The 72089-nt window shown below is 39.3% G+C and overlaps 1 protein-coding gene across 2 annotated transcripts; it reads left to right on the top strand.

Moving 5' to 3' along the window:
* The first annotated feature begins 18959 nt into the window (after positions 1-18959).
* LOC311081721 (adhesion G-protein coupled receptor F1-like) lies at positions 18960-61911 on the top strand. 2 transcript variants are annotated; one of them, XM_084112333.1, is made up of 14 exons: positions 18960-19055; positions 30907-31004; positions 31127-31185; positions 31348-31396; positions 34440-34499; positions 47765-47869; positions 49406-49581; positions 52424-52594; positions 52679-54022; positions 54222-54263; positions 56565-56672; positions 58197-58348; positions 58875-59062; positions 59493-61911. In XM_084112333.1, exons 2-14 carry the CDS (start codon positions 30983-30985, stop codon positions 59678-59680), a joined length of 2664 nt encoding a protein of 887 aa, XP_083968459.1. In that variant the 5' UTR covers positions 18960-19055; positions 30907-30982; the 3' UTR covers positions 59681-61911. The 2 variants fall into 2 exon arrangements, with proteins under 2 accessions (XP_083968459.1, XP_083968460.1); XM_084112334.1 differs by lacking the exons at positions 18960-19055; positions 30907-31004; positions 31127-31185; positions 31348-31396; positions 34440-34499 and adding an exon at positions 34567-37951.
* Positions 61912-72089: the final 10178 nt, after the last annotated feature.

Below are 72089 nucleotides of genomic sequence, written 5' to 3'. Positions count from 1 at the left end.
ACCCCACTCTTCCAAGTGGGATGTTGACAGAAGACATGTAAAGTGCTGCCTTGACGGACAGTATACAAATGGCTGAGGGCGTAAATATGCTAATTCTGGACCATCCATCTGTGGCCGTGGGCGGAGCATGAGCAATTTGACAACAGGGTTGCTCAGAAAAGTCAAACGGCTTGATTATTGAGGTGTTTAAGCTTTTTAAGGATTAAAAAAAGAGTGAATGGATTTTTTTCATTGTATGATTGTTGTGTCCACACACTGCAAAGACACATTTATATGCAAACACCAAATAAAAGTGAATTTTGCATCCGATGACCCCTTTATAATGGTAATGCAATGTGTGTTAAGTTCACTTTACATTCACGTAATTTCCAACATTTTTGTGGACTAAAGTATAAAATGGAAATGAAGCAGTCATTCAAGTTTACATTTAGTAAACTCATTTCCAATAAAAAAAAATATATATATATAACAAACATGATAAATGTAACCATTTTTAAGAAAAAAGTATGTTTTTGTCACAGGTCGGGGTGGGCCAAGCCAGACTGCACCCACCCCTGGACACCGGGTACCACCTCGAGGAACGTGTCAAGGACCAGACAGACAAGGGAATAAAAGAATAACAGTTTCTTTATTAAGTTAAAAGCAATAATTTGAAAGTCCTAATTAAAATCTTCTTTCTTGTTGCCAGAAGAAACTCGATGGCCCCCTGGACCGTAGAGGGGAGAACGATCGTGGCAGCCCTGCAGCTCGTTGGAGAGGGATCAGAGGGAAGCTCACACCGTCCAGGTAGGTCACTGGGTAAGTACTCTTTACAGGACTCAAGAGGAAGTCGTGGTTATACGGACCCCATTCAGACTGGAACCAGGTAAGTACTCATGGGCGGGAGTGGAACAAGTCCCGGATGCTGCCCCAGAGGTAAGTACCCAGGGAGCGGTTGCCTCAGACTCGGACGAGCACAGGGACACAGGTGGGGAGCGGACCGGGCCAGGAGGGGAAACAGGTGAGTATATCCCGGTAAGTGTCCTTTATGCCAAACCAGTGAGAACGGGGGCCTTTAGCCGAGACGTGAGGGAACCTTGGACAACAGGAAGACACTTCGATCGAGGCACGTGCCGCAGCTATTCCCTTTCCTTCTCAACAGGGGCAGCGGCTTGCAACGTAGGCATGGAGGGCCACCAGGCAGAAGAACACTTTGAGCGAGACGCTCCCCTTCGGCTGTGTACTGCAACAATACAACAGAGTTCAACGGTTCAGCGGTATACAAGCGCTCAACAGTGATACCTTCTCTCTCTCTGAACAGGGCGGAGGCCTTCAATGGGGCATGTGAAGACCACCAGGCGGGGAGGACACTCGAGCGAGACTCTCCACTTCGGCTGTGCGCTGTAACCAGGTAGCAGGGTTTAACTATTCAACAGCACAATAAACATTCAGTTGAAATACCTTCTCTCTTTCTGAACAGGGCAGAGGCTTTCGATGGGGCGTGTGAAGACCACCAGACGGGGAAGACACTTAGAGCGAAACACTCCACTTCAGCAGTACACTGTATCAATGTAACAGGGTTTAACTGTTCAACAGCATATGAAACATTCAGTTGAAATACCTTCTCTCTTTCTGAACAGGGCAACAGCTTTCAATAGGAGCGTGTGGAGACCACCAGACGAAGAGGATGCTTTAAGCGAGACACCCCACTTCAGCTGTACACTGTAACAATGCAACAGGATTTAACCATTCAACAGTAGATGAAACATTCAGCTGCAATACATCCTCTCGTTCTGAACAGGGCAGGAGCTTTCGATAGAAGCGTGTGGAGACCACCAGGCGGGGAGGATGCTTTAAGCGAGTCACTCCGCTTCAGCTGTACGCTGTAACAATGTAGCAGGGTTTAACGGTTCAACAGCATATATAACATTCGGCATTAACAGAGCCGGGCTGTCTCAAAATGGTAAGTTGGGCGCTTGATGTGTCAAACCCTTCCTTGGAGACAGCGGGTGAAAGACTATAGAAGAGAGTGCACAGCAGACTACTATTACTTCTCCACACGATAAACTTCACTCCATAACACAAACCGTGTGAATCGTCACTTCAGGCACTGCATTCCACTCGCACACCGTGCATTCGGGCCAGCACTCACCCACCGGTCTTTCTCCCACCAGATCAACTCTCGTCTCTCACAAGGGCTCAACTTCTCTCCGGAGACAGCAGAAGACGGGTGCAGCGATCGTCACATTCAGCGAAGGAAGAACAAAAGTTGGAGACAGATCAATAATTCACTCGGTGTACTAGTTCACTCGTGCCACACGCTTTCCAAACTCTCCACACCACTTCAGTGTTAGTGCATATAAACAACGAATCCAATACTCATCACTTTGCGTCTTTCCCACTGCTGACGATATCCCTTGGGTTTTCGTTGACAAATACTTCACTCTCTTCTTTCCACTTCTCAGCTTCAATCTTCGCCCGCTTCACAGCCCAGCCTCAAATACAAACAACCCGCCGACAAAACACAGTATCTCACGGGAGGAGAACCACCCCGACAATCTGCTTCCTCTCTCTTTTTAAAGCCCCATCTGAATACGTGTCCCTCTCACAACGCTCTCTGTAATTATTCCACACCTGCTGTCAATCGGGCAATTGGCCTTGCTGCCATGGCAACAGATTCGCAGTGCAATAGAGACGGGTGTCCACAGGAGGTCTCCAAATAACACTGCATTCACAAGGACTTTAGTCTCTTTTCTAATTTTTTTGTCACACCGTGACATTTTGTTATAGCTTTTGGTGCTGGGGCACTGCCATCTTGCAATACCACAGCGTGTGACATCACAGGGTTTGTTGTGTTGCCTAAGGTAAATAGAGGTAGGGACAGACAGGGAAAGTTAACTAAAGAAATGTTTTGGTTTTCAGCATTATTTGGTGTCCATCCAAAATCAAACTGAAGTTTTGATAGTGGTATCCCAAACATTGTTTTTCATAAGGGTTATGAGAGGCGTAACCTGATGTAAACAAACAATGCTTCATACAATAACGTTCATTTGGCATTTTATTGTTACGTCAGACCTTTCAGATAAGTTGACATTACAATGGCTCGTTCACCAGTAGTGGCATGTAACATTTTATGTTCACCTTACAAATACAATTATCTTAACCGCTGTTAACAGGACGCTCCTATCTTTCTGCTTGGACATCTTTAAGAGAAAAGAGTCCACCACCCCGACATAGTATGCTAAATGTATATGCACCATGGCAGACATCCTAACCTGCAAAAAGTCATTTCAGGGAGGTATCCCGAACCCCTCCCGAAAATTTGCTCTGGTTTCACATCATCTTGGTTCTCTGGATTGACCACTGACAGATTTGTCAAGATTTGGTCTCTCATTGGGAACTTTTCTTTTACTTTTTGAAAGCTTCTGACATAGAATGCTCTGGCATCTTTGAAGAATTGCTTCGTCTTGTGAGTGGAGAGTGCTTCCTCACTTAGCAAATGCCTCCTCGCCATAAACCCAACAAAAAGTTCTTCATCTGGACAGTGAATTTCAGGGTTGCTCACATCTATCTCCTGCAATTTCAGCTCTCTCAAAACCTTTGGCACAATAAATCCGCTTGCTATGTCATGCAGGAGTTGTTTTTACCAATCATGACATTGCAGTTGTCACTGCTGAATCCTACACAATTAGACCATTCAAGGCCTTTGTCATGCATGGATGATGCAATGCAGTTGAATATGTTGGCAGCTTTGGCATCATTGCACACTGGCATGTCTACAAATCCAACTGTCACCTTATCCTGTGCTTCACTGTAGTAGCAGACTTAAATAGCACACTCCTTCTCACACATGATGTCATTGCTTTCATCAACCATAATACTGTATGGCCTTTTTTCTGTCCGGATTAACCTGTACAAATCCTCTGAACACTCAGGTTCCAGTGCCAGGTTCATCATAGCTGCTGTCTTAGTGAAAGAGCAGGCATAATTTTTTGCAATCTCAGAGTCAGGAAACATTTTTTTAAATAACTTTCCTGTGTGCCTACACACCTGGAATGGCAGGTTATGTTCCACAATAAAAGATGTGAAATACATCTCAGCTGTAGTCACCTTCTCAGTAGCTGCGTTTACTTGGACACTTATAATCGGATTGACGGCTCAATCGGACTAAAAAACCTTCATGTAAACACCTTAATCGATCCGATTGAGCTCGATCCGAATGAAATTTCGATCGGATTGAAAGGGGTGGTTTATCCCTTTTGTAATCCGATCGAGAGAACATGTAAACACTTGATCGGATTGAAAACCGAAACTGAAAGGACTGCGCATGTGCGATGACGTTAAATAGCGTAATGACGTATGACGCGCGGAACGACGAGCTGTTCTTCCTGTTGAATAAAGTGCCATATTAATAAGTTTCCCGTCATTCTAAAATTCTCATTTCACTCGCGCGTCTGTGAAGTAAAGCAGGACAACGTCCCACCAGTCCTTGTTTTGGATTCTCATCCACAGACGTCTGGTTTTGGCCGCGGGGAGGGGCATTTTTATTGCGTGATCAATAAGCAGCACGGCAAAACGGTTAATATGCTCTAAATTATGACCAGAGATGAATTAATATTACGTCTGCTGTTTAAAACAAATAAAGAACCAATAGAGGAGAATATTTATGCGCGAAAAGCGGGAAACTCTGTATATTTGTGAAGTGTGCGCATGTCAAAACATCAGATCCGATTTGAAACTTGTGACATATAAACGCGCACATCAACCCGATTACTTTATTTATCATTCATGTAAACACCTTGTTCGGATTCATCGATCGGATTGATTTCATTCCGATTGTGTCCATGTAAACGCAGCTAGTGAGACTTTGCCTATCTGAATGGAAGAACTGAGATATATTGGAGCAGCCTTCCCTGCGCTTAGCCTCCCTAACATGTTGTGGTCCCTAAAAGATATAAAAGCATAATATATTATTTCTATAAGCTATAGGCACATACAATTATTTTTAAATATGTAGATTACTTTTACTATTTATATAAGTTGCTTATACTATTTATGTAAACTGCTTTTATTTATTGTCCATTGCAACAAACAGGTCTAAGGTGTTTGTTGTTTTCATGTAGCCTTGGCAACTAACCGGCCTGAATAATATGCACACATGAAATGAAACTTGTTGAACTCACCTCAACATGCCTTTTGCAATCATTTAACCCACCATGGGCAATGCTGAATTCGCTGTTACAAATAGTGCAGCGTGCAAGACTGTCATTTTGTTTGACACTTATAAGACAGGGGTACACTTTCGTGTAGTCTGCCGTAAAATGTGTCTTATACTTTTTTTTTTGGGCCACTCTCCCTCTGCCATAGCGCTCCTGTGTCTAGATAGACTTAACTGATTCATTTGGTTCGGGAGAAGAGATAATGTCACGGTTGATGAATTCATTGACTCTTCCTTGCTTGTTGTGTGTGTGTGCGTGAGTGTGTGGGCGTGGTCGCTGATTTCTCCGGGAGAATCAGCGACAGGTGATCCTCATTCCCAGTGGCTACTTATACTCACCGTGTGCGCTTTGTGTTTGTCAGATCGTTGTTTGTGGATGTTCCCCGTTCAGTTCCTGTTCTTCCTCGTGTCTCCAGCCTGAGTTCTGTTCGGATTGTTCGTCAATGCAGTTTGTCTTCACGTCGTGTCTTCACCGGGATTTCACCTCACTCATCTGACCGTGCCACTCTGAGTTGCCCACGCAAGCCTGCGTTACTGACGCACCCTGAGCTCTCCCTGAGGATTGTGAGATTCATCTGCATTGACTGTGTCTGTTCCCGGTTTCTACCTACATGTTCTGAGTCTGGTTCACTTGTTGAATAAATACCAGTTTTACTTGCTATTGTCTCCTCGATTACTTGCCGTCACAGATATAAAGCCCGCCCACACTGACAATTGATTGGTTGATTTGCTGAAACAGGCCAATCATGATGCTCTCTGTCTTACAAGCGCTTGATGAGGCACACACACACACGCTCTCTCTCTCTGCCGTGCGCGCGCTACACGGTTTGGAACATCTCTGTCTCGCATGCGCGCTTTTGCTCGCTCGCTCTAGATTCCGGGAGATTTTAACTCATTTGCGGGCATCAGGGAGCCGCTATCAATATGTGGGAGACTCCCGGAACTTCCGGGAGACTTGGGATGTCTGCCATGGTGATGCAGGAGTAACCAAGCAATACATGGTCCAGATCAGCCTCCTGACAGCAGATGGACTCTGAAACGGTGGGCATCGGTGTACACCATCCCCCAGGTACCACCACCAGGTAGTGTTTCCAACCCACTCTTCACCCCAAACCAGAGGGTTCCCGACTCCTTCCCGACGGTAGTACTGCTCAGTCCCCTCAAATGCATAAGCAATATGACTTATTATGGGCTCAACAGTCCTTTCAAGTTCATCTTCCTCCATTTCACAAGGCCCGCTTGTTTGCATGCCTTTCATCACTTGGCTCTATCCAGGGCATCATCAGGGGTGATATTGAGTGCGCGCATGACCGTTTTTTTAGCTGGTCGTGCGGTCGTCATCCAGGTGGTGATAGATGATGGCCCGTTTTTACCACTGTCTCATCGCCGCTTCAGATGACGTGGCCATACCAGCAGAGTTGGGCTTCACGCATCTCGTCAACTATAGGCGCCAAAGCCCATGCGCATTCGGACATCTACATGACGAGGTCAAATCGCTTCAGGCCGAGGGAACAGCGGAGCATATTCATCTCCATAACATTGAGGGAACAGCGGAGCATATTCATCTCCATAACGTTGAGGGAACAGCGGAGCATCTTCATCTCCATAACGCTGAGGGCCTGCTCATGTTTGGTGGTGGCTGGCTACCACACGGAATACTTTCACTTGAAATACTTTCAATGAACTTTAAGGTTTTTTTTGTTATTATTACTTAATCAAAACAGCACAGCTGCAGCTTTATTGATATTACTTGGAATGCACAATAAAAAAAAAAGTTTGGTAACTTGGCGCATCGCTCACCTGTGGAGAACAACAGCAGGCTGACAGAGAGATGGAGATGATAAACTGAAGGAAGGCGAATATCAATGATACACCACCGATTCCCCAGAAGAGAGTCTGAGAGGGAATTCAATATTAGCACAAATAAATAGTACACAGGCTGTTCAGAATCTATCATCCTTGAGGTTCATATAGTAATAAACCATATTTATACGTCAAACTGGAGTTTAAAATGAATGTATAATGCCTTCTTGCATTGTAAATGATCAGTAATAGCAAGAGATCTATAAACTACTTCTGAAATGTTTTTAAAAAGTGTATTGACCAGACAGTGAACTTAATTGTAATTACTAAATAAATGTGAATTGAAAAGTTGGTGACATACCATATACTTTCCATTACAACCATCATAATAATGGTTGCAATTATAAGTTATTGGCGCTGAAGCCAAATCCAATGAAATCATGATAATGGAAAAGCCTGCAGTTATAGCACTGCAAATGTTCATTCCAAGTGAACCTTTCACTTGTAGGTAGAAAAAACAACATAAAAAAACTAGATGAATAATTTAGCAAGAACTTTAACTTGTTAACATAGATGGAAAAGTATATGGAATATGATTAATACACTTGATATCAGGGTCCAATGATGCAGTCCAATGGCTCGTGTAGATGAGTAAAGGATACAATTGAAATGTATCTTTTAAAGGGGTGGTATAATACGCTTTTCGAAAGATGTAAAATAAGTCTTTGATGTCCCCAGAGTGTGTATGTGAAGTTTTAGCTCAAAATACCTCACAGATATTTTTATATAGCATGTTACAATTGTCACTTTTTGAGGGTGAGCAAAAATGCATTGTTTTTGTGTCTGTCCCTTTAAATACAAATGAGCTGCTGCTCCCAGCACAGGTGGCAGAGCTACAACAGCTTGTGTCCTTTTACCTCACACAGGTAATTTCAAAAACTTTTAGCCTTTTATGTTCAAACCAAAGTCAGAATGATGGAGAGACTCAAGAAGAAGTGACAACATGTAGACAACATTTATGAATGGTTAGTTGGTGAATTTATGTAGCTGAAATGTAGTTATCGTCTAGTCATTAATTAGCATATTCTATCTTGATAATCTATAAATCGTGTTCCGGGGTTTATAGGATGTAAAGTGTGAGTCTTAGTTTATGTAAATGTTAGGGTTGGTGATGTCACTACCTGGGAAGAATGTGGTGTAGTCCCTACCAGCCTTAAAAAGTGATTTCTTTTCAATAAAATATCTCTCGTTGCTTTGAACTTTTAGTGTCACAACTTTGCAGATGTTGTTTATGCTCAAATGTGAATTATGGTCACTGATGCCCATACACTTTTATGGTGGAAAAAGAAGAAATCAGTACAAACACAATTAGGTTCCAGTACCTCTGGTGCTTAAACCCCTAATAATAAGAAGTGTTGTGTACATACCAAACACAAACTGGAGGGTGAATTCAGTTCGTTTTCTGCAGCAATGCAGAGTGAGCCGGCGGAAATGTACTGAGAGCAGAGAAGAAGACAAAAATCAAGGCTTCTATTGAAATATGTAACTTGTGTTATAAAAGACACAACTTTTATTTGTACAATTATTTCTTACGATGAGAGATCCCCAGTAAGGAAAACCAATTAAGACAAAGATGGATTCTGCATGAATTGTAGACACGATTCCCAACAGGAGAGTCAACAGACCAATCATTATCTGGACAGTCTGTGAAGGACAAGAGAGTCTTTTATAAAGTAAAACAATATCAAATTTTGGGGAACAATATTACATGAACAGTATGTAAGGGATAATGTATAGAGAGGCGGTCGTTATAGCGAATAACAACCCCGACAGGCTGAACGGGACCCCGATGCGAAGCGGAGGGGTCTTGAATCAGCCTGAAGGGGTTGTTATTTGCTATAACGACCGCCTCTCTATACATTATCCCACTTATTACATGGCTACCTACAAAATAAACAAAATAATTTTACACGAATTGTTGATTTAAAAAGGAGTTTATTGATTTAAAAACGATTTTATTGCTTCCGCCAAGGAAAATAGTCCGTTCCGCGTCCATAGCAACGCGCTGTTTTTCATGTGTTATGCTTCGCAGCGATCAGCAAGGAGTGACTGATAAACCAGGCTTTATATAGCCAGGGATAACAAGATGTGACACAGCTGAATGCAATCATGGATGATTAGACGGGGGGCCTGTACTACGATGGAAGTTGAACAAACTCAGGGTTTCAGGATTAGTTTCGAGTTCACAAAACCAAACCAATCCAACCAGGCTTTGTTGGTACCATGATGCTGATCATCAACTTTCTCTGTCAACTCGGGCTTTGATCCTGAGTTTATGAGTTTAGGTGTGACATCAGTAGCGAACAGCCAATCACATGCTGAGAAACTGCGATTCACTTCTCTCTTCTCAAGAATATACTGAAAAATATTAAGAATTTAAACAAATTTACACAGGACTGTATAAACTTACTTCACAACTATTACTTGCACTGATATAGCAAGACCTTTTCTTTTAGTTGTGAAGTTAGTTTATACAGTTGATAAAGGTATAGAAAATTGAACACATTTATAGCTTTATCTATACATTCTAAAACGTATTTATATTACCTTTATATATTTAATCATTTAAACTGTGCTTAATAATAATGGATAAACTAAAATTGTACACGTGTGGCCGATTAAGGGTTTAATAATTACATAAATAATATTTATATCATACAAAATTATTATTCTAAATAAGCATTAGGCTACTAAAAGCCAGATGATTTTGTCTTTAAAAATCATTTGCTATGTAGTGACCTTGAATTTGGAGGAGAAACGGATGGAGTGACTTTATCGCATCAGACACGTGTCACTTTGCTCACAGCTGATTGGTCCAAGTTTGGTTTGCAAAACTCTTACCTGGAACAAAACCTGCCCCGGACCAGGTTAGCCGTGGAGCGTAAGTTACTATGGTGATGAACACTGCTAAAAGCCAAACCACATTCATGGTGCGTAAAAAACCCAGAGTTGGCGCAAACTAAACTGAAACACACCTGGCTATCCCCCTAAACCAGGCCCCGGGCAGTGAGTTATTGGTAATGAAGTATCAATAGGCTGGTGGCTTTCACAGGCACTCTAACTGGTGGCTGTGACTGACTGATAATACTTTTTTAATACTTTACTCTGTAAATAATTAACCTTCTCTTATATTGCTGTCTTTCCTGCATTGTCACCAAGACATTGAGTCACATTAATCAATAAAAAATGTGTATGCTTTGTTCATGCGAGTACCACTTAAAAAAAAAAAAAAAAAAAAAAATTTTTTATTCATGTACTTTCCTTACTTCACACTGACAAACTCACATAAAAATTATACAATTATTTGGGTTTATGAACAATTTCTCACCCCAAGGGCTTTTGGTTGGCCTTTCAGAAAAGGCTGAAGTCCATGAAGAGGTGAAACTCCTGCTAGCTGTTGTCCATAAACAGGCACAGGAACATTTGTCCCAGTTCCAGCTGCTGGTGTTTGTGCCCTACCAACCATTATATATTATTACCAAATAAAATAAATCCATTCATTAATAAAAAATAAATAAACGCAGACAATGCAAAAGTGGTCAGATCGTCAGTGTAAATATATAATTTGTTGTTTTACCGGAAAGAAGTCTTCTCTTCAGTTGGTTTACCGCACTTTGCTCTGTTGTTCAGTTCACTCTTCTGAGATAAGCCGATGTAAGTAAGATGTCATAAGAGTAACGGCTTATACTGTTTCCCAGAATAAAAAGGGAAGCAGGTGGAGCTCAGGTGGTTATGAGGGGCAGTAACACTGGCCCTTTAATAAGATAATAAAACCACAAAAGACAATAATTAACTAAAGTATTCATAAATTTGTTTATGTTGTTTTGTATAGCAAGTAATTTGCAATGTGGTTTGGAGGCATATAAATGTAGAACAAAATGTCATACAAATAATGATGATCAGCACATCATGATTTAAAATGCCATAGAGAAAGCAGGCAACACTCTTTAGTATAAGCAGACAGACAGTCTATTGGGCTTCATGGTTTCAATTATCCCATTATCCTGTTGGGTTTTCTGTTAATGTTTACAGTAGCTATAACTACTGACAGGTTGACTTCGAGGGCTACATTACAGTCATGGCACATTTGATTTACACACTTGAACAAACATAGCCACAGTTTTAATTAGTTCGGCTATACTAGAGTGGCAGCTTGAAAGGGCTCATCACAATATTGCTGTCGTTACTGACATTCTATTGGAAAGTAAAGTAATACATTTGGGAAAACCCAGGCTACTTCCGGCGAATTTTAATTCTCTCTCCAGGATAGTCTGGAGAAGAGCCCATTCAAACTCATTACTGTGCCGCTGAAATCGCGGCACCAATCAGAAACGTTTGGGGAGGGATTTACATGCAACGCATTCTCATCCTAGGGCGTCATAATACTGACGCTTTTGAGATTTCTTCAATATCCGACGCAAAGGGCACCCTTTAGCGTCAATATGTGATGCCGGTTGCCGCCGTGGAACATCACTCGTTCGAATCATAGACAGTATATAAACGAATCAGTTATCGCGTCTGTTTTGAGCGATTTAAACTTACCGTTTTCGTTAAAACCGGAGCAAAGAACAACACTCGAAGCATACGTCATCTCCTTCATCGATCTGATTGGTTTTAAGACTATCAAATTGCGCCCAGAGGAATTTGAGCTACGTCGTTTGGTGACGCCCCTTTGGTAATGATTTGTCTACATAGCTTCCCCAGACCCTATACTCAGTTTCAACTGAGAAGGGTCTGGTTTTAACCAGGCTAACCACCCAGTAGAGCATTACAATAATCCTTGATGCCTTGATGTCATGAACACATGAACTAATTGTTCCGCATTTGTCAATGAGAGCATATGACGTAATTTAGATATATTTTTAAGGTGAAAAAATGCGGTTTTACAGATACTAGACACGTGACTTTCAAATGAAAGATTGGTATCAAAGAGCACCACCCAGGTTCCTAAACGACGACGAAGACTTGACAGAGCAGCCATCAAGTGTTACACAGTATTCTAAGTTATTACGTGAGGAAGTTTTTTGTCCAATAATTAGAATCTCTGTTTTTTCAGAATTAAGTAGGAAATTGCTAGTCATCCAATTTTTTATATCAGCTATGCATTCTGTTAATTTTGTGAATTGATAAGTTTCGTCAGGGTGTGAAGAAATATAGAGCTGAGTATCATCAGCATAATAGTGAAAACTAATGCCATCTTCCTAATGATATCTCCTAAGGGTAGCATGTACAGAGTGAACAGCAATGGTCCAAGTACTGAGCCTTGAGCCCATACTGAACTTTTGATCGATAAGACATCTCTTCATTTACTGCTACAAATTGATAACGGTCAGAAAAGTAAGATTTAAACCATGTAATGCAAATCCACTAATGCCAACATAATTTTCGAGTCTATTTAAAAGAGTTTTGTGGTCTATATTGTCAAATGCAGCACTAAGATCGAGTAACACTAATAGCGAGATACAACCACGATCGGATGATAAGAGCAAATAAATTGTGACACTAATGAGAGCAGTCTCAGTACTATGGTACGGTCTAAATCCTGACTGGAAATCCTCGCAGATATCATTTCTTTCTAAAAAGGAACATAGTTGTGAGGATACTGCCTTTTCTAGTATTTTTGACAGAAAAGGTAGATTCGAGATCGGCCTGTAATTGACTAATTCTGTAGGATCAAGTTGCGTTTTTTTAATTAGAGGTTTAATAATAGCCAACTTAAAAGTTTTCGGTACATATCCTAGTGACAACGATGAATTAATGATATTAAGAAGAGGATCTATGACCTCTGGAAGCATCTCTTTTTCAATAGCTTAGTCGGTATAAAGTCTAACATGTTGTTGATTTAGATCATTTAACGAGTTTAGACAATTCTTCCTCTCCTATAGCAATGAATGAATGAAATTTTTCCTCAGGGAGACTACAATGCATTGTCTATCGTTGATGCGATACTGTAGTAGACGGTTGTATAGTTAATATTTTCTCTCTAATATTATCAATCTTGTAAGTAAAGAAGTCCCATAAAATCATCCCTGCTGTGCCGTTTGGAAACATCCGGTGTTGAAGCTTTGTTTATCAGTAATTTAGCCACTGTTTCGAATAAATACCCAGGGTTGTGTTTATTTTCTTCTAAAAGTGTTGAAAAATAATCAGATCTAGCAGTTTTTAAAGCCTTTCTGTACGCAATCGTGCTCTCTTTCCACGAAATGCGAAAAACTTCTAAATTTGTTTTCTTCCAGCTACGCCCCTTTTTCTGGCTGCTCTCTTAAGGGCCCGAGTATGCTTGCTGTACCACGGTGTTAGACTATTTCCTTTAATCTTCTTTAAGCGCAATGGAGCAACTGTGTCTAAAATGCTGGAAAAGATAGAGTCAATCATTTCTGTTGCAACATCGAGTTCTTCTAGGCTATCTGGGATGCTGACGAGATGAAACTGATCAGGAAGATTATTTCTAAAGCAATCTTTAGTGGCATAAGTGATAGTTCTACCATATTTATAACACAGAGTCGGCTTTGTAACCTTGGCTAAATTAAGTATACATGAGATTAAATAATGATCTGAGATGTCATCACTCTGCTGCAGAATTTCAACGGCATCAACATTGATTCCATGTGACAATATTAGATCTAGAGTATGATTTCGACAATGAGTGGGTCCTGACATGTGTTGTCTAACTCCAATAGAGTTTAGAATGTCTGTAAATGTTAATCCCAATGCATCTTTTTTATTATCTACATGGATAATAAAATCACCAACAATTAATACTTTGTCTGCAGCCAATACTAACTCTGATAGAAAATCAGCAAATTCTTTGATAAAGTCTTTATGGTGCCCTGGTGGCCTGTAGACAGTAGCCAGCACAAATCTCAAACGTGATTTATCATTTACACTAGATAGTGTTACATTTAGCAACAACATTTCAAAAGAATTATATTTAAAACAAGACTTTTCAGTAATTCTGAAGATATTACTATAAATTACAGCATCTCCTCCCCCTTTGCCTTTCAGACGAGGCTCATGTTTATAGCAGTAATCTTGCGGGGCGGACTCATTTAACAAACTTATAAAAAACATATAAAGAAAGCATAGTTTACGTTTAAATTAGATATACTTTATGCACAAGAAAGATGTATGTAATTGTAAATATTAATATATAAATTTTATATGTCTTTATAACTAAGACATGTTTTACATAGTAATTAAAAATGCAAAAATGATATGGAACATATACAAAAAACATACTTTGCCATGTACTATCCTTATAAGCAGCATATATATTGTTTGTTTGATTCATACTTAATTCATATAATTACGTTGTATGAGAAAAATGCGAAAGTGGCCACTTTCATGAGTAAATCATAATATGAGACATATAACTCTCATAAGACATATAATGCATATAAAACATAAACATTTACTATTGTTGGCAATAGGAAATTCTTACAAGTTTTTTCTGTTTCTTTTCCATATGGGTCTGGCCTCACTGAATCATTGGGTTCCTCCAGATGCTGGCTTTAACATAAGAGATCTTCCAGGAACCACTTAAATGTTAAAAGATCTTCCAATAACCCTTTTATCGCATTCAAGTTCCTCTATTTTCCCCCAAAGCACTTTGAGGTCTCATGGTAATGAAAAGGTGACTCCAGAACCTCTGAACTAAATACAAAGTGCTTAAAGGATCCCATAGGTTCCAGCAAGAACCTCAAAGATTGTCAATGCTCCTCCAGTAACCCTACTATAGGAGAAAGAGCTTTGAGGCACCTAAATTACATTTTGAAGTTCCTTGAGTATCCGACAGGATATCTGAGGCTCCTTTAGTTTTTACAGTGTATAGTAAGTACATGTAGTTAATTATTATTACACAGTACTTACATCTGTAATTACACTGTAACAGGGACACATTAAAATAAAGTGTAACCAAAATAATTAAGCTGGAATAAAACTTACCCATTTGCAGATGTCCCCTTCCAATCCAGGCCAGTAGAATATGGTGCTGATGGCGTCAACAGTTTTCTTCATACCACAATGATCCCCCTGATCACTGGCATGAAAAGCTAACAAAAACATAATTTGCCTCCTCTGGTGACGTGACCACTTTTGCCAAATGCTGGCCTCGCTTACGCCTCTGGCATACATAGTGAAGCACGCCATCTAATGTGGATAACACAAAGGCTCAGGTAACTTCCTGTGCTTGTGCCACTAAAATGGCAATTTCCTTTCTCTATAATTGCTTACCTTTCAGCTCTTCTTTTAATAATGAACTTGACCTGTTTGGAACATCCAGGAGGATAAGTTCCATGGAGAAGAACATTTTTGAGCTCCCTCACTTTTACAGGATCCATCTAAAGCAGTGGTTCTCAATTCTGGTCCTGGGGACCCACAGCTCAGTTTGTATGTCTCCCTCATTTAACACACCTGATTCAGATCATCATCTCATTAGGAAAGAGCTCTGAACTGAACTGGGTGTGTCAGATAAAGGAGACATATAAACTGTGCAGAGCTGTGGGTCCCCAGGACCAGGATTGAGAACCACTGCTCAGTGGTTCTCAATCCTGGTCCTGGGGACCCACAGCTCTGCACAGTTTGTATGTCTCCCTCATTTAACACACCTGATTCAAATCATCATCTTGTTAGGAAAGAGCTCTGAACTGAACTGGGTGTTACAGATAAAGGACCCCTGGTCCCCAGGACCAGGATTGAGAACCACTGATCTAAAGAACTACCCCTCTTTAGCAATGCTGATATTTTTCATTTATATATTTATAGTACACTGTAAATCTACATGCCTTACCTTCAGTCACCTCACAATCACTTCTTGGCACTATCAGCACTATACACGTTCTCTCATTAAATCACAACTATCCACGTTTACTCAGTTAATCACCACAACTCACTACACAAAGTTGTGTGAAAGGGTGAAATGTGCTTGTCAAGTGATTGATTCATTTTGGATAATATGGAGCATCTGCATGTGGTAATTGGCTATTATGTGCATAGAATCAAACTGCCAACTTAATTTAACAAGAATGCATCTAAATGATTAGTACCTTGGCCATTATTAGACAGCTGATTTGAAGACAAGCAACTTGTCAAGGTTTGCTAGGCCTTTTTGAGCAAACTACCACTTTTTGTAGGATTGTAACATGTCATTACAGTGTAATAAAGCAGTCAGATTTAATGACATCCTGACAGAGGATTTAATCAAATGTTGAAACCCAGGGATGTGGTTGCCATGTAAGTGTGTAACATAGGCTTTATAAAATTTGCAATGAACATAGTGAACATAGACACCACTACAAACAACAAATTAGATATATGTAACATTTCTCTTGCAGTAATAACAATGTGTAATAATAATAGGTTGCAGTACTTTTCACTACAGTATACTGTACTTTGTATACATTTTTTCTATGGTTGCAAATATAATATTTTTTATTGGTCCTCAATATGTCTTTGTCAGTGTCTCACATTTGTCATTACAGATTTACATGCTAAGAACATCATAGTTTTAAATAAGACCACAACCCAAATGCCCAATTCCCATTACAACCATGAGAAGTCATGACAATGTTGTTTTCCTTAATATGTGTCAGCAGCATTTTGATTGTTCATTAGGGGTGTAACGGTACGTAAAAATCACGGTTCGGTACGTACCTCGGTTTTAAAGTCACGGTTCGGTTTATTTTCGGTACAGTAAGGGAAAGAAATGCAAACATTAAACTGCAGGTTGTTTATTACTATAAACTTTTTTTAACAATTTGTTTACACTTTTTTTAAACACTTTTTAATAAAATATAATAAAATATATATAAAATAAAAAAAAGAATAAGAAATAAAATACTGCTGCAAAGTTCTCCACTTAATAAAATACTCTCAGTCTCAAACCAATATCACATAATAAATTGAATGAAAAATATAAATAAATAACTATGATTACAGTGCAGCATTACCAATCGCAGCTTGTAGGCCTGCTCATATTTAAAAATTAAGACTGGGAAAAAAATGAACTTTAATTGCACAATTTGATTTAATTAATTGCAATTCCTCCAAGCTTGTAATCATCAATAATTAAACTTAGAATCACCTAATTAAATGAAACACCGGGGAAAAAAAAGGAACAGAAAATAGCCCTATATTAAAATAATATTAAACATATATATCAATGTATTATTCTTTTTCAATAATCAATCAACAATCAATTTAAGATTTTTTTCCCATTTTTTTACTAATTATCAAAATAAAATATATTCCTACAAAGCTATTATTACCAGAGCATGTGATCAGAGCAGGTCATTTTACCAGTGTTGCTAACGTGACTATACCAGCTCAGCAAACAGAAGTCTATTACTGAGAAATTTCACCTTATTTGAGGGGACTTTGCTTTTCCAGTGCATGATCGGTACATGATTGGAGTGTTTGGGCCGTTAACGACAGAGCAGAACACGCAGCGCAAACACGGAGTCGAACACTGAGCAGAGAGCGCAGCGCGCAGACACACACACACACACACGGAACGGAGAGTGCGGCGGCGCACACGGAGGCGGAGCGGAAAAGCTTTTTTTCGCCCTGCAGTCGATTTCATTGGTTTAGGTTACAGTGACAACGGATAAAACTAAAACCAGACGGGCTCTGGTAAAACTTTAGAATCAGCTGCAGGGCGGGATTTGCGCTGGCTTCCGCCACTTAATATGTTCGTGTGGAAACACGAAAATGTACCCATGTTCCGCACACAAAATATTGCATTCAGTCATTCGGTACACACGTGCACCGAACCGAAAGCCCTGTACCGAAACGGTCCGGTACGAATACACGTACCGTTACACCCCTATAAAATAATGAACATATCACTTATTAATCATTTATGAATACATAGTCATGTTTCATCCACTAGTACTGCCGCCTCAGCGCTGATGACGTCACAGCAATAGAGCGCGCTGGTTGGTCGGGATCAATCGGGATCTAAACACAACCAGGCCTATGTTGTTCCAAACCCGTAAGACTTTTATTCATTTTCAGAACACAAATGAAGATCTTTTTGATGAAATCTGAGATTTCTGAAATATCTTCATTTGTGTTGTGAAGACGAGCAAAAGTCTCACGGGTTCGGGACGACATGAGGGCGAGTATTTAATGAAAGAAGTTTCATTTTGGGTGAACCAACCCTTTAACTTTTGGGAACTTGCAAATCATAAAAGTGTATTTTATAGTTAGATTTTTCCGATATGTCAATGCTAAAGGCTTCATCTGTAAATTAACTCTCTACTTGCTATAGGTGGGGATTTCAGCGCTCTTGATAAATGTCCACAGGCCGACTCTCATCACTTAATTCAGAATATAAAGCATTCCTGGAGAGACTTGATGTGACTGATGTCTGGAGATGGACGGGGTTTATTTGTTGTTGATATCTGAGGTAAAGCTGTGGTAAAGTATGCAAACATCACGTGAGCTTCACGTGAGAAGCAGAAAGTGTCTTCAGACTTCACGTCTCTGTTTTCAGCGACAAATGCCAATCGGTTACATCAGCCAATGTCCAACACACCTAACATGGCACATTCACAAGAGGAGCACATGGCAAGAACACATGAGGGAAAAGGGAATCACATGACAGGAACCTTGACTATAGGTAAATTACAAAATTAAACACATGAAACGTGAAAACAAAACCCAAACCAGCGTGACTTTTTTTATTCAATTATTCTCAGTCTTCTGCAATGCCCTCCATCTCGTGAAGCCTGACAGTGCACTTGGAGAACCAAAATACCAAATAAGAGACACAGAGACCAGATTGCAGCTCAGTTGTTTCTCAGTTTAATACAGTTGGACAGAGGATACATGTGTCAGTACACGCCTGTTTTCTGCTTGTGTCAAAGTTGCAGGCAGGAAATTCCACAGGCAGGAAATTACACAGAGAGGAAGAGAAAGTGTAGACAGATCACAGAATGCAAACTCAAACAGAGTGACAGAGAGCCAAAACATATTTTACACTGGCACAATCACGGTAAGTCTTCAGGAATTAATCTTCAGGATTATAATGATATCGAGCTCTAGGGATTCTGCTTTTAGTTTAAATAAATTTACAGACTCTTTACAATCTGAAATATACAGAGGTGGAAAGTAAACCTGTAAATGTTCAACGCTTCCGCTCTTCTGTAGGCCAGGCGTTGATTCACAGACGATCAGCTTTAGTGAGAAGATCGATTATGACAAACAGATGTATTTTTGATGGCTACAGAAAATCTATACTCTCCAATTAAAGTGTCTGCATTGTGATATTTAAAGGAACAAGCCAGAGTAAATAAAATTATAAATTATTTAATGTTTTTATTTCACCTATGTGAAAATGCTCAATAATAAGTATAATAATAATAATAACAATAATAAACTAGATTAAAAAGTTTGTCAAGACAAACTTTAAGTTGGCTTGAGAAAGTTTGGACCAGAAAGTTTGAAGAAGTTTAAAGTAATCTGAAGTTTAAATTAGTTTGAAGTTTAAAAGTAGTTTAAAGTTAGATAGATAAATAGATAGATAGAGCAACCTCAGTTGCTAGGGTGTTTCTAGTGGGTTGCTAAGGTGTTATGGGTGGTTGCTATGCGGTTTCTAGGCTGTTCTGGGTGGTTGCTATGGTTTTCTGGGGGGTTGCTAAGGTATTTTGAGTGGTTGGTAGGGTGTTGCTATTGCTTGGGTGTCCCTATTTTCCTGAACTGCTTTTACATGCCCTTCACTCAAAGTATTCTTGATTTTGGATCCTCCTCCTTCCTAAAGTTATGTCAAAGACGAATCCCATGAGCTGTTCTTCTCAGTCAGATGATGGGCTGATGAACATGAAGAGTCTGAAAGTAATGTTAGTGGAGACACTGTCGTGGATTTTTCCCTAAACCTAACTAAGTACCTAAGTCTACCGGGGCCGTCTCCAGTCGACGATCTCCCTGGGCCGTCTCCAATCGACGATCCCTAACGTCTCCAATCGACGCTTAATACCGGGGCCGTCTCCAATCGACGATCTCCCTGGGCCGTCTCCAATCGACGATCCCTAACGTCTCCAATCGACGCTTAATAAATAGTCTAACTAACTAACTTGCTTCCCTAACTAGATTTCTTCCTGCACAGGAATAATTGACAAACAGACCTTAGCAAATGTCCTCTAAATGCTTTAATCACGGCCAGGAGATCTTCCCGAGCAGTTCTCAGGGAATCTCTCCCAAGAAGCAAGGCCGGAGGATCTCAGACAAATTCCATTGAGAATCCCACGGTGCACAAGAATACAACAGTTTTTATAGAATAAGGAGGTATGGCAAAAAATGTCATACCGCATTACATAATTTCCCCACAATTTGATTGGTTCTTCATATGCAAACCCTTCTGTTACTAGGTAAAGCAAATTTTGCTTTAATGATTACTTCATTGTTAATCACAAGGTTCAAATTTAGTCATCTGTCTAGTTTCAATTCCCAAATGTGTTATTTATACACTCACACAACCAAAGTCAAAGGGGTATGAATACAACATCCAAAAACACAGGACAAAACGTTTTAGTACATTGTGTTTCAAAGTGTTATCATGTTAGGCCTGAAAAGAGAAGGTTAGATGTTAAATATGGTTAGAAACATGGTTAGTTTAATATACAGTTTAAAATTTCTACGACAACACACAGATGGATGTGGAGAGTGCTTACTCTTTCACCAAAATTCAGTCCTTTTTACAAAGAACCAAAGGCTTGAGACCAGTTAAAGTTGATGAGTTTTTCCCAGATTTAAAGTTGTTCCTTGATTCAGTTAAACTATTCATGAAAATACAGAACACCCCGGCCAACTGACCTTTACAGACCAAAAAACCTTTACAGTTTGATAAAAATATGATAAAAGTTAGCACAAATAGCTAATGATGTGTCTTTTTTTCTTTGTTTGTTGAATCTCTGTTTTGTTTAAATTAACATTTGCTATGTGTGCCATAAAGCTGGGTTCTTTAAACATCAATGGTGCCAGAGAGGATGCAAAGAGAGTTTCCCTTATCAGTTTGTTTAAAGTTAAGGAATTAATTGTCATTTGTTTTACAATAAACACATAGCACCGTTGAAAATGAAACTGCATGGAAGAAAGATTGGGATAAGGAAGTTGTTCTCAGTCATAAGAGTAGTAACAGTGGTGGAGTTGGCATCCTGTTTTCTAGAGATTTTTTTTACCCATTTCTTGTGTTACTGAAGAAATCATTAAAGGTCGCTTGTTAAAAATACAAACTGTATTTGAAAGTGAAAAAATTACTTTGATCAGAGTAATGCTCCGACTGTAGGCACAGAGAGGGTGGTCTTTTTAAACTCTAAATACTGTAATAAGTAACTGTATTCAAAGATATTTACCTGACTGACCTCTGGTAAATCAGACAGGTCTTTAGAAAAAAATGTTTGCCTCAATTTTGTTGAACGGGTCTGGTAGTGTAACATTGTCACATTTAAGTTTGGCCAAGTAACAGCTCTTTTTTTCTATTGGTAGTCCCAAATAATACTGGCTAGACATACTTGCTAGCTAATGTAATTTGCTTGTTTCTACAGATGAACTCTGTTGTTATTGATTCTACCGGAAGTTAAGTTTGGGCCACAAAAGCGTGCATGCGCAGTTACGTTTGTTTATGTTGTTGCCGTTGAAACCGTCTATATTATACAACACTTGATATTTAATCTTATTAGATGATTAGTTATTTGCAAAATTTTACTTTCAATAAAACAATTGCAATGGGTTTGTTAAAAGGTGTTTTATGCGTGTTTTTTTGCATTTAAAAAGTCTTTTTTAATGCATATTTTAGAACTCAAACACATCTTATATTTATTGACAAAAATGATTAACAATATATACAAAACAAACATAAAAAAAAAAAAATAAAAAAAAACTTACCCTGCATATAGGCCTACAAATACATTATTCTCTATATCAAATCATGTTATCTTATCACCCACCCCCAGCCCCTGATGTTTCAGGTTCAGCCTCTTATGTTTTAAAAACCTAGAAACGCCCCTGGTATGGAGTGGCCTACTCAGCAGCAGGTATAAATGATACGATTGATCCCAGCAATTTTCAATCCAGGCCTTTATGGCCACTGCCCTGATCAAGCTGGAATCAAATAGCCCAGGGCTCTCATTTATAAAACCGCGTGTAGGATCCTTACTAAAAGTGTACGTGCGTCCGAAAGCCAAAAATGTACGCCAGAACCTGCGCAGAATTCACTTTATAAATCCCAGGCAGCGGAAGATTGTGCGCACATGCGTCTCCTCCCCGAAATAACCATATATGGAGCTTACAACGCCTCGTTTTACTATACTATGCATATCCTCATCTGCATATCATTTGCATATAATCATTCATCCACATGAAATTGTATGACGTAGCCTAGAATATTTGCTCTAAAACTATGTGAAAATCACCCTGACTGCTCATTCAGATAAGACAATATATTGATTTAAAATTTTTACGATGGGTTTTGTGTGAGAAAGCTCTATGCGGAGGTCATTAATATGTAAGCTTTTCACACCTGAGAAAGACAAAGACCCTCCCCTAACGGCCCTATTAGGAGCTATCAGGCCCTGTCATTCTGAGCAACCTTGCACAATACTGTAAATGAGGAGATTTAAAAAAGAATGGCTTTTAAATTGTTTGGATTTATTTACAACACAACATAATCCAAAGATACACAACAAATGCCAAAAAAGCACATTATTGAAAACAATGATCCAAAGACAAAGACCTTTGTGCCATTCCTAAAAACATTGTACATACCTTTCATTTCCAAGGTGTTTGATTTTCACTTTACCATGTTCATGTACAGAGACTCATGTGAATGTTGAAGTCCTCAGTGGCATCTGGGATCTGAAAAAAAAAGTGAACATACTGATATCAAGAGAAAGGCCTGCACGATTTTGGAAATAAATATTAGATTTTTCTGGTTAAAATTGCTTTTTAAAATTCACAGAATACACACACACACACACACACACAAATGTTTCCAACAATACATAATATAATGAACACCAGGTTTGTTGTGCCTTGTAGGCATAAGCTATGCACAGTGCTGGATAAAATAATAATAACAATAACCTATAGCAGTATAAATCTTCCAAAAGATTTCAGTAACAACTAAGCTAGAGAAAAATATATTGATTGTCATGTTACTTCAAATGTTTCCATTCGTTATGATATGAAATGAGATAATAGTAAAAACATGAAGCCGTTTGGTGCGTTTTGCTTTTCAAATGCGATCGCGATCCAAAATATGATACATTCAAACGCGATCGACTGCAAAATATGATACATTCAAACGCGATCGCGCTGCAAAATATGAAACATTCAAACGCGATCGCGATCCAAAATATGATACATTCAAATGTGATCGCGCTCAAATATAAAACATTATGGTTACCTATAGGCCTACATATCTACGTTTGAGCAGATATCCACAAACACAGTAACAGTAAACACGGGTCTAAATATTATAATATTCCCCATATATCTAGCAACAGTTCAACTGCAATGTGACATTTATGCAACAATAACAAACTAATATGTAAGAATTTCTTACCTTACATATTTCTTGTCTTAAAATCGCGTTCTTCTTCTTTCAAACTCAACGAAAAGTGAAGTGAAGTGTTTTGTTGTTGAGGTAATGAGCGAGTTTGCGTTCCATGTGGAGATTTGCATGTGAATCTCTTTTGCGCGAGTGGGCGTGGCCAAATTAAATCTAATGAGCAAGCGTTTGAGAAGCTGGACATCTTGTTGGTTTTATACAAATTACTTAAACAGAGAATATTTGTTTTCGTTTTGAATCCGATCATTTAAAAGTACACACTTAAATGTTTATAAAGGTATATGGCTCATAAATGTTTATAAAGGTATATGGCTCATAAATGTGTGACAAGTATTCGCTGAGTTTTGTTTCAGTTTATAGACGTGCTCAAGAAAAAAAAAGTTCACTGCGACGGAGAGGCAGAACGCACACCCTGTTTATTATGACCGCCGCTTTTTTTTCCGTCACCTTACTGAATTTTCCGTCAACGATACCAGGGACACCGAAACACCGGGGAACATGAAATTTGGTGGGCATGTAGCCCCACTAGACTTGTACGGAAAAATTTCGTTTGGTCCCCGGGGGCCCCTCCCCCCCCGCGCTGGGCCCCCCCAAACCCAAAAAAATGCAGTTTTTCCTAAATAACTACCTGAACCGTGGCACCGAGGATGAAGAATTTTTTATGGTATGTTGGTCTACTAGACTTTTACGGAAAAATTTCGTTTGGTTCCCGGGGGCCACTTCCCCCCCCGCGCTGGGGCCCCCGTGAATTTTTCGTCAACGATACCAGGGACACCGAAACACCGGGGAACATGAAATTTGGTGGGCATGTAGCCCCACTAGACTTTTACGGAAAAATTTCGTTTGGTCCCCGGGGGCCACTCCCCCCCCGCGCTGGGCCCCCCCAAACCCTTTATGCAGTTTTTCCTAAATAACTACCTGAACCGTGGCACCGAGGATGAAGAATTTTTTATGGTATGTTGGTCTACTAGACTTTTACGGAAAAATTTCGTTTGGTCCCCGGGGGCCACTCCCCCCCCCCCCCGCGCTGGGGCCCCCGTGAATTTTTCGTCAACGATACCAGGGACACCGAAACACCAGGGAACATGAAATTTGGTGGGCATATAGCCCCACTAGACTTTTACGGAAAAATTTCGTTTGGTCCCCGGGGGCCACTCCCCCCCCCCCCCCGCGCTGGGCCCCCCCAAACCCAAAAAATGTAGTTTTTCCTAAATAACTTTCTGAACCGTGGCACCGAGGATGAAGACATTTTTATGGTATGTTGGTCTTAAGGGCCCACATCAACCTAGCCCATAATCGATTGTCAATGTTTTTTTTCCTCATCTGAATTTTTCGTCAACGATACCAGGGACACCGAAACACCGGGGAACATGAAATTTGGTGGGCATGTAGCCCCACTAGACTTTTACGGAAAAATTTCGTTTGGTCCCCGGGGGCCCCTCCCCCCCCGCGCTGGGCCCCCCCAAACCCAAAAAATGCAGTTTTTCCTAAATAACTACCTGAACCGTGGCACCGAGGATGAAGACATTTTTATGGTATGTTGGTCTTAAGGGCCCACATCAACCTAGCCCATAATCACTCATTTGTGATTTGTGCCCCTCCCATAAAAAATGAAAATGCAATATTATTCTGCTTTAATCGCCCCTATCTTCAGTTGAGATGTTCAGAACTGCACCATATTTCATGTGTATGATTAACTTGACATCCTCTGGGGGTATGCTAAGTTTCGTAGAATTTCATCCATGGGGGGGTATAAAATAAATTCATTTATGTGCACATTTAGTGACTGTACACTCATCGGCCTGTAGATGGTGGTGTTGAGCGAAGGGTTGCTGGTTTAGGATGATACTGTCACTAAGGTTGCCAACTGTCCCGAATTAGGCGGGACGTCCCGTATTTTGGGCCTAATTTATTTGTCCCGTGCGTGACCTCCCGTATCCCGTTTTTTGACAAGCTGATAAACCACTGACTGATACAACAGCAACCGCAGCAGTGCTGACCACGACACTTGAGAATGATCACCGATACCTGTCATCATCCAATCACAGCTTTTTTTAATCAATGTTTTGAGACAAATCATTGTTTGATTTGCGAACATCCTCTGCCGTCTGGTCACTTCCGCTTCAAGCCGGACTCGTCTCGCGCTAACGGTAATTTCCTTTCACTGTCCACGTTTTGATTTCGGCTAATCAATTTTGGCGAATGCAAACAACGTGATTATTGTTCATGAGTCTAACATCCAGCCACGCAAGAAAACATGTAATCTACCTGAGGGAATAATATGCTCAAAAAACATTTCTGATTATTATTAATGTTTTAAAGCTTTTAGAAAGTACATAGAAAGCTTTTGTAACATTATCTTAACTGTCACTTTTGATTAATGTAATGCATCCTTGCTGAATAAAAGTAGGCAATTACTTTATTTTTTTTCCCCCAAAAAAATCTTACTAACCCCAAACTTTTGAACTGTAAGCCTAGTGTATAATGTTAAAAAAGCTTTCTATTTTAGATAAATGCTGTTATTTTGAACTATGGTTTGTTTGTAATGTGACTTTTTTCATGTATGACATTAAAATAATTTTTAGAATTAAATACATAAATAGGTTAAGCAATACAAATGTGTTTATTTCTGATAACCTTTTAAACAAACTTAACTGCAGACACTGAAATGACGTACACTGTGTGATACAGTACAAATATTTTGAGTGTCCCTCATTTTCCTATAAATAACCACGATTGTCCCGCATTTTCCTTTTCTGAAGTTGGCAACCCTAACTGTCACACACACACATGCAGGAATACAAACAAACGCAAGCATGCAAACACACTGACATCCACACACATACAAATCCACATGCACAGACACACACACAAACACACACGCGCACACACGTACGCACGCATACATACACGCACAGACACACACACACACACACACAGACACACACATACACAAACACACACACATACACACACACACAGACAGACATGCACATACTACTACTTTTTTTAGGTATATACATAAACACGCAATACAGCCAAATTGCTCCACGTCATTTATTTTAGTGGAAAGCCAGTGCAGGCCTGAGCGGCGGTCATATTTTGTACCGCCATGCGGTACATCTAGTTTTCTTTATTTTACAAAAGCACAATGTTTTGATTTGATTGTAAGTGGACACATACAAAAGTAGAAATATCACAGATTCTTTTTTTATATTTCTGTTTTCTGTATGACCATAAATGACGGAGTAATTTAAGTTTATAGTGCTACAATGTGGTAGCCTGGCAAGCCAGACGTACATCAAGATGTTAGGTCTGGAAACTCACCATAGACACGGCTCAATCCGAGGGGCGGGATAAACGGCTGTCTTTCAAATTCCCTAAACACGCAATAGGACAGCGCTTAAACCAACCAGAGCGTTTTCCCAACAGCGGCGCTTAGTTGATAGATTCAACTTTTGCCACATCTGGCCGGCAAAACGACGAACACATCTTCCTTTTTTTAAGAATGACTTAAGTGCCGTTCTTTGCTCTTTTCTCAAAGAAAAACTTAACTCCAAGTCCTCCCGAGTCGCGGCCAAAGCCGATTCGAAAGACCGTTGCTCTCCATCAGCAGCCGTCATTCTTTGTTTTCAAGTGGCAGCCGTCGCAACTCTGTCGTCATATGTTAAGCCCGCCCCTGCCTACTCTATACATGACGTGATTGGCCTGACCCAATTTAGGTTTTTGCAGTTAGAAGGTCTATTGAGAGTTGCTAGACTCCCCTGGCTGCGAAATACATTTTGCTGCCGCTAGGGTGCGTCTAGATTTCTAGGCTAACAATGTGGAGAAAATCCAGCAAAACGCGTCCGCGCGTTTGCCGACCTCAGAGGGTTAAAGGAGCTGTATGTAGTTTTCAGCGGCCTCTAGCGGTGATGTTTCAGATTGCAACCAATAAGTTTACAAGCGCGTGCTCGAATTTATGAGCGAGCACTGTGGGTACCTTCAGACTGAGACGCAACACACCGGAGAAAGCATCACACAACATGCTGGAAACTCAGGTAAACTCCCACTGCAACGTTACAATAATAGGCTACTTTTATCAGCTTGACGTTGAACTAATGCTCCATGCTCGTACCATGATAAGTATGGAACCCTAGCAACCCTGCCGAATTTTGCCACTGCAAGCACCACTTCACATTTTCTTCAGGAAATGTACATTCTAGTTTTGTAGATAAGGTTTCTCCATGATTCAAATGCCCTGCCGATGTTGAGCTGTGTTTTTTCACCCGAAGTTCATCCGATTCACGTCTGGCCTTACGAGCTTCAGCAGAAAAAACTTTTAGTTTTTTATCAATATGTGGAGTTTGTGTTGGAGTCTGTGTTGTGCTGGGAGCAGGTCGTTTCTTAGTGTTATCAGACATGTCATAAGATGCAGAAGTCATAAGTCCATGTCATAAGTTGCAGTGTCGTCGCTGTTGAGTGCAAAGTCAGTAGGCTAGACGAGGCGAGAGGGTAGAGTTCTCAACGGGTCGGCCCGACAAACCCGACGGGACCCGCGGGTTCGGGTCGAAAATATAATCAAATGACGGTCGGGTCGGACCTCGGGTTTAATCTTTTCCGCTCAGTGAAAAAAAAAAAAAAAAAACATTTATTAATCATCGCTGCTGTTCACCGTAAAGAAAGTCTGGCTACTGCGTGCAACGTGCATCATGGAAAGGGGCGGGGGCCGACCTGACGCCGCTGCGTGCACGCCTTTAGCCTGGAGAGAAGATGGAGTTGGTGAAAAGTAAACTTGCCGCAAGTGAATTTACCGTCGCTACTACAGTCTATTTATATTTTTAAAGTTTATTGTTTCAGTTGTTTGTATTGTTTGTATTGTTAAAAGGCGTGAACATTAAAGGTTGATTTGAATTCCCATCTGCTGGTCATGATAATACGTGTATGAGAAAAAAAAAAAACCCGACGCGGCGTCGGGCCGGGTTCGGGCAGATAATTCATGTCGGGTTACATCGGGTCCGGGCTTTAAAAGCCACGGGCCGGGTCGGGTCGGGTCGTAATTTTCAGGCCCGTTGAGAACTCTACTTGGGAACGCGCGTGCAGGTCACGTCACTGGATTTCGCGGTAAATCCGACCCGGCACCTTCACATAAAAATAAGAATACTTGCTTTCAGAGGTAATAGCAAAACCCGCAAAGTGGATAATTTTAATGTGAGATTACAACCCCTTCACACATAGGCAATAAAAAAAGGATTCGTTTTAGTAGAAAAACTACATATAGCACCTTTAACTGTGTTTAACTCCATTAATGAGAATGGCATATTTGAAATGTTTATATCAGAAGTAAAACATAGTTTTAATCATTTTTATTTTATTTAAACTGTTATTGTGAACATGCACCGTATTTATGATTAGGACACGTAATGAAGTTTTACGTCATCTGCCGTTAGATAGTAGGCTATATGCGGCAGTTTCACTAAACGGCCCAACGTGTCTCTGGCGCGAACATTTAAGAAGGAATGGATATTTGCTTCAAGTGACAGGCTTGGTGAGTGAAATTATATTTGTATTATCTTTCTGTACGTATATTTTTTTAGATTTTCTGTCTAAAAGGGACCAAAAATACACTTAACTCCAGCTCACCATCGGTGTCACCAAACTGCTCCATCTCTAAAACATTTGTATGCATGGGTCAGAGTTTGCGTGCAGGTGCGCACATTTTACCATCAAAGTTGTTTTTTATAAATCACAACTTATGCGTCGGAAGTGGCGTACGCCTCTTTTAGGGCCTGTTTTGTGCGTACGCAACGGTTATAAATGAGGCCCCTGGTGTATGACATCAAGTAAGCAGTTTCCCTTCTTTAAATCACAGAACAAGACTTTGCACTTCGTACACAGTGCATAGTTTGCAACCAGATATTCAACACCATGTTTTATGTTTGCTATTAGCTATATCCAACAAAAGCATGTTGAAACCTCTTGTGTTTTTTGTGTTCTTATCATCAGTGATTTCATTTTGCCTTTGGTAGCCAATACTGTTTGGATTCAAGTGAAATTCGGAACATTACTGTTTTTAGGTGAGAGTGTGATGAGTTGCCTGAGAAATGTCAAACAGGACGGGATGTGTTGAATTCAAACAAGTTAAAGCAGGTGATCTACAGATGCAGCTGTGTTATTTTTTTATTTCTTTTTGGGTGGATAATTTGATAAGGAAATAAATTTTGCTTGGCAAAATTACCAGTTTTGTCTGCAGGGATTAAGGTAAGAATTAGAAATGAGTCTCTTCTCTGAACAGCTTTTTGAAGCACATTTGTAGAAAGACTATTTAAAGGTAATAGTAATGCAAAATTGAGCTCGTCAAGAGCTTTGGTGTTATTTGGTATTTTACATACTTTAAATGTTTGGCTGAAATTTACTGTTCCAAAATGTATTTTTTTTGTAAGTGATAATCCCCGGCTAGCTCTGCATTAAGTAAGGGTTAATGCCCTTTGAGGTGTCCATTGTCAGGTATTAATGGACGACGGCGAGGCGTGAACTGTCCGACGCGCAGCGGAGGATGGTTGCCTCCGCCGTAGTCCATTATACCTGACAATGGACACCTCGAAGGGCATTAACCCGCTTATACCATGGTCACTTGCCAAATAACACATTTTTAAAACTTTAGTTTATATTTTAATTAGTTTTACAGTCGAAATCTAAAGTTTTTACAAACAATAACTTGGTTTCCATGGTTACTCCTGACAGTTTATTTACTAGGTGTCCTCTATCACTTTTTAATGGACAACCTGCAGCCAATCAGAATCGAGTATTCACCCAGACCATGGTATAAACTATTTTAAAGCACAACGGGGAGGCAAAGAACTGCCCAACGCAAATCAGATACAGAGATAAAGTAGTACATAAGACTTATTTGAATTAAATATAGCATTTATTTGAATTAATTATAGAGAGAGAGAGAGAGAGAGAGAGAGAGAGAGAGAGAGAGAGAGAGAGAGAGAGAGAGAGAGATTCTTACATGCGTCTGTTCAGTCTCTCTCTCTCTCTCTCTCTCTCTAATAACAACAAAGCTGTACTTTCTGAGAAATATAATTTAACAATTCAGTAATGAAACGATTTTATTACTAAAAGTCATAGGGCAAATTGATAAGTTTCTGTGCTTCTGTTTCTGTGTGCGTGCACGTAACTAATTTATGAAATAAAAGATTGTGTACTTTAAATGACCACAACTACAAAAAAGGACTTGCCCTTTGCCCACATGAATATCAAAAGCAATTGTATTCTGTTTTATCATTTATGATAGTATTTTCTGCTGCATAAAGGAGGTGTCTGGATAAGCCACATATTTTCTCTTGGAGTGATGTTGACTTCGTACATGAATGCAAAACATGGCGTGTAAAGGTACTGTAAAGAGTTCCATAGGTTTATTTCTTCTTTTTTATCAGGTCAAATTCTAGTAAATATTTAATTTGTTTGACAATGAAATATAAATCCTTAATGAAATTTTTAATCTTATTTCTCAGATGCATGGACAGTATTGAAATACCTGCTAGGATTCCCCATACCTATTCTGCTTGCTCACGTAAGATGAAAATGGTTTGAAAAGGCACATTTAGAAATATGACTTTCACATGCCATTGTAAGACACATTTATAGTACAAACCATGAATAATTTTGTTCGGGATAATTAAATAACATGACCATAAGACATGCAATAAAACGTGTGTACATTATTTTATTCCAGTTTAGCTACAAAGATGGCCCACTGGATCATTCAAGACAAAAAATCACAGGTCTGATTTGCTGTTGTGCTAATATTCTATAATTTAACACAATGACAAGCATACATTTTTAAGTATGGCTTAAAGGGGCTCTATGTAAGAATTTTCATGTATTAATCGGTGTGAACAAGTTTTAACAATTTTTTATTTTTTTTATTTTTTTTTATGAGACCTTTCCTGACTTAAGTTGCCAATGAAAGCCTCTAGACTGTTTTTTAGCGCAATTTTCCACCGGACAAAATTGCGATTGTTAACTCATGATTTCTGTTCTGTCTGTGCGCACCAAACTTGTACTTCTATCTACTCCTCAACCAGACCACCTAGAGACTTCGGGTTTTCGGCATTATGTTAAGGAAGGTCTAATCTCGGGAACGCACAAAAAAAATCCAGGAAAAGATTTACTATCTCTTACGCCGCCTTCACACTGGCAGTTGAAATCAGCTCCGTTAATACGCAATACGCCCCCAGCGGACGTCGTACACAACGGTGAAAAGCGTCGGAAGCACTGATCTATATAGAATGACATTATATATATATATATATATATATATATATATATATATATATATATATATATATATATATAATGTCATTCTATATAGATCAGTGGTCGGAAGCCTCGGAAGCGAGTATATTTAAATATTGAATTATTTAATTGTATTAACTGCCCTAATAACGTTAAAACACCATGAAAATAAAAAATGACATGACAACTAATCGTTATAAAATCATTACTTATTTTATTAAAAGTTAAGAATCCAGGTTTGTTTATCAGTACCATAGCAATGCTAACCATAGCAATGCTAATTTTCGGATAGAAACCGTCCGTAGCCTTTCGCAAGAGTTCAAACGATTTTTTTCGCACCGCACTCGTTCGCACCTGGTTCGGACCCATTCGCATGCGGTCTGCGAATCTCCATAGGAAATTAATGACTTCTGGTCGTTTCGCTGCCATATCGGAGCTGATTTCAACTGCCAGTGTGAAGGCGGCATTAGTGTTGTGATCCCATGACTTCAGAAAATTGCGCTAAAACACTCACTGAGTTTTTATTACTTGTTTTTTTTGTGAGGTGCTCGGGGCATTTTTGCCAGGAAAATCAAAAGTATGTGAGGGTTACGCACGCTACCGAGAACCCCTCTTCCATTCAATGACAAATTAAATGAAAGTTTATAAAATGTTCAGAATAATGCCGAAAGAGCCATTCTGTAATGTCAACATGTCATGTAAAGAAAAAACTACAGCCTCATATAGCTAGTTTTAGTATAGTCTAGTCTCACATAGTTTATAATTAAACTTTCATAACAGTGTAATTTTAATTACTTGATCTGTAGACATGAGTTGCAAAGCTGGTGTCCACGTCACTCTGTTCAGATGCTTTCTTAACCCTCTAGGGTCCGACGTTTTTTTGGCCCTAGAGAAGTTCCCTGACCACGGCTATCATTAAAAAAATTATTTACTAAATGGTTAACGTGGCCTAAAGAATTCACTATAACAATATATTGCGATATCTATAGAAATGAAAGAAATGCTATCATCCAAATAGAAATTAAAGAGAAATCATATTATTATGTAGTATTATATACAGTGATAAAGGCTGTGTCGATTATCCTTATAAAAATACCAGAGATGGTGTAATGAACGGTCTGCTGAAGGCAAGTTGAAGTGAGAACCCAAATGCAATTTATTAAAGCTGCCATCGGCAACATTTTTTTGATCATATTCAGTGAAATCGACACTATAATCCGACAGAACAACATAAATAAAGTGGTTTTAGAAAAAACCCGAGCTTCTAACTCCACCTGGAGCGTGTTATTTGATTTGCAAAAATCCACCGCTCCCGGATCATCGGGCCCAATCAGCGCAGGGGGGTGTGAGATCTGACTGTCAATCACAGGTCGTGCACACGCCACAGATTCCACTCCCCCCTCGCACTCCCCCCTCGCGTTAATATCACATGCACACGCCTGAAGTTCGCAGGTGTGTTGGATTGTACGACGCGTGATGGCGGAGTGAAAATCTACTAACAAGCTTCCAATTCCTCGGTTATTGCTATCTATGGGTAGATTAGCCAGGGCAGCCTACCTCCGAGTCCATGGTGTTGATCGATGCTGAAGAGACGGACGCGTTCACAGAAAACATGGTGCACACGCACCCACTGACGAGCACAAACTCGATGGGAGGGTGCTCGCTGGTAGTGGGGGAGGGGCATGAGAGTTTTAAACATTCAAAATTTTGGCTACGTCGACTCAATCTGCCAGACTTGCCAACTGCAGCTTTAACAAAAACGTGATCAAACATAAAACAAAGGCATGAAACTCAACTCAAAACAAGAACACAGACAGGTAACATTCAATACTAGACAAAGACACAGGGCAAACATGAGGGCTTAAATACACAGACTAATTACAAGACAAGGAATACCTGTGAACAATGATCAGACGATTAACCAAAACCAATGACAAGACACATGGCAGGATCACATGACAAACAGGGAATCACATGACAAGACACAGAAACATGACAATGACAAACAAACACCCAAAACGTGACAGATGGCTTGAACACAGTTACCATAATACTGTCGCAATGGTGTGTTAATTCTCTTCAGGTTTAATCAGTCAAAACATACCCTCAAATTCTGATATGAGAAGTAATTTAACACTGGGGTTTTCACATAGGTATTTCCAACATCTTTTTAATTCTAAATGAAGACCAAACAAGAATCTTGCCATGAGTATATCGGGGAATTGAATCATCTTCAGTCTTTTGTGCACAAGTGTGAGCACGAGCAATAAGTTGCTAGCTGCAGTTCACTTACAGCCACCAGTGTTGTTAATAAGGGTTTCTGAATTCTGCATATAGCCCCTTTGAATGTCAAAATACATTTAGGGGTTTGTACATATTGGACAAAGCCCTTTAGCTGTAGGATGTTTACTTTTATCTAGGACAAAATGTAATATAGTCAAATCATATTATAAACAATATACAAATGAACTTTTTTAAATTATTTTTTATCAGTTGTGACATTTAACTTTATCAGTTAATTTAATTCAGGTGTTCATGAATCTCTTGCGCTGCTGAATGGGCCAAGTGATTACTTTTATTTTTACAAAGGTGAGTTTTTATTTTTATTTTTATTATATAGGTTAGATATCAATATTTTCAGATATAAATTATTGTGTAATAGTTAATATATATATTCTTGAGTATAAAATGTACTTTTTAATATGTTTTTTAAATATTAGTATCATGCGATCTTGGTTCCCTTTCAGTCGCTCACGTTCGACGTGTTGACTGATTGGGATCATGCTTAGTGAGCCTGTCATCTTCGAGTACTATTAAAACTAAACAATGGAATTGGCATGCGTGATTTGCATCAATTTGCGTGGGTATAAATACGGAAGTGGATGCACGCACTAGTTGCTTTCGCTTCTGAGACGATCTTTTGATGTCTCTGAAGAGTGCTGTTGTTTATAACGAGTGAGTGTGTCGGTTTTCTTCTGGAAGATTCTCCCAGTGCTGATGGAATTTCATGTTGAACGTGCTGGTCCCTCTGTAATAGGCCGATCAGCCATTTCAATGGGGGTTCCCCCAGAGGATAGGATGTTGATAGCAACATTGTTGGGTGAGCTGGCCTCTGGATCCAGAATTGTCAGCTATGCTGAAACGGGCCGCCGAGGCTGCCCGGCTCGAGTGGAATCTTCCATCGTGTCCCGCACAGTCTCGGTTGGTATCTCGGTCTTAGATTGGTATCTCGGGGCGGGCCGCCCTGGTTCTCAGCTCGCCGCCCCAGTGCCTTTCTTTCCCGAAGTGCATGGAGAGCTTACCAGGTTGTGGACGGCACCTTTCTCTGCCAGAAACTGCCTGAATAGCTTTTCCCCCTCACTACCCTTGACGGAGGACCGGCAAAGGGTTGTGAGGCTATCCCTCCAGTGGAGTGGTCAGTCGCGACACAGGTGCACCGGTGTCCGGCGGCCACTGCCTTTTGGACAGGGGATCCTCGTCTCTCCCCTAAGGCCTGTGAGTTCTCGTCCGTTCTGACCTTTGTGTGCCATGGCGCTGCTACAGGTCTATCAGGCCAAGACACTCATGGACATGCATGAGGTTAGCCCAGACCGTGTCCTCATGGGTGAGCACCGCACTGCATCCAACCTCGCCCTCCAGGGCACGAGTGTCAGGGCATGCGCGATTGGTCTGACGATGTCCACCTTAGTGTTTCAGGAGGGCCATCGTCGGCTCAGCCTGGTTGATATGGCGGATGCGGGTAAGGTTCGGTTCCTGGTCTCCCCAATTTCCCAGGTTGGGCTGGTCTGCGACGCGGTGGATAACTGCGCCAAACAGTTCTCTGCTTAACCCTCTGGGGTCTGAGGTGTTTTCTGGGCCTTGGAGGTGTTCTGACATGCTCTGACATTTGTGCTTATTTCTGTTACTTGTGACATTTTCATGGCTAAAGTCTAATTACACTGTATTTAGCACAAACTCTACTACAATAATATATCAGCAGCATGTGTGTAAAAGTTTGTTGTTTTGAGATAATGACATCTATGCGTGGTTTGTGAAAATACAAAAAAAAAATTCTCACTGAAATAAGGTCATGAAACCCATACTGATTATTTCTTCACAAGACTTTTGAAAATTGTATGACGTAGCCTAGAATATTTGCTCTAAAACTATGTGAAAATCACCCTGACTGCTCATTCAGATAAGACAATATATTGATTTAAAAATGTTACGACGTGTTTTGTGTGAAAAAGCTTTATGCGGGAGCTCATTAATATGTAAGCTTTTCACACCTGAGAAAGACAAAGACCCTCCCCTAACGGCCCTATTAGGAGCTATCAGGCCCTATCATTCTGAGCAACCTTGCACAAAGAATGAGGAGATTTAAAAAAGAATGGCTTTTAGATTTTTTGGATTTATTTACAACACAACATAATCCAAAGATACAAAACAAATGACAAAAAAGCACTTATTGAACACACTGATCCAAAGACAGAGACCTTTGTGCCATTCCTAAAAACATTGTACATACCTTTCATTTCCAAGGTGTTTGATTTTCACTTTACCATGTTCATGTACAGAGACTCATGTGAATGTTGAAGTCAGCAGGAGTGGCATCTGGGCCCTGAAAAAAAAAAAAAAAAGTGAAGATACTGATATCAAGATAAACTATAGGCCTGCACGGTTTTGGGAATAAATTTGAGATTTTTCTGGTTAAAATTGCTTTTTAAAATTCACAGAATACACACACATACACACACACATAAATGTTTCCAACAATATATAATATAATGAACACCAGGTTTGTTGTGCCTTGTAGGCATAGGCTATGCGCAGTGCTGCATAAAATAATAATAACAATAACCATAGCAGCCTATAAATCTTCCAAAATATTTCAGTAACAACTAAGCTAGAGAAAAATATATTGATTATCATGTTACTTCAAATGTTTCCATTCGTTATGATGATATGAAATGAGATAATAGTAAAAACATGAAGCCGTTTGGTGCTTTTCAAACGCGATCGCGATCCAAAATATGATACATTCAAACGCGATCGCGCTCAAATATAAAACATTATGGTTACCATATACATATCTACGTTTGAGCAGATATCCACAAACACAGGAACAGTAAACACGGGTCTAAATATTATAATATTCCCCATATATCTAGCAACAGTTCAACTGCAATGTGAAATTTATGCAACAATAACAAACTAATATGTAAGAATTTCTTACCTTACATCTTTCTTGTCTTCAAATCGCGTTCTTCTTCTTCTGAGGTAATTACAATGTAAGCTCACGGCGCGTCTTTCAAACTCGACGAAAAGCAGAGACTTGTGAAGTGTTTTGGTGTTTTGTTTTTGAGGTAACGATCGCGTTCGCATTCCATGTGGAGATTTGCATGTGAATATCTTTTGTGCGAGTGGGCGTGTTCAAATTAAAAATAATTAGGAAGCGTTTGAGAAGCTGGACATCTTGTTGGTTTTATACAAATTACTTAAACAGAGAATATTTGTTTTCAGTTCGAATCCGATCATTTAAAAGTACACACTTAAATGTTTATAAAGGTATATGGCTCATAAATGTGTGACAAGTATTCGCTGAGTTTTGTTTCAGTTTATAGACGTGCTCAAGAAAAAAAAGTTCACCGCGACGGAGAGGCAGAACGCACACCCTGTTTATTTTCTTTATTTTACAAAAGCACAATGTTTTGATTTGATTGTAAGTGGACACATACAAAAGTAAAAATATCACAGATTATTTTTTTATATTTCTTTATTCTGTATGACCATAAATGACGGAGTAATTTAAGTTTATAGTGCTACAATGTGAAGAAAATCCGGCAATCCGACCTCAGAGGGTTAAGCGCAGACGGAGGCCATCCAGCACATCCTGCCCCGGCGACCCGCTGCTGCCTCCACCTCATCGCCGGTGGCAGTTCTTCCGTCTGCTCGTCGCCGAGGACGTTCTCCAGCCAGGCCTCAGCATGGAGCTGGCCACAGCAGGGACACCCATCCCTCTCCAGGTGCTGCCAAGCCAGGTGGCTCTCTCGTGGAGACAGGTAAGTGTTCTGCACCACACCTCAGATCCTGCTTCGGGCTGCCTTCGGGCCTTCCGAGACGAATCCCTGTCCTCCACCTCGCTGCCCCAACTCTGGTATATCTGTGGTCCCCTGGCCCGGTTCGTGGAAGCCAAAAATGCTTCCTAGCCGGTTCAGATGGCCCCAAACTATACCATCAGACTTGCCTTGCGATTCCCTTTCGCTCGACTTCTGCCCAAGCTCAGTGATATTCATCACACCTAGGTGTTTAGCATATATGCTCCTAAAATTAGTGATATTTATCACAACAAAGTGTTGGGCAGTGCTCCTGTCTTGTGTGCGCACATCGCAGTCTACTGGCGAGGACACGATGCAGCCGCTCCCTCCAGCTGATATGAAGACCGGTTTCTATAAGCCCGTACTTCATTGTACCCTAGAGTACCCACTGTACCATCTTGGTCCTGTGTTAATTCAGACGGGCCCTTTTACGAAAGCCTCCATTCAATTTGTTACACAGAGATGCATTTCCAAATGCTCCGTCCCCAAGATTGGTCTGCAGCGTTCAACCTGAAAGACATGTACTTCAGATATCTATTAGTGATCGACCGATATATCGGTCGGCCGATAAATCGGGCCGATATTTGCGGGTTTGACGTGTATCGGCATCGGCCGATACGCGGCTGCTGCGTTCGCCGATAGTTTTTTTCCCGGCATTAATTACAGACAGGCGTCCGCAGGCAGCTCTGTGTTGCTGGAGACGCTGCAGTTCACGTGCAGCCCATGCACTGCCCCTCCCACACTAGCAGAGTGCTGGAAGCCTCTGCAAGACAACGGTTAGTTTTAAAATTTCAAAACATCTTTTTAACTGTTTGACTTAGCTGAAATACACTTTGAAAGTGGAAACACGTTGCTCTATATGTGCGTGCAACTATAGCTAAGCAAGTTTGTGGGTCCAAATGGAAAACGCGAATGCCTCATCTATAAAACTGCTTGTCATTGTATTTAGGGAGCTGCAAATAGCTACGTTTGAGGCTATCCATATGCATAAGGCAGCTGTTACAAACACTGGTCATAGGATTAAATAATGCCGACGTTGTTCGGTGATTCCGTTATATTTGTGGGAGTTTTATTCAGCGACTACCTGGCTGACGTTTGGACGCGTGCTCATAAAAGAAGTGACGCGGTTGTGACACGCACGCGATGCAGCGCGCTCGTTTGTTCCATAGACAGTATATAAACGGTTTGTCCCATAGACAAAACGGTTTGTCCAGGCGCTGCTATGCCGTGGTGAGATGAAAACATCTAAACTTGAATGCCGCAAGCGCACGCAGGTCATGTGACAAAAAACAACTGTCCTTTCCATGACAACATCGAAAGCTCGGTCGAACGGCGGATCATAGCTGGACAGGGCGGGTTTTTATTTCTCATCTCCATAAATATATGTAGTCGTAAAGGGCAGGAAATAAATTAATCCTTACTTCCTCGTCATCATGGAGAGAGCAGTTCATGTTTGCATAGCAACAACAGACGCAAGCGCTTGTAGAAGCGGCGCGGCCGTGCTTTCCACACGTTTTAGACGCGATCCCTAATTCATAATAAACTTAGAATCTATTTGGTTTAAAATCGTTTTTGTTTTGTTTAAAATGGAGATCACGATTACATAGATCAGACAACTACACAGAATAACATGTTCCTGTCAAATTATTTTATTATGCTTAAATATTTATTTTCAGTATTTTCAGCACTGAACTTTTTTTTAATATTTGTCAAATATTGTTTTTTTTTAAGTTCAATAAATGTTCCTTTCTTAATTGAGACTTGTAACAGTTGTTATCATTATATATTATATACATGTCATTTTTATGATGTAAACTGAGTGAGCAAAAGCAGTATCGGCTCCAAATATCGGCCCAAGAAAATCGGCAACCCGTATCGGTCATCGGCTAAGGCTGATGAAAAAAAATCGGTATCGGCATCGGCACTAAAAAATCCATATCGGTCGATCCCTAATATCTATCCTTCCACACCACATGGCATCCTGTGTTTGTGCGTTCAAAAGGTGTGAAGTATCAGTACAAAGTCCTACCCTTCAAGTGGTCATAGCCAGTTGGGTTCTCAGGTCAATTGGGAAAGAGTAAACTCGTCCACGGACTGAGGATCTCTTTTCTAGATTGGGGATGGATTCGGTTCACCGCATCTCTGAAAAAGAGTGTGTGGATGGTTAGTGCTGTATACAAGAAGTGAGAAAGGGTCCCACTGAAACTCTTCAGAGGCTCCTGGGGCATATGGTAGACGCAGCCGTTCGACTTCCTCCATATGAAGACTGCTTCAGTACTGACTTCATGGCCGAGTCCCGAGGTGGCCGTGGCAGAGTGGCACGCTCCGTGTGAAAGCACCCAGGCCTGCCGCCAAACCCTCAGTCTGTAACAGACCTTTTGTTCTCTGGGCTAACGGTCCCTAGGACGAGTGTTCAATACCGGCTGAGGGGCCACGTACAAAAGGCATGCAGTAACGGAGGTCTGGACGGCCCTCTGACTGCATTGGCATCCATTTCCTCGAGTTGCTTGCAGTTCATTTCACTTTGAGACACCGCTACTCAGCGAATTTGTACTGGTCTGAAAAGACAACATTGCGACCGCTGTGCTATGCTTCCTTCACATGTCACAACTCGCCCGCTACCTCCTCCTTGGGAGTCAGAAGCTTCTGCGGTCGCTTCTTCCACATATTATTTCTGGCCTGCTCAATCGTGCCGCTGACGAGCCTCACGAAAGCCTATGACCCAGGGAGAGTCCAGCTGTCAGGGACCACTTCGGGACCACACAGTTACATCTGTTGCCTCTCTGGACTCGTCCCTCCGCCAGTTGCTTTTTTTTTCTCCTGTCTGAGTGGACATCCCTTGTCACTGAAAAAACTCTGGCCACAGCTGGCCCCGGGGGCCCCCGCAGAAATGCGTTCCCCAGTGAGCCTTCTTGCACACACTGTGCTTAAGTCAGGGAGGAGGTGGAGCAGGTCTTGCTAGTTGCCCCTTATTGGCCCAACCCAAAAATCCTGTTTTTGAGAAACAGTTCTCCTGCTTGCTTGGTTTCTATCTAGAGGGTAGGGACTTCCACACATTTTCGGTCAACGAATCGTGCCTGGAATTCAGGCCGGCTAACTCTCATGAAATCTGAGACCCTGGCCTGGATATGTGCCGAAGGTTCATACCTCTCCTACGGGACCAGGTGGTGAGCCTGCAAGTGCTGCCCTGGAGGAGGCAGACCCAGCCCTGGCTTTTCTCTGTCTGTCCGCTCCATTGCGGTTATACCTGCTCAGAATGCAAAGACTGGACCTCAGACCAGCTCTTGTCCGTTACGGAGACCAGCAGAAGGGAAGGCAGTTTCCAAGCAGAGGTTGGCCCACTAGTGTTGTTTCCTTCATCTTGGTGAGAAAGTTTTCCAAAGATGCATGTGCCCACCTGGGTGGTGAGTTCCTCCTAAGTGAGAGTATTACTCCCTCCTAGGCGTTGAAACAGAGTGCCTCACTGAACAGATGTTAAAAATAGTTGGGGGCTGGGCGCCACCTATCACGTTCGCCAGAGAACTAGCCTATGTGTCGAAACCGCTGCTTCCCATGGGCTCCCTTCACATGAAGCCAGTTTCACTTGTGAGTGTCGGCTTGCTGCGCCATTCCCCTCCTATGGACTGGATACGTGCACAATTCTTGCTCCAGTGAGTTCCCCTTTAGCCGAACCCTGTTGAGTTCCTGCACACCCCTTCTGCATTGGACGTGGCGGAGCGCCCGATGCTAGGCCTACCACTCGAATGCACTTGTGCTAGGCTGGGTCCATATGTTGCGATCCCTACGGCGATCCCATGTGTATTCCTCCATGGTACAGCTCCCTGCGGTGAACCCATGTCTTCCCTCGACAGAGCCTGCTCTGCCGTCACTATCCGGTTGAGTTTACCCCGTCTTAGGTTGGATCCACCCCAGTGACTTTCCATATGTTGTACTGCACTAGAGCAATACACATAAGCACTAGTAAAACAATACATTTGGAGTTTGTAAAATATACACCAATATCTATGGAAGCAGCAACAACGATATATTCAAATATAATTTGCCGACGTGTGTTACTCATATCAGATACACATAGTGTAAGTAACTATAAAGTTTACTCTACTTACTTCTTACATGTATTTTGGGAGAAACTGATTAATTTTCGTGCTGTAAATCAGACTAACGAACAAATATGGGGGCGCCCATCTCACATTATAGATCAAGATCAAGATTCTTTATAAAGGTTTTTAAAAGACAAAATACACTCACTTACACGTATCTGAGAATCGGAATATCAGATAGTTTTTCACATGGTAAGCATGTTTGTGAATATTTTGAATAAAAAGGGAAAAACAAAATCAAAGTGATACATTTATCAGACAGTGTTATTGTGGCTGCGGTGTATCACGTGACAAGTGTGACGCGTCACCATGGAAACATTAAGGGGAAATACTTTAAAATAATGGTCGCCTTGAAAAAACTCACTCTGGGGGGTCAGTTAGAATATTTTAAACTTGCGTGTGAAAGGGTTAAATGTTGACGCTATAGGGACGCATCTGTGGAAACACGTGTGAAATCATGCCAATCTGTTTGGCAGGTGGCAGTCCTATTATGTCACATACAGCGCCTGTTCATATAAAAGGGCACCTGCATTAAACATAAGCTTCATTGTTAAGCTGCTTTTTTTGTGTGCTGTGTGAAGTGTGTGTCTGGCAAGCTCAAAACTATTTAGACTGAGAACAGGGCAGTGTCAGCACTTTGCAGTGCCCGATGATGTGCATAATCTGTAGCCGCGTTTCCTTAACCCTTCAAATTGCACAAACTGAAATTAACCCCCTGAGGTCGGCGGTATCGCCGGCGATACCAGCTCGCTTTTTTTTTTTAGCAGTGTAAAAGAAACTCAAAAATACTCGGTTGACTTTGATTTTCCATTGGAGTTTCATACATCAATCGATTCTGTTAAATGTGTATTATTTTTGTGTATACTCACAATAAAAACAAAGTGTTGTGCTTTTTGCCAAATAAAGAAAAATAAACACGAAGCGAGTTCTGCCTCCTCTCTGTCAGTGTAGTCCATTCTGAAACACGTCCGAAAATGACCCATAACTCAGCGAATACTCAGTCAAACAGGCATACAGACATACAGGCATGAAGCTTGAATTCTCTTCTTTTAAACGAAGTAATTTTTATAAAAAACAAATATTCACAGTTTATGTAATATGTATGCAAAGAGAGAGATGTCAGTCGTTCTCATCTCAGCTAATTAAGTTTTAATGTGCTCCGCCCACGGAGAGCGCGCGCTATTCAAATGTGAGCCGATCCAAACAAACCTGTAAAACGCCCATCAGCTGGATAACACACACCGCGAGTTCACTTTCAGACTTATGTACTTTACGATGCTGTGAGGAATAATACTATCTTGATAATAATCCTGCAAAAATTTACCTCAGAAGTTCTGGAAGTATCATTTCAAGGAGCAAACGGATCCCGCTGAGGAAGTAGGTCAGTTCTGTTTGCTTTGTTCTAATCGAAATGAATGAACGCAAAGATGCGCGCTGTTGTGGAGCTACTACAGCTGGCAAAAATACTGTTTTAATATGAATCGCGAATACAAAGAAAGATTACACTGGAAATATTGTTACAATTTTAAATGTTGTTGTAATTGTATAACCTTAAAAAAAAATACATATATATACAGTGCAATGCATAAGTGAATACACCCATGCTAAAGTTGACTAAAAAGAGGAATAAAAAATCATATTTTGGAAATTGAACTTAATGCCTTAATTTAAAAAATTAGGAAAAATCCAACCTTTAAGGACACCAATTTTCTTTGTGAATGAATAATGTATCGTAAATAAATAAATGTTCTTCCTTAAAATACATGGTGCATAAGTGAGTACACCCCTATGTTAAATTCCCATAAAGGCAGGCAGATTTTTATTTTTAAGTATTTAAAAAAAAAAAAATTTAGGATACTATGCATCCTGATAAAGTTCCCTTGGCCTTTGGAATTAAAATAGCCCCACATCATCACATAGCCTTCATCATACCTAGAGATTGGCATGGGGTACTTTCCATAAGATCATCTCTCAATGCAAATCAAACTAGCTATTAGGCTAACTGAAATAAAACCATGCCAATCTCTAGGTATGGTGAAGGCTATGTGATGATGTGGGGCTATTTTAATTCCAAAGGCCAAGGGAACTTTATCAGGATGCATAGTATCCTAAATTTTTTTTTTAAAAAATACTTAAAAATAAAAATCTGCCTGCCTCTATGGGAATTTAACATAGGGGTGTACTCACTTATGCACCATGTATTTTAAGGAAGAACATTTATTTATTTACGATACATTATTCATTCACAAAGAAAATTGGTGTCCTTAAAGGTTGGATTTTTCCTAATTTTTTTAATTAAGGCATTAAGTTCAATTTCCAAAATATGATTTTTTATTCCTCTTTTAAGTCAACTTTAGCATGGGTGTATTCACTTATGCATTGCACTGTATATATATATATATATATATATATATATATATATATATATATATATATAAGGATAGATGTAAACAAAATCTTAAAAGGTCATTATAAGCCTTATCTTTAAATAATTTTATTATGCTTTATTAGTGACACATTTGGGAAGAGAATATATTCCAAATCTGAAAATACAGTATGAGAACAATTAACTGCACAATTACTAGAAATGTTTACCTTGGATATTGTACAATTTGCAAGCAAAATTTGTGGAAAAAACAACAAACCAGTTATATATTGTCCTTGCATTCTTGTGGCTCAGTCACACACCTGAATGAAAGGCTCATTACGTATGCAGCCTCATTATGCGGGCCCCATTGACTCCTCAGGTGTGAATCACGCCCACCCGCATATGGCCTTTCCAAACAAAAAGTGTTTTACAAGATTTAAATCAATGTATTGTGTTATGTGAATGATTAGGCAGGATGATTTTCACATAATTTTGAAGAAAAAATTCTAGGCAACGACATCCATTAGTCAAAAGTCTTATTTACATATATTTAGAATGTGTTTTATGGCCTTATTTCAGAAACTTTAGTTTTTTGTTTTTTTAAAAAACCATGCATAAACATTATTCTATCAAAAATACAAACATGTACATGCAAGTTGTTCACATATTATGGTAGCCCTGTTTGTGCTAAATAGAGTGAATTTACACCTTTGCCATTAATATGTTTATAAGCAACTGAAAAAAGCACAAATGTCAGGGCATGTCAGAACATCTCAAGGACCCCAAAAACCCCTCAGACTCCAGAGGGTTAAATATTGATATGCCCAAAGGAATATTTAGCAAAACTGCAATAGAGACAGTTTTGCGCATTTACAGTCACCTTGGCGTAGTAGGCGCGGTGTGTTTGGACAGAAAACGAGACAGAGTTCTTTATTAAACTCCAACTCTTTATTAAACTCAAGACAAAAGAATTATGGCAATACTGGATTATAAAATCACAAAGAAATGCCATAATCAAGACCTCGAAGCAGATATGAGGGAGAAACACACAGAAACACCTCATATGTGCCGCTCCCAGTATAAGGGTCTTTCCTTGACATTAATGCTGTGATATTGCACCTACATCTTCTTCCATTAAAAATAATGTCTAGTGCGGTGGCAGGGATATAAATAAACTTACCAACATCCGTTGCCATGATTTTTGGAATGACTTATCATGAGAGGAAAAAAATATGTTTCAGTCGCATAACATCGGTTAATAAAAACACAATCATTTCTTCGTTTTATTGACATTTAGAAAATATCGCAAATGTTTTTAGCGCAAATCTGTAATGGAAACGTGGGTTTTGTCTTGTATTTGGGAGTGAAGCATGAACTTTCAGCTCTTGATGAGGCAAGATGCACTCACTGAGATATATCTCTTCGCAAGAGTTGGGAGCTGTTGGAAACTCAGAATCGAAGACCAGGAGACTTGGTTGTTTCTTCAGCAGAATTCTTTATTGAGAACATAAGCTGTCAGTAGCTGCAGTCACCAAAGTCTGACTAAGTGGACTTTCTCTTACAGTTTATATACATTTAGGGGCAGGAACCAAAACTTTGTGATGAGACAGGTTTAGGAACCTGTTCTAGACTGAGAGTGCTGCCCATCCTAATCCACTCATCATATCTATTCAAATGCTGAGACCCAAGCACAGGACTGGCAGGACTCTCTTGCTAAAACACATGCTCCAAGAGCCATTAAGAGTTTCAGTAAAACAGGACTGACCGGAGTCTTTTGCTAGAAAACTCTGATAATAATAATTTATACCTATCCATAACATGCTAAATTCAATGTAAACCTAAATTAAACATTTTAATAGATTTGTAATACAACAGAGCCAAGCATCTGCACCTTGAATGATTCATTCAAGCAATTATTGCTCAGGGCCTCTCTCCCTGCTTCGGTTTTGGTGCGAGAGTCCTGTGCGCGCGATCTACTGTCATACTGGAATCTCCCAAGTCATCGCCTCCGAATATCTCCAACAGCAGGTCCTTGATGAATCGATTCGGATTTCCCGCCTCCACTCCCTCTCGGACTCCAACGAATCTTAGATTCTGTCTCCGGCTACGATTCTCCAAATCCATACATTTTTCATGCATTTTCTTGTGCTCTTTGGACATGACTTTGTGGGATTGCTCTAGTGCTGCCACCCTGTCCATCGTGTCACTTAGCACTTTTCCCATCTCTGTGGTCTCGTTCGTAGATTCGGCCTGCGCTTTGTGCAAGGCGGCTAGCTCGGGAAAGATTTCCTCTCTGAGAGCATGCAGGTCTTCTTTCATCTCTTCTCGGTTCTTTTGCACCTCCCGATGAAGATTTTCAATTTGAGACTTAATGTCCTTAATCACAACCTCTCGGTGTGTATGCAGTTCCGTTCTAAGAGCACTTAGTGAAATTGGAGAATCGTCATCTTTCGTATGTTCGTCCATTTTTCTTTCACCGCTTTCTGTCTTTGTATTACGGATTGTCGATGTAACTTATTGGCACAAGCTCGGTTTCATGTCAAAAGGTTCGAAGCAACAACTCTTTGACAAAAAATGATAACTTTTTCACACGATTGACTAGTCTATTGAGCAATAATCACTTATTTATTCGAGGAGCTCCCTTTTTCTGCTACTCACTCCATGTGGGCGGAAGCGGAAGTCCCTTCTTGTGCATTTCTGTGGAAGCATGTTTAGTCAAGTCATTCTCACCTCCATGGGAAACTGAAAATTCCCTGCGACATAAAGTACAGAAGGCTTTTGTTGAGTCACCACTGACGGGCTTAATCCGTATATTTTTTATTTCCCAATTTGTATTGTAGCTGCACAGTCTTTTCTTTTTTGCAGGTTTATCCATATTTGCAGTTTTATCCACATGCCAAATCGATTATCGACTTTTTTGTGTGTGTGGAGGAATTGGCGCATTTACAATGTATACTGATGCGCGTGAGAGGAGGGGGGCTGTGATTGGATGATGATGATAGGTCAGGTGTGAGGTGTCGTGTGTCGCGTGTCTGTGATCATTCTCAAGTGCTGTGATCAGCACTGCTGCTGTTGTATCAGTGGTTAGATCAGCGTAGTATTAAAAAAACGGGACAAGTGAGGTCCCGTACGGGACAAATCAATTAGGCTCAAAATACGGGACATTCCAGCTAATTCGGGACAGTTGGCAACCCTACCAGGGTTACATATGTAACCTTAAGATGCCTTCTATTAACCTTCTATTAATGCCATTGAGTGATTTTTAAGTTTTCATGCTATTATTCTCTTAATTTTTTCTCCTTTGTATAGAGGAATGTTGTGAGACACCAGAGGTCTGTGGTCCAAACTCAACCTACAAACACGTTTATGAAGATTATGACTTAATGCGAATAAAAAGTAGCATCTCATGTAAAGGTATGATTGTAGTAGTGGTCTTTGATATGTATCTTACACTGTGTACATAGGCATATGAATTTCTGCTCTTGACTGCTAAGTAGAGCTATAACCATAGTTATGAAGTGGATGCATCACAGCTCATTTTCACGAGCAGCAAGTTAAACAGTAGAGATTACAAGAAAAATATGATTTATCAATAAGATTTATAAAAAAAAATCACACTTACACAACCAAATTTAGTAATCAAAAACCAATATAAGCATTTGTTGTTTAGAACAAATTCAAACAACAGTAAATGTCAAAATTGTGTTCTGTGCTTATAATATTTCATAGACTGTGCTTGGCTACTAATAGCCCATATTTCATTAAAAAAAATAAAATAATATCTATTATGTTACTTTATAATAGGTTCTAATAAATGTAATATGTGGTAAATTTATATATGCTATTTGTGCAGCGGTATGTTGTACATGCTCACAGCAGTGTGTTGATGTATGCATTGGCAGTAGCAAGTTCCTGTAACCTACAACAACAGCAATAATCAACAGCAGCAACAATTCAGGGGTGCATTTCCCAAAAGCATCGTTAGCCAACTATGTTCGCAAGTTCCGTCGTCATCAGCATAGTTCAACGAGTCAGTGTTTCCCGAAACCATCGTTCTACGCAAAGTTGTGTAGTTAGAACAACAGCTCTCGACCTGTGGTTAGAAGCATAGTTTCTAGTTTGCATGAAATGTGGACTAAATAAATCCTTATCTTGAGCAAAATAAGCAAGCAAAATAAGCAAGCTGACATTCAGTACAACCTGCGTCTTTTATTTAGAATACATACAAATGTCATTTACGTCTTTTAGTTTGTCAAGAGATTTAAAGCACAGTTTTTGAAGAGTGCGCATGTGTGAATGTGCTCTACTATGTAAGAACGAGCCTATGATTGAATCTGGAAATAAAGCAAAATAACTGAGAAAAAGGGGAAAGAGTCCTCAGATGTCATGTCTGCAATTTATAGCAAAACATCTGGCATTAATTCGATCTCGAACAGATTCATTAAAAGAAGTTATTACTCAACCACATGCATGACGTCATAAACCAACGTGGTTGAACAACCACTTTGCGACAATACAGTTTCGGGAAACAGTCGTGACTAGCTAGTTGATTTCTTCAACGATGCATTGTACTATGGTAGTTAAGCAGCGAGTTATGTCGTTGTTCGGGAAACGCACCCCAGCATAGCAGATCACCAAATACATTAACATTACCTTGTTAAAAAACTTTGAGACTTGTTATGATAGAACTGATATTAATAAATGAGACCTAATTGTAAAATGTGAATACAACTGTTAAACAAACTTTTAAACAAACTGTTAAACAAACCTAGCATTGTTTTGTAATACACAAATATGTTTACTAACTGGCGTTACTAAATTGATGACAGCCTAACCATCATTAATGATGCAGAGTTTCAAAGATGATATGGCAACAATAAAGTTAATTTTGTTAATCGTTAATTTTAACAATTTCCTTTTTTTGTTTCTGATACTATTTTTTAAATCCAGGATTTGACACTGAAGATAGAGTGCCTAGAAATGGACAGAAAGTTAAAAAGATTAACAGGCCGTGTGAAAAATGCAATGAAGGAAGACTATCCTATCAATACAGATTATGTGGCTGGAAGCCAATACCAGACGACTGTGTTCTGCAAGTTATAAAAGACCTTGAAAGGAAAGCAAAGGTAAACTACTGGTCACCTATTTTATGTCTTGTACACTAAAAAGGTGTTGGATTTGCTTGAAAACTGTGATACATTATTGGTGCATATAATTTAGCTAAATTCTGTTGAGAAAATTTTGACTGAACAACTAGAAAACCTTTTAAAGATATTCAGTACAGTTTGAGTTCACTCAACATTTTCTACTTAAATTAAGTAACTTAATCAGGATTAGTTCACTTCAGAAATAAAAATTTCCTGATAATTTATTCTCCCCCACGTCATCCAAGATGTTCAGGTCTTTCTTTCTTCAGTCGAAAAGAAATTAAGGTTTTTGAGGAAAACAACATTCTCCAGCCGAGGAATAAGGGAATGACCGATCGTTTCGCTAAATAGGACTCTTATTCCTCAACTGGGATCGTGTAGACATTTGGGCCTTCAAACCGTTGGACCCCCTTGAAGTCCACTATATGGAGAAAAATACTGGAATGTTTTCTTCAAAAACCTTCATTTCTTTTCAACTGAAGAAAGAAAGAAATTAACATCTTGGATAACGTGGGAGAGAGTAAAGTATCAGGAAATTTTAATTCTAAAGGGTGAAATAATCCTTTAATAGCTGATTGTGTCACCGGGTGATTAAAGGGAAAAAAAAAGAAATGAGCGGCAGGTGTGGAGGGGGAGGAGCTAGAGCGCTGATTGGGGCACATGCTCCCAAAGTTGAGTATAAAAGGCCATTTTGAAGAGAAGAGGAGAGGGGGAGAGCAGTGAAGACACAGGGAGAGAGATACAGAAGGGCAGCGGAGGGAAGCCGCGAAAGAAGAGAACTTGTAGCACCTGTGGTATGTTTATTCCTCACACAGTCTGGAGAACCCCAAGCAAGCGGCATGAAGGACCCATGGATGAGGAGGGAGGAATGAACTTCAGTTGACCAGCGCTCTGATATTTCCATCTGCTGAGGCATTAGTTTGGACATGGTACCATCACCCTATTCCCTGTGGGTCTTGTATTTACAGTGCTTGAAGTTATTTTGATCACGTGTGAAGAGTTATATGGTTGCAGTGCATGCACGAGTGTGGGATGTATACTGTGGAGTGTACTGGTGGCCCAACGAATGGATCCTCTGTGAAGCGGCGCTGGATTGTCCTTTACTGTCCTTTTCTGTCCTAGTCATTGATGAGTGAATATGAAGAATCACTGAGCCGGAGAGCGAATGAGAAGCTAAGAGCTGTTACTGATCCTCTGTTGTTCAGTCTCTGTCACCTGGAATGCAGAATCACTGAGCCGGTGAGCGAATGTGAAGTTACGAGCGTTACTGACCCTCTGATGTTCAGAGCTGGAGGAACCATTGAGCTGGTGAGCGAATGTGAAGCTATGAGCTGTTACTGACCCTCTGTTATTCAGAGCTGGAGGCACCATTGAGCCGGTGAGCGAACGTGAAGCTATGAGCTGTTACTGACCCTCTGATGTTCAGAGCTGGATGAACCATTGAGCTGGTGAGCGAATGTGAAGCTATGAGCTGTTACTGACCCTCTGTTATTGAGGGTGTGGAGGGGGAGGAGCTAGAGCGCTGATTGGGGCACATGCTCCCAAAGTTGAGTATAAAAGGCCATTTTGAAGAGAGAAGAGAGAGAGAGAGAAGCACGAGGAGGGCACGAGGAGACGTGAGGCGCACAGCACGTGAGCGGCCACGGCCGCTGATGCGGAGGGAGGCCACGAGAGAGAAAGAGAGAGACAGAGAAAACTTCGGCTGGATTGCGGGCGGAAGCCTTGGTTGCACCGTGAGTCTGTTGAATTGCAGTTTTATTGTGGAAATGAGCACGAGTGGAACCTTGCAGTGTGTGGTGGATATGTGAGTGTGGGAATTGTTTCTGCTGTTCACTCGCAGTCACAGCTGTTCATTAACCTCTCCTTTATCTGAGCCTTGTGAAGTTACAGCTGCATTGGGGAAACACCATTATCCTCCACTCTCTGTCTGAGGCTAGTGAAGAGCCTGCTAATGCTGGAAGAGCCTGCTAATGTTGTGAGTTACACGTATCCATTCTTCTCTCTGCCTGAGCCCTGCGAATGTACAGCTACGCTGGTGAAATATGATTAACCTCTTCTCTGCCTGAGCCCTGCGAGTGTACAGCTACGCTGGTGAAATACGATTAACCTCTTCTCTGCCTGAGCCCCGTGAGTGTACAGCTACGCTGGTGAGATACGTAACCTCTTCTCTCTGTCCGAGTCCCGAAGAAGAGAACGCTGAAGAAGAGAACGCGGAAGCAGTGAATTATGTTCATTCCACTCTCTGTCTGAAACTGAGTTATGTCCATTTATGTTCATAGCTCTCTCTGTCCGAGCCCTGAAGAGAACGCCGAAGAAGAGAATGGGGAAGCTGTGAATTGTTCATTCCTCTCTCTGTCTGAAAGTGCTGAGACACGTGAAGAGTACGCTGAAGGAGAGACTTTTTTTTAAGATTGTTTAAATTCTGTGTCTGCTTTTCCCTTTGTGTCCACGGCCAGCTCCTCAGGGGCGGCACGCAAGCGAGGGGTGGGCGGCCCGCTGGCGCTCCACCCCGACCTGTGACAATTGCAAGTTTCAATTTAATGTTTTAACATTATAGGTAAATTGCATGAAATCAATCTTTGATTTAACTATGTGGAACCAACATAAGAAACACTGATAGTTAAAGAGAAGAAAGTATAGGAATTTTATCAAAGATTTTAAAGATAATGACAAACATATGGCACTAATAGAGCTATATACATGTATTTAAATGCTACCTTCTTTACCAGCAACATTCAGTGTATGTATCATGTATGTATATATATTTGTGGACATTTTTCTGATAATCTTGCATTATTTCGTTTGTTGCTTTGTAATTTAGGCTTTGGTTGTGCAGGATGTACCAGTGTTTGTGGCTCAGCTGAGTAATGCTACACACCAGCATCATCAGGAGATAACACAGTCTCCTGGGACTGTCCAAACAATTGTTGGGATACTTGTACACATTGCTGATATCTCACAAAACATTACCATCAATAAGCCTGTGATGGAGGTGTGTGTAATTATTTCCACGTTGCTCTTATGCAAATGTAATGTATATTGAATCATTCTGGTTACTTCTCCATTTCATTTACAGAATTTCCTTAAAACCGTGGACATACTTGTGTCAGAGAAATCAAAAGAAACATGGGGGAAACTAAACAATGGCAACACGACATCAAACACCAGCACTGAACTTCTGAGAGCTATTGAGGATATAAGTAGCTGTCTTGCAGATGACAGTTTTACGATCAATGAAACGTCCGTTGAGTTGATTAGAACTGTAATAGAGAACTCGTATAGTGGTACATCAAAACTGCCAAACTCAGCTACTAAGATCCTGATACCGCAGGTTCTTAAACCAACCTCTTTAACCATCATAGTATTCACAACTCTTTTCCATGTCCTACCTACTCGTGATACTAGTAATAACAACTGTAGGAAATCAGATGTGCACATCAATGGAGATGTGGTTGTTGTTAAGGTTAATGAAACGCTTAACAACATTTCTTTAATCTTCGACATTACTGATCAGTCTTTGGGAAATGCTCAGTGTGTCTCTTGGAACTTCAATCATAACGCATGGGATTCCACTGGATGTGAAGTAAAGTCCTATATAAGTAAAGGGAATGAAACAAGCAAGATTGCATGCGAATGCAACCACACAACCTCTTTTTCAATCTTGATGTCACCATTTTTCATTGATGATAAAGCCTTAGACTATATAACTTTCGCAGGTCTAGGTATTTCAGTGGCCAGCTTGATTTTGTTCCTGATTATTGAGACTATCGTATGGAAGTCAGTGACAAGTGACACATCCAACATGCTACATGTCTGTGGCGTCAACATTGCCGTATGTCTGATGATTGCAAACATCTGTTTTATCACTGGAGCCACAATTGTACAGCCAGAGGAGCTCACTCCTGTGGGTCCATGCAGTGTATTGGCTTTCTTCATGCATTTTTTTTACCTGGCTTATTTCTTCTGGATGTTATGTTCATTGCTGTGGAGGTTGTACTGTCTAATCTTTGTCTTTCACCAAATGTCAAGGGCCAAAATGATGGCCATTGCCTTCATAATCGGTTATGGTGTACCTTTGCTCATAGTGGTCATTACTTTTGCATTAACAGCTGGAGCTGGAAAATATATTTTGGAAGCAGATGTATGCTGGCTGAACTCGAATGAAACAAAGACACTGCAAACTTTTGTGATTTTGGCTATAATTATTATAGCCATTGATATTTTGATTATAATTTTGATTTTACGTAATATACTGGTTCGGAGTCGCGGTTACACTGATTCCAAAAGATTGTGGTTCATATCCCGTGCTTTGATCGTATTGACTCCACAATTTGGTCTAACATGGGGATTTGGAATAGGAACCATGCTGTCACCGGCCTATGGAGTCCATATGGTGTTTACACTCCTCAATACACTGCAGGTACAGGTTTCTGACTATTCATCTGTATAATCATGTTGTTTTTATGCTTTATATCAAAAAATACTTACAGTCCATTATTTGCATCATTATGTGTTGTGTGCATTATAAAGTTATTTTTGTTTTGTTTTTATGAATATGGAATCATACTACAGTATTATTGTACAGTTTTTCTTTATATATTTTTATACTTGTTTGACAGGGATTCTTCATTTTGGCATTTGGATTACTTATGAACAGAAAGGTATGCGTATTTTTTTGTTGTTCGAGTGCCCGAACAGACAGGTCTGATAACAAGGCTATTGTCATGTTTCCCGTGTGTGTGTGTGTGTGTGTGTGTGTGTGTGTGTGTGTGTGTGTGTGAGAGAGAGAGAGAGTGTGTGTGTGTTTGTGTGTGTGTGTGTGTGTTCTTAGGACTCACTTATTTTGTACTGTTTTCTGCTGTCCACTGTTTCTGTGTTTGTTTTCTGTTTTAGTTCCCCTTAATTTCCTGTTCCAGTTTCTGTGCCAATCCCTTTGAAGTCTCTTGTTCATTGGTTTCCCTTGACTGTCTCTCCCCAGGTGTCTTTTCTTGTTACACGTGTTAGACCATCTGTCTCTCTGTATGTATAGTCTCTGTACAGTACCTGTCAAAAGTTAAGAAACAATTTTTTTTACAATGTTTTTGAAAGAAGTCTTTTATGCTCACCATTTAATCGAGAAATATAGCAAAAATAGTATGTCTTCACTGCCACTTTAAAATAATTTAATGCATAATTGATGAATAAAAGTATTTATTTCTGTCTTTCTTTCTTAATCTTACCACAAATGTTTGAATGGTATCAATGTTTCTACAAACTTTTTTCATCATAATTTCTGAAGGATCATGTGACACTGAAGACTGGAGTAATTATGCTGAAAATTCAGCTTTGAACAAAGGAATATATTACACTTTAAAATATATTAACATAGAAAACATTTGCAATAATGCACTTTTTGTTGTATTTTTATTTAATCAAACAAATGCAGCCTTGGTGAGCAGAAGAGCCCTTAAAAAAAAAAAAAATGTTTCCAAACTTTTGATAGGTACTGTGTGTGTGTGTGTGTGTGTGTGTGTGTGTGTGTGTGTGTGTGTGTGTGTGACAATATAAATGATAACGTTGAATTTTTTCATGCTGTTAAATCTCTCAGGGCTGTGTATTATTATCTAAAGACCATTTTCTTTTTATGATTGATTAAAGAATACATATTGTAAAGGTGTTGGAGGTCAAGGTCCTTGACCATTGAGTCTGAAATTTTCCCACGTTAAAAAAATAATACGACCTTATGTTGTGTTAATCACGTTTACACACTGCCTCAAAAGCTTTCATCCATCATAAAAATTTTTTTTGATGGGGTTAAATTTTCTTTTTAGGAGCCACCGTAACACTTGACCTGACGCACAACATGACGAACGCGGAAGCACAGAGGAAAGAGCTAAACAAAACACCAGTAACTAGAATTTTTAAAGAGAAATGTGGGAGGAGCTTGAGTTTGTTGCCCAGTCCTGTTTGGTTGAACCCCGAGAGGCGTCAAAGCTTACGCTATTTCTACATCCTACGTCATACATCGTCAAGTGTTACTCTTGTGGCGTAAGTCGACTTGCGTAGGCCGTCTGCCGTAATCTAGTTATTTTAGTCGTTTTTTTTTAGTTTGTCCACTTTGATGGACATCAAAACAGAAACGTCCATTCACTGCCATTTTAGAGCTTGGAAGAGTCAGGACATTTTTTAATATAACTCCGGCTGTATTCGTCTGTAAGAAGAATGTCATACACACCTAGGATGGCTTCAGGGTGATTAAATCATGGGCTAATTTTCATTTTTGTGTGAACTATCCCTTTAATATGTGGCTCCAGTATCGCTAGCTAAGCATCAAACTGAGCCACTGACATCTTGAAGTAAACTTTGAATGGCTCAGAATAATCCTGAGCTCCTTGATGAGGAGGTAGAACTCTCCTTCCTCTCTACGCAATCTCAGGATGGACCCAATATTTCCTCTTTCTTTTTCTCTTATAAAGAAGAGAGAGGACATCCTCACTGCTTGAAGACTGTATTGTTTTTGCATTTTTTTCCGCAACAGATCAATTAATACGCAGCGCACTCAGTGTATAAGGTTTCTTTTGCGTGACGAATTTTTAGGATGACGAATACGAAAAAACGCACACAAAATTTTCAGACTCAGTGTGCAAAGAACTTAATGGTTGTTGTATCAAAAACTAAAATGAATTATACATTTTTGTCTTGTTAGTTTCTTGAAAATCAATTCATTTCAGTAAACAAAAGTTAATTTTTTAGTTTTCCAATAATAATTCTCATGAATTTTTAATAATAATAATAATAATAATAATAACACTAGATTGCATAAACCATCATAGTTAAAATGAAGATTGAACCTAAAAGATGAATATACATTATCACATCATAGCGTAACCACCAGATCTAACCAGTTATAGTTTATGTAAAAATGATCAGAGGCTTTGTACACATTAACTTTGCTTTTAGCCATGCCATCTCTGTTTTTGCAGGTCAGAGAGTCACTGAGCGCCCGTTGTTCCTGGATGCGGGGAAACAAGACTCAGATTCAGGAAAGCTGCCAAAGGGATCCAGAACAGATATCTTTACCAAAGATTCTGGTAAAACATAATAATACTGTTCCGTCATTAATGAATAACTGCACAAGAACAAATGAGTAACTCAATATTAACATTCTAGAAACTACTATTAAAGACACAATATGTAAGTTTTGCTTTCTATGGAAATCGAGGGTAAAGCGGATATTATGTTATTGACACGGGCCGTTACACTAGTTAAAACTGATGATTTCTCTGGATTTAAACATTGTTGGAAATATTTGGGATAATGCAAGTACACAAGTCAACAAAATATATAACACTGCTGGTGGTTTTTGGATATTTTAATGCAAAGATCTTTGGGGAAGACAGATGTATGGAGGAAGAGGATCTAAGGGAGCGGGAGGAAGTGGGACCATGGAGGAGATCAGACAAATATGGGGGGGCGAGGTTGTGGATGGCCTTGAATGTTAACAGAAGGACTTTGAATTGACCCTTCACAGGGAGTTTTGATTGACAGGCGTTCTGTGTTGTCAGTGTCCTCTCTGCTCTGCGATATATTTTTCACTGCGTGAGAACATTGTGTGGTGTGAGAGCGGAGTGGCTTGTCGGACATAGCAACAGTAACTAAGGGGGGCGGGTCTTTGCGAACGGTCATTGGACACGGAAGCTGTTGGAGAACAGAAGTGATGTGGTGAATGGAGGGGGTTCGGCCAGCTCAATCCTGGACCAGTTGAAGTTTATGAAGGGATTTGTGAGGGAGGCCGAAAAGGAGGGTTAGGCTAGCACTATATTAACCATGACTGTTAATAAATACACAAGACTGTTAATGTAATAAGTACGAAATGCCTAACTCATGAAAAACCAAAATGTGAATTACAAAGTCATCATTTGTTTGTTTTTTGAAAATAAAAAAAATATAAACAAATTATGAAATAACTGTTTAAAAAAAATGTTTTTGGGTCAAAATCTAAAATATTTAAAGTATGCTTCATTTATAGTTTTTTGCGCTGATCAAAAAGCACGATGGAAAACGACTTGCTGACGACACAGCTTAATGCTCATTGGTTTAAACAACCGTGATGTATTGTTCTCTTCTAAAACTCCGATCTCATGTTTGTATGCGTATAAATTGTGTGAATATTCCCCCAAACTGTCTAACAGTGCGATTATTATTGTCTGAATTAAAAATAAATAAATAATTAAACACGCATTTCTGGTGAAATTAATTAACACGTACTCTGGGTGTCTTGTTCATCATATTTATTTTCATATAAAAGCAACAGAACTTAAATAACATCCAGTTTATTAGCAATGACCTTTATTTTATTAGCTTTTCAAAAGTAACAAGATAGTCAAAGATCGGCAGGATTTTCAGGTGCTGCTAGCTAAGAATCTTATTACTGATTAAGCGCAAGTGTTAAACACTGAATTTAGTGTCAGTAGTGCATGTTGAGATTGTAAGTAAAAAAAATATTGAAGCAATAATAATAATAACAACAATTTGTAAAAATTTTCATTTTTGTAAAAAAGACATCAACAAACAAACAAAAACTTAAGAAATGCTTGGGCGTGTGTACTTTGCAGGTCTCCAAAGAAAATGTGCACAATGTGAAACAATCAGAAAATGATGAACATGGCGATGTAAATGACTCAGCGGGTCGTCATGAAGACCACGGCGACAGAGAGTCACGTGACCTGCCAGAATCAGCCTGCCCGCTGCCACCAAACACTGACAGGTGATGCCAGGCAGTCATACACAGTCAAACCAAAAATTATTCAGACACCAAATATAATGTTTGATTTTTTTTATTGAGAAATAAAGTAAACTGTGACATATTATACCCAAATATTCTTCATACAGTTGACTACCAGTTAAATGCATAAAAATTTGGGACCAAAAATTATTCAGACACTTTGACCTGATCATGTTTTGCTTAAGTGTTTTTTCTTTAATTGCAAATGTGACCTTTTTACACCACAGACTGAACTAAATGAATGGTAATTAATTAGGAAATTAGTTGAGCTAAATTGGTATTATGTGATTGTGTAGTTAAATTTAACAGCTGACAGATATTCAACCTAATTCATTTGTGAGTCAGTCTAACAGAAGGATGGCCAAAACTAAGTTCTTGTCATATTTTATTATCATTTTCTAAACTATAGTGAATAAACTGTGATCATGTGAGAAATGTTGAAGGTGTCTGAATAAATTTTAGTGTGTGTGTTTAATGTTGGTTATCTTCTGTGTTATCTTAATTTCAGTCCGAGAGATGATGATAGCAGTGTCTTGCAGAATGATGAGTGTGAAAAAAATGAAGACGTTGTGCTGATTGCCCAAAGTCTACAAGAAGCCTCGCTCTCTGACTCCAGTGACAGGAGAAACACACGGGCGGTCACACACTCCCAAGCACAAGAGCTACGGGCAGCATTCAACTGTCTTATATGCGAAGGTTCGCTTTGCTAACTCGTTTCTTTTGTACACACTCTGATGCTTTGCATAAATTCATTTAGCCAATTCTGTCGTTTCCGTCAAGTCATGTGTATGCAACATCACTCAGTTACTGTGGAAATGATTTGCAGTTGGCCATGATTTAATCCATAAATAAAGTATCCAATAATGCAATGTTACAGAAAAAAAAATATTCTGCATACTTGACTGATCATGTGATATTCTCACATCGGCTTCCATAAGATGAGCTGTTTAGTATAAACCTGTCTATTGTGAAGCCTTCGTATCACGAATCAATACATAAATTACAATTTTTTGTTTAAATTCCTATTGCTTTCTCTGAGAATTAACTTTTTGTAAAAACTTTTGAGCAGACAAAATGACTGAAGACTAATTCAAATTTAATTTATTGGATATCTCTTATTTTACAGGACCCTTCCACCAGCCAATGTATGCATTCTGTTGCCAGAGCCTGGTGGGATGTAAAGTGTGTGTGCTGCAGTGGCAGGAAACTTCTAGCCAGTGTCCTAAATGTGGAGAAGAGGATAGCAGTGTCTGCGAAGTCACTGGCCTTACTGATGCACTGTCTGTTCTGAGAGATATTATTTCTGTTGACTAACTAATTCATAAATGTTGTTTTATCTGCTTTTTTTCTATTTTTGGTCCACGTTGAGCGTATCTTCTCGTTGTTTTGACTAAATCTAACAGCTAGCTTGAAATATACGATAAGTCACTGTACAGTACAGACAGGCCCGGATTAAAAGGACTTTGGGCCCCAGGGCAATAGCAACACCAAGGGCCCCCTTTTATCTTATTGCCACGCCACAGAGTCTTCTACCACAGTAAATATATATTTTTTTTTTTATTGTTATTAAGCAATGTATTAAATAACAATTTTTATCATTATTATTATTCTTTTTTTAACATTTCCATTTTATACACGCACAAGATTGCATACTAAATATTCCAGGCTTTTTAACACATTAACACCCTCTACTGCACACATTTTGATTGAACATCATGATAAAAATGACTCCTTTTTGACCCCTCCCCTACTTTAAGTGCGTTTACTCCAGATATGATCTCCAAACATTCAGGTTGCCAAAATCGGCTAAAACATTACTCATACTTCAGTCACACTTCCTCAATGAGTACTTCACCATGACTAATTTAAAGGGATAGTTCAACAACATCACCCTCATGTTGTTCAAAACCTTTATGAATTTCTTTCTTCCGCTGAACACAAAAGAAGATATTTTATAGAATGCTGGTAACCAGACAGTTTACAGTAGCCATTGACTTCCATAGTAAGAAAGAATTTAACTATGGAAGTCAATGGCTACTGTAAACTGTCTGGTTACCAGCAAAAAAAATTTACACTGCATTTACAATTGCATAAATGCTATTATTGTTTTTTTATTCAGTATTTAAATATAAAATGATTTCTAAATTAACCTTTTTTAATTAAAGGGTACTTTAAATAGTAAACTAAAACTGCCAGTAGGTGGCATCAAGTCACTGTCTTAAAGGATTAGTTCACTTTCAAAAAATGTTTTGCTGATAATTTACTCACCCTTATGAGGCGCCACGTAGGATTTAAATCAAACTTCGCTTATCAATACATACATAACACACGTGCATATACACCTATAAATTACTCGCATATACATGTATACTATTGGATGTTCAAAATACATATATGAAATACACGTGCACACTAATATGAAATTAGGGGTGCACGATATTGACAAAAAGTGATATTGCGATATCGATAATGAATATTGCGATATCGATATTAATTTCGATATTTTTAAACGTGTAAAACTACAAAAGTTATGGGAAAACGCATCAAAATAGATTCATAACAAATAAAACAAGTTTTCTTACAACATAAGGTTTATTGAGCGCATTCGAGACGGATTTGAATCTGATCGCTCAAACCACTTCAGGAGGAGATCTGGGCCGCATTCCAGACGAAACTGGGCGAAGTGTAAATGCATCTGGTTGTTGAAACCACATATGTAAAATGTACTCCTCCCAAAAACACTAAAAAATAAATGTGTGACTGTGAGAACGTGTTATAGGCTACATGTCATGTTATGGCCAGATATGACGACGCTACGTCTGCAACACGCATCACGGCATGAGCAGCTGAGCATCTACCGGTCAAGCCAACGCGCAAACTATCGCAAATCAAAGTGAAAGTAAGTTGCAGACGCTTTACACACAAGTATCTTCATTAAAAGTAAAGAAGTGAAATTATCTTACCAGTGCTGTTGTCGTTCTCTATTATTGCGGTATTTGATTTTGACATTTTAGCTGATGATCAATAAAATGCAGCTCATAACTGTGTTCGGTGACGTGAACTCCATTAAATCTGCATATAGCGCGGGAATTGAAGATCGGATTTATATCCGTTTTGCAAAAAACACATTTATGTGAACAGGTGTAAAAGGAATCGTTTTGATAAATTAGATAGCTATCCGATCTGTGATAACGCATGAAGTGGCCAGGTGGCCTGATGTTTATACTTGCGCGCTGGTGTGTGCGTCGAGCCGGCAAGTGTGTGTGTTGTGGGGACTGTGTGGTAGAGCAAGGGAGAAGTGAAACAAAGTGTCTCCCCTGTTCTTTCTGACAACTGTTGGAAATCTGTAGCATGCAAAGTTAACCCTCTCCTTGATTTCATGTTTATGGAGAAGTAGAACCAGGAAATCAGTCGGGGGAAATGCAACGGTGCATGTCGGACGGGACGCATCATAAACAAAATATCGCATAAATATCGCGAGACTTTCGATATGATATCGAGCAACGTGATATCGCGATAACGATATTGATTCGATATATCGTGCACCCCTATATGAAATCCATACCAATACATATTATGTTAGTCATGAATGCATATACATATAAACTTGACGCACGCATACACCTATAAATACTCGCATATACATATAAACTTCCATGCATATAAACCTATAAACACTCGCATATACATATAAACTTCCATGCATATAAACCTATAAACACTCGCATATACATATAAACTTCCATGCATATAAACCTATAAACACTCGCATATACATATAAACTTCCATGCATATACACCTATAAACACTCGCATATACATATAAACTCGATGCACGCATACACATCCATAAAACACTCGCACATACATAACGTGGATGTGTGCTTTGTGTATATATGTATATGCGAGTGATTTCATATGTGTATGTGCGTGAACTTTTCAGTGCAAACGGAAGGCATTTCAGTGTAAAAGTCATTTGAATCATTTTGATAGTTTGTTTTCCAATTTGAAATGAAATAAGCATAAATGAGAAAACGGCCCCTTTATTCGTTTTTTTTTTCGTAAAAAATAAAATAAAAAAGCCTAAAGCCTCTTACGTTGTTGATTTATATTTCAAACAAGAATTCGACATTTGCTCGCAATGTTTTTCTTACAAAAAACCTCATCATTTTGCAGGACAATTGTCTATTACAGTATACAACACAGATAGAAGGGTAACAATAAATCTGTGGTGATATACAACACGCTTTAAGAAAAGTTTATTTCCATCACACTGTAAAGTGTTTTTAGATATTAGCCTACATATAGATTACATATACCAAAGATTTTACATATAAACTGGGTCAGCATACTGGTAATTACAGTTAGTACCATAGACTGTAAAAAAATATGGACGTAGTGTCCGTGACGTCACCCGTAGGTTTCTGAAGAGCATTTTTGAAGCCTAAAGTGGGCGGAGCCGTCCGTCGCCATCTTGGCCTTGCGTCACTCCCGGATAACAGAAAATAGGCAAACAGGCGGGGCGTGAGTGGAGCTGAGGAGCCTGGCCATAGATATGAGCCTGGCTATCGGAAATCACCTAGCTCGACGTGATCGAGTTAGCTGATGATGTAAAGCCAATTAAAAGTTCCTGTTTTTGCCCTTCGAAATATTATAATAGTTAAAATACATGGCTACAAGTGAGACTGTGTATTACTTCTAGAGTGTTTGTGTGTGACAGTGATTTATGTGCATACATGTCAGTCACTCTTTCCTGGTCCGTCAGCGCTAATGTTGCTTTCGTCAACGAAAATTATGACGAAATATTGTCGTCAACGAACCGTTATCACCTGACGAAAACGAGACGAGACTAGACGTAAATGCATGGTCATGTGACGATGACTAAAATACGCGTGTAATGCAATATCGTTGACGAATAAAAACGAGACTAAATGTGGTTTAAAAAATAAAAACTATGCTAAAATGTCTCTTCATTTTCGTTGACCAAAACGAGACGAGACGAAATGTTATAACGTCACGACGAATGAGAGAGTTGTGCGTGAATCCATAGCTTTGTCGGCTTTAAATTCTGGATTGCGATCTGGTCACCCGATTATCAGCGAATTTAACAATATATTACTCCATTAGTTATTCTATTAAAATGTCTCATTGATATATTTGACACATTCATAATCATTACATTTGCTGGTTCTTTGTGACAGCTGTATGTTATATTGGCAGCGTCTCTGGTTACATGAACACGTCACCGCATCAGCGCCAGAACATGGAGATTTTATTTTAGAGAATAATCGCACAACCTATTCGATATCCTATAATTAAATAAACTAATCGAATATCCAAAAATCGTGACTCATCCCTGCATGGAATCTCTTGTTTCTTTTCCCAAATCTTCACTCACGTCACGTCTCACCCATTTTCTAAAGGTATTATAAACGTTTCTTGGTTCGCTTTTAATTAGGCCTATTATATTCGTATTCTTTACTGTGGTAAAGTAGAAAAACGCTGTAGGACAGATAGCCTACATTTGTACTTGCATGTCAAATTGTTTTTAACACAGTTTGTGCTTGTTATAGCCTATTAGACATAGGGCGCGTCAAGTTTAGTTGTAAAGCGCGTTTCACATGCGCGGGTGATTTTTAGTTTCACTTTCTCTGGCAGCGCAATCTCAAACACAGCCTAAATATTTCGCCCTTGTGGAGGATAAAATTCGCTCTTCAAACCAATTTACATCAAGTAGAAAACACGAAGATATCATAAAGAGATCGATGGAGATCGATATCTTCGTGTTTTCCTGCTCGTGTCCCACATCCCTCTCAAAGCGCAGAGTGTATATCACGCGTCTTTGTGTGGAAATATAAAACGAGTTTTTTTTGTTTGTTTTTTTAAATAACCCCCCAACCACCGCCGGTAGTTGGTCCATTACCGCGGTGGTAAAAAAAAACCTGCCACCGTCACAGCCCTATAGGCCTACTAAATAGCCTATAATACGATTGTTTGAAATTCTATATTGACTGGGTTAAATAGAATCGCATTACTAAAAAGAGACTAAAATACAATTTTCATTGACTAAAACTAGACTAAAATGTCATCAGTTTTCGTCGACTAAAACTAGACTAAAATGTCATCAGTTTTCGTTGACTAAAACTAGACTAAAATGTCATCAGTTTTCGTCGACTAAAACTTGACTAGACTAAAAAGAGTATGAATGTGACTAAAACTAATAAAAACTAAAATGACAGCCTGACACAAAGACTAGACTAAAACTAAAATTAAAACAGGCTGCCAAAAACAACACTAGTCAGCGCGGCATCGCTCAAGTTCGTAGAGAGCTTATTCAGTCCATTTTAAATTCTGATTTTGGCCGCCTCTCAAATGGGTTAAACCATAGATATATTGCCTATGAAGTTCAAGTAAATGCGCTAGAAAATCCGCGCTCATTCATGGATGTGCATTTATTGCATGGACGGAGAAAGCGCCGACACCTGCAGGATTTCACCTGACGGTACATAAGCATATTATAATCCATCCGTTCCGTGAGAGCAGAACGAACGAGCCTTTATTGACGTTTTAAATTTGAAAACCCCCAAAAGCAACGAAATTGTCAGACATCCATTAGTGCATGTTCACAGAGGAAAACAACTGAAATACAGCGCTGGTTGTTCTCTTAAACGATACTCGACGACAACGACTGAATCCAAAGACGTGGGCTTTGTACCCCAGTATTAAATTGTATGAAATAATCCCGAAAAAAAGCACAAACACTGCAGAGAAGGCAAGTTCTGCAGCTAACATTTGCTGAGGTGAAGTGACGGCTAGTAACAGCAGACAAACGGCTAGCATTGACATCAGCAACAACCCACCTGTCACTCAAGTGGCCACACCCTTAAATTTAAATATTAATCAACTAAACGGATGAGTTATAAAAAAAATCACCCCCCTCACAGTTGTTATGAAAGGCAAAATTAGCTGTGTAGACCAAAGCCACAGAGAGAACCAGGCTGTAAACATGTTTTTTTTCTGCTGTAAAGTTGGTAATTTTAACATGAGGGAGATACAGATTTGACTCACTTCTGCAGCCAGCCTCAAGCGGCCAGTTAATGAATTGCAGTTTAACTCACTTCCGTGTTGGTTTCAAGAGAGAGACGGGGAGGTTGCCGCTTGGTTAGTACCATGGGAAGTAAGGGTGCTGAGCGTGACCCCTGGCGCGGAGCCCATGAAGAAATATGGTTGGGGATAAAAGTTCACACAAACAAAACCAAAAAACTGTGGTGTTTAGCCTATAGGCATACATATTACGTGTGTTTGTTTTTATTTATGCTGTATTATAAAATACCCATATTATAACAAATAAATAAAATATATTTGGAAATTGCCCTTTAAAACGAAGGCTCAGTTTGTGGTTCACAATTATTTGATTAAAAACAACAAAAACAATAAAACAAAGACAAAGTCACTTATATTAAACACTTTTTTATTGATTTTTTTGTTAACAGAAGTTATCTAGCACCTTTAATTGCCTCCGCTATTGTCCTGTCAATCATCTGTCTCATTCTCGCGGGTCGCGAATATGATTACAGTTTCAGTAAAAATGTATTTCACCATCATCGGTACCCACCCTCAGCCGATTGGCATTACAGTATTTGCAATCACCATCCCGTGGCAAAACGGAGCGTCTAAAAGAAAAGTTCTGACTGCTGACTGTTGGTCAGTGAGCCTCTCCCGCTCGGCGCTGTCAAGCGCAGCTTCACCACACAGATTTAACTCCGCACAGCTAAATAAAACAGGCTGGTGGCAGACTAATAATTAATATCTCTGATGTAAAGATTTCTGTGAAACGCGTAAAGTTGCACAGAAGAAAGACAAATAGGACCTGCCCTGTACAGTTTAAGAATCTGTAGCCATAGTAGAGGACTATTATTTTGTAGAACAGACCCGAGCGACAACTGATGACGTCACATGCTCAGACTTGCTAGACCAATCGGCGGAAGGGGGCGTGTCAGGCCGCCCACATGTGGAAAACGAATTTTGAAGTAATTTATTTGTATTTTGCCTGTGAACTAAAAATCAAGCCGAAATCTCGTTTTTTTTTTTTTTTTTACGAAAAAAAATGTATAAAGGGGCCGTTTTCTCGTTTATGCTTATTTCATTTCAAATTGGAAAACAAACTATCAAAATGACACAAATGACTTTTACACTGAAATGCCTTCCGTTTGCACTGAAAAGTTCACGCACATACACATATGAAATCACTCGCATATACATACACAAAGCACACATCCACGTTATGTATGCGCGAGTGTTTTATGGCTGTGTATGCGTGCATCGAGTTTATATGTATATGCGAGTGTTTATAGGTGTATATGCATGGAAGTTTATATGTATGTGCGAGTGTTTATAGGTTTATATGCATGGAAGTTTATATGTATATGCGAGTATTTATAGGTGTATGCGTGCGTCAAGTTTATATGTATATGCATTCATGACTAACATAATATGTATTGGTATGGATTTCATATTAGTGTGCACGTGTATTTCATATATGTATTTTGAACATCCAATAGTATACATGTATATGCGAGTAATTTATAGGTGTATATGCACGTGTGTTATGTATGTATTGATAAGCGAAGTTTGATTTAAATCCTACGTGGCGCCTCATACACCCTGATGTCATCCAAGATATCCATGTCTTTCTTTCTTCAGTCGAAAAGAAATTAAGGTTTTTGAGGAAAACATTTCAGGACTTTTCCACACAGAATGGACTTCAATGGCAACAAAATATTCCAATGTTCAAAGAAGGTCCAAATGTCCGTCTCAATGCAGCTTCAAAGTCTCTACATGATCCCAGTCGAGAAATAAGGGTCTTATCCAGCGAAACAATCTGTCATTTTCAAAAAATAAAATAATAAAAAAATAATAATATATATATATACTTTTTAAACACAAATGCCCTTCATGTACCATCTCTGAGATGTGCCACGCATTACGTCATCATGTTGGAAAGGTCACGCGTCACATCATCGTCATCTGACGTCAATTTATTTGGTAATGTAGGGAAGGGTGAAAAACATCTCATTTTCTCCTCCAACTTCAAAATCGTCCGACATCTTTGTTTTAATTTATTATTATTATTATTTTCATTTTGTTTTCATGACCTTTCCAACGTGATGACGTAATACGTGGCGCATCTCAGAGATACTTTAGGAACTTCCGGGATGAGTTGGGGTTCTTGTGGGGTTTTTTTTTGCTTTACTTGGTAATATTTCTATTTAATAGTATTAAAATAGTATTAGTAAAATTATATATTTTTTTAAATCACTGATTTTGGCGCCCCTATTGATGAGTGGCGCCCATAGAATTTGCCTAATCCACCTATGCCGGGCTGGCCCTGTGTGGCCCTTTGCATCATATCACTATGACGGCAAGGGTATGCCAGCCTCTTAAGGAGCATCCACAGCGCCTCGACTCCGCCCACAACACTTCTCTGATCACAAACAATCTCATTGGGAATCCTGAGAACATCTACCAGAATTGGTAGGTCACATTTTCTGACATGAAATTCATTTAAGCACTCGTCTTCCTCCATGTAATCAAGGTTACATTTATTCATTTAGCAGACGCTTTTATCCAAAGCGACTTACAAATGAGAACAATAGAAGCAGTTAAACTAACAGTAGGACAACAATATGCAAGTGCTTTGACTTTTCTCAGTTTAATCTAACGCAGTGCATGTAATGTATTTTATTTTTTATTTAAAAAATAGAATAGAAGAGAAAGTGTTAGTATTACTGGATCAAGTGCTGTCGAAAAATAAGCGTCTTCAGCCGTTTCTTAAAAGTGGCTATGGACTCAGCCGCTCTGGTTGAGTTAGGCAGATCATTCCACCAGCAGGGAACAGTCATGGTAAAGGTCAGAGAAAGAGATTTTGTGCCTCTCTGAGATGGCACCACAAGACGTCTTTCGCTTGCAGAGCGCAAGTTTCTGGATGGCACATAAGTCTGAAGTAATGAGTTTAGGTTAAAAGGCAAGTATTGCTTACATGGTAAATCTAGTTTTTACTTAAATCTAGAAGACTACTTAAAAGACTGACTTACATCATACAATAGTAAAAATTCTTCTTCTGGTTGAATGAATGAAGGTTTATTCGGTTACTAAACATAGGACAAAATGCATTATACGGTGAATGATTGACTATCCTTATGGCTTTTTTTTGTAAAATAAAAATAGGTTTTGTGTTTGTGGTGCCCCCATATTTCAACACAGTAAGAAAAGTATGGAACAATAAGAGAACAATACAGAATATACAGAGAGGGCGTATTTAGAAAATACTTAGTTTTATGTAATATAGCTATTGTTTTGGACAGTTTTGATTGAACATGAGCAATGTGTGGTTTCCAGGATAATTTATGGTCTAATATTATTCCAAGAAATTTGTTTTCATACACCCTTTCTAGTACCACATCATCAATCTTTAAGCTCATGCTGGTTTTAATTTGTCGATTACTAAATATAATATATTTGGTTTTACTTAGATTAAAGGATAGTTTATTTCGGTCAAACTATTGCTTAATTCCGGATAGTTCTCTGGTCACATCAGTAATTAGTTGGTGAAGATTATCCCCAGATACATACAGTGTTGTGTCATCTGCGAATAAAACACATTTTAACAAATCGAATACCTTACAGATGTCATTAATATATAAAATAAACAACTTAGGACCTATTCAAAGAACCCTGGGGCACCCCACAAGTTACTTTATGCATTTCTGATTAATGATCATTAAAATGTACATACTGGTATCTATTGTCAAGATAGCTTTCTAACCATGAGTAAGCACGGCCTCTAAAACCATACTGCTCTAGTTTATTCATTAACAATTTATGATCTATGGTATCGAAGGCTTTTTTGAGGTCGACAAAAACGCCCAAAGTAAAATACTTTTTGTCTAATGCAGATGCTATATATATAATCAACTAATTTAATAACTGCCATTGAAGTCGATTGACCGCTCCTGAATCCATATTGATCGTCACTTAATATCATGCATTTTTCTATGAAACTATCAAGCCTCTTCAGAAAAAGTTTTTCCAGTATTTTTGAAAATTGGGATAATAATGAAATTGGTCTATAATTTGAGTATAAATGACTGTCACCACTCTTATAAATTGGAATCATTTTTGCAATTTTCATCTGATCTGGAAACACGCCAGAATTAAAGGACAAATTGAAGATATAAGTCAGGGGTTCTAATATTAAATGGATTATATTTTTAACTAGTTTCATATCAATATCTGTCCAATCGGTTGACCTTTTATTTTTAAAACCATTCACAATCTCCAGTATTTCATTTTTGGTAATGTCAGACACATACATGGAGGAAGAGTTCCTACTGATATATTCACAACTCTTTATGTTTTTACTTTTTGAATCAATAATGCCTTTTGCCAGATTGAAACCAACATTAACACAATAGTCATTGAATTCGTTTGCTATCTCCTTTGGATTTCTAATAAGGACTTCATTGTCATTTATGAAATAACTTGGACACTCTCGTTTGTTATTTGTTTTTTTAATAATTTTATTTAGTACTTTCCAAGTTCCTTGCATATTTTGCTTTTGTTGTTCTAAGAGGGTGTAAAAATATTGCTTTTTACTATTTCGGATAATACTTACCAATTTATTTTTATATTTTTTTGTATTTTTCTTCTGACTCAGTCCTTTTTTTCTTTTTCTTTTCTTTTCTTTTTTTTTTTTTACAAATTTCGCATATAGTGTATTCTGCTTTTTACATGCATTTTCAATACCTTTAGTTATCCATGGCTTTTTTGCTGATTTATTTTCTTGGTTATGAATCATCTGCATGGGGCAATTGATATTATACAACTCAGTAAATCTATACAGGAAAGTATCATTATGCCACATTTGCATCACTTTTTGCGTAAACATCAGACCAGTTTTGGTTACTAAGTTCCTTTTTGAATTCTTCAATATTTTTTGCCGTACATCTTCTTATGAATTTATTAATGGTCTGGGATTTGTTTTTTTGGAATTTTTTTAAAATTTGGAAATATTGCAAACACTGGCATACATTTTTCCCATTCCAAGCCTCTTTCACACATGTAAAATGGAAACAAATTCTCTTGTTAATATTCTATTGCTTACGTTGCAAGGGCAGCCAAAAACAGTCCAACAAATCTATGTTTACCAATTACTTTGCTTGTAATGCCTATAAGTTTTTCTAAAACTGAAAGATATTGGTTTCATCTGCAGAGCTGAGTGGAGAGGTAGGATGCCCACAAGGTGGAGACACTAACTAAGTTTCCATCCACTTGTCAATCAAATTATCTTAAGTTCGGTAAAAAACTCATGCGAATAAAGCTGGTGAAAGTGTGTTTCCATCCAACGGCTTTAAAACGAATAAAAACCTGTGCGTAATGACGTCACATGCTGTTTTGCGATCAAATTGGTATATCAAATTGATTTGAGACATTTTAAGGTGTTTCCATTCATTTTCATACTGAATCGCACAACATTCAAGCAAACATTTGTGAACAAAGTTTAGCTAGACAAAATGGATCACGCCATCTAACAACAACTGATCAATATTGCACAAGTAGTAATAGTGCTTATGTGCCAGTTGATAGCGACATATCAAACTATAATAAGAAAACAAGGACGCTATCAACAAATTGCTATGATGATGCAGATGCACGTAAATGCCTGACGACAAGGGAGGCGGCCTGTGGTGTGGGAACGACAGCGCTCCAAACTGTTCTGGGAGATCGTGGTTCAGAGACCTTCCATTTACTCCGGAGGACGTCCCGCGGCTTGTCGTAACCTTTGTTGGCCATTTCCTTCGCAAGTTCCTGATAAATTATGGCATTTCTTAGCTTTTTGCTATTAAATTCAAAAAGTATCTCGTCTCCTCGTTTGTCCACTTACATCTGTCTTTGTTGTCTTTGTTATGGTTTGCATGTGTGCAAACCATAGACAGTATATAAGAGGTGCAAACAGAGCGGAAATACTGGGCGGAAATGAACTAAAACTTCTTCTTCTATGTTTTGTGGCGGGTTGCAACCATAAAATTACCTAAAACTTAATCACAATTCATTATTTATTCGGCAAATAACGTTTCCATCAGCGTTTATCGCATAAGCCGTATATCGATCAAGATAAAATCCGATGAGACTGAACGTATTTCATTTGAGTCGATATTCATTTCCATAAGGCATTTTTCATTCGATATCACTTAATTCAGATAAAAACGTGTGGATGGAAACATAGCTAGTGATGTGGAGCTGAGTAGAGAGGTAAAAGGGATTTTCATATTTTTGGAGGGTTTCTGGAGCTTGAGGGACTTTTGGGGTCTCTCCACAATGGGGCCTCAAGTGGTCTGTTCATTTTTGGTAACTTCAGACCCCTCTCATCCTCAAGGTCAGCGCTCTTTCCCTCCAGTGCTGTAATAGCGAAGGGACCCAGAGGTAGATTCTCTCTAATTTCCTACCTTTCCACTGCTGACTTCTCACATTTGGTCTCCCAGCTGAAAAGGATTGATAGATGGAGAGAAGTTTTATTACCTTCTTTTGTGAAGTTTTCATGTTTGCCTCACACAAAACTTCACTCATCCTCACTGCAGATTTTGACACTTGCTCCACAGTCACCATTTCTTTCACACTTTGGTTGAAAAAAAAAATGTTGATGGTTTTTATACTAATATAGGCT

Source organism: Abramis brama, assembly GCF_963993115.1.
Source record: "Abramis brama genome assembly, chromosome: 4".
Taxonomy (NCBI): domain Eukaryota; kingdom Metazoa; phylum Chordata; class Actinopteri; order Cypriniformes; family Leuciscidae; genus Abramis; species Abramis brama.
The sequence above is the reverse complement of the archived record's forward strand: the minus strand, read 5'-3'. Positions and strand labels throughout refer to the sequence as shown.

Bases quoted from the DNA above. Each gene is read 5' to 3' on its own strand.
- LOC311081721 (XM_084112333.1), top strand. From the start codon at position 30,983: ATGCAAAACATGGCGTGTAAAG. The intron at 31,186-31,347 runs GTAAGATGAAAA...ATTTTATTCCAG, and splicing joins TACCTATTCTGCTTGCTCAC to TTTAGCTACAAAGATGGCCC. The intron at 56,673-58,196 runs GTAAAACATAAT...TGTACTTTGCAG, and splicing joins TATCTTTACCAAAGATTCTG to GTCTCCAAAGAAAATGTGCA.